Source organism: Nicotiana tabacum, chromosome 20 (genome assembly GCF_000715075.1).
Source record: "Nicotiana tabacum cultivar K326 chromosome 20, ASM71507v2, whole genome shotgun sequence".
NCBI classification, from domain to species: Eukaryota; Viridiplantae; Streptophyta; class Magnoliopsida; order Solanales; family Solanaceae; genus Nicotiana; species Nicotiana tabacum.
Window position 1 is genome coordinate 158,707,387 of NC_134099.1, and position 72,089 is coordinate 158,779,475.

Below are 72,089 nucleotides of genomic sequence, written 5' to 3' on the forward strand. Positions count from 1 at the left end.
AGAAATCATGCCTATAGGTCTCAAGTGGTTCCATAATAGAAATCATGTTATAGGTCTTAAAATCAACTTCACAAGTAGATACCATGCCTATAGGATATGGTCCAGTTCAACTTCTATTACAACAAGTGTTTATATGTGCTTTCATTTGTTATCATGTCTACCAGTTTCTGAAATCAGTTTTAAACAACTAGATATCATGCCTATAGGGAACAACACCAGAAATTCTGCCTATAGATCTAAACCAGTTCACTTCGAAACTAGTTTAATTAATGGTTTATTTTCCTTGAAATGAGTTCTTTCAAAAACTACCTTAATCTATCATTAGATAGCATACCTATAGGGATTCAAGAATCTGTTTTAAAACCTTCCCTAGTTTACATAATTACAATTATTCCACGTGTAGGCAAGCCTATAGGGCGTTTTCAAATCTAGTAACTCTGAAACTGTTTCGGTGACTTAATGTCTTTCTGATTTTAACAGGCTTAACAAATCAGTAGGCAAACTGATAGGGCCATTACTTCTGAGTTTATAAAAATAAACTGCCTACCTTCTGTGTCTTGATATTGACTTAGACATCATGCTTAGGATGCTGTTTAACAAAAGGCCCTTATTTTTGTTTGAGTCGTGCTGCTTATGTGTATTATTTGATGAGGTAAACTTGAGCCTCTAATTGCTCCCTTTTATCCTATGTGCTAAGGTCCTAATTGTTCTTGCCTGTCGCCTTAGTATTTTCACCTTTAAAACCTTAGGGGTCTGTCTAGAACTACCTATAGGTAGAGGTCCTAAAATTCCTCCAGGACTATTAAGAAGGGACGGGTAACAGCACGTAATAGAGATCACTGACCAACACTCGTTTTGATGACCACTAAAGGGGTGGGAAGGGTAGATATGGGATATGATGACTACGCACTAATGTCACGTGTATCCCCTCATTGAGAAGCGTTTACCGGACATTGTGTGGGGTGATCCTATAGGCTAACCAACCTAGGACTCCCCTTTTCCAAAATTCCTTTTGTTTAAACTTCGTTTTATACAACTTGTTCAAAACCTTTGTCTTATTATTTGAGTTGTACAAATGTACTTTATTTGTAATTATTTGTTTCAAGTATTTATTTGATAATGGACTAATTCATAAATATAAGTTTGGCCGGGACCTACAGTTATGGACCAAAAGGGGTGCCTAATACCTTCCCCTCGAGGTCATTTTGAGCCCTTACCCTAATCTCTAGTAATGCAAACCAATCCAAGAGTTAATCGCTCTAGGTGCCCTAACGCACCATAACTGTTAGGTGGCGACTCTTCAAATATCCAATTCCCAAAAGGAAATGAGTCATTACCCCTATAAATGTCGAAACTCAGACCTCTCTCTGCGGAGGGAAAAAAGGGGGCGTGACAAAGGATAGTAAGAAAGAGGCCCCTAAGGGTCCAAATTGCACTGGCACAAGGCCTAAAACATAGCATTCATCTCAATTTACAGAAATTCTTTCTAAAACACATAGTTATTATATAGTTTCAACCAAATATGCAACTTTACACTTGCTACGGGACGGATCGAGTCACAATCCCCAACGGTGCACGCCCACACGCCCATCACCTAGCATGTGCGTCACCTCAAAATAGTAAAACGACACAAAATCCGGGGTTTCATACCCTCAGGACTAGATTTACAATCTTTACTTACCTCAAACCGATCAAACTCCTACTCCGCGATGCCTTTGCCTCTCGAATTGGCCTCCAAATGCCCCGAATCTATTCATAACCAGAACAATATCATCAATATACGCTAATGGAATGAATTCCACAAGAAAAACTATCAAATTAGATACAAATCCCGCACTCAAACTCGGCCCCCGGACCCACATCTCGGAATCCGACAAAAGTTACAAAAATAGAAAGCCCATTCACTCACGAGTCTACCTATACCAAATTCATCAAAATCCAACATCAAATGGCTATTCAAATCCCCAAAATCATCTATCCAATTCTCTTCCATTTCCCCCCCAATTTTCACCCCAAATTCCCAATTTAGATGATAAAATCAAGATATAATCATGGAATTTAACCAAAATCAAGTAAAGAACTTACTCCAATCACCTCTCTGAAAATCCTTTCAAAAAATCGCCTTCTACCGAGCTCCCACTTCAATTTTATGCTATGAACTCGAAACCCTCGTTTTGAATCTTTAAATTTGCCCAGATATACCTTCATCATGATTGCAGAATTTGCCTCGCGATCGCGCAACACAAAAATGGACTGCCCACACATTAACCCTACGCGATCGTGGAACTACCCACGCAATCGCGGATCACTGCTTCTCCAACCTACGCGATCACATCCTTACTCACGCAATCGTGTAGAGCAATTCACCTCACCTCCTCACAGCTCAATTACTTCTATGCGAATGCGGCATTGGCCACGCATTCGCAAAGTACATAATGACATCCGCAAAATATTATACGAACTTAGTCGCGCCTTAGAATCAATCAAAACAATATCAATACACCAAATTACCCTCGGATTAAAGCCTAAGAACTTCTAAACTTTCAAATTCCACAAATGACGCCGAAACCTATCAAATCACTGCCGAATGACCTGAAATTTTGCAAACACGTCAAAAATGACACTAAGAACCTACTCCAACTTCCGGAATTCCATTCCGACCCCGATATCAAATTTTCCACTGCCAACCAAAATCACCAAATTTCCAATTTTCGCCAATTCAAGCCTAATTCTACCACTGACCTCCAAATTACATTCCGGACGCGCTCCTAGGTCCAAAATCACCTAATGGAGCTAACGGAACCATCGAAAATCCAATCCGAGGTCAAATACTAAAAAGTCAAAAACTTGATCAAATCTTTCAAATCTAAAGCTTTTGGCTGAGAATCATTCTTCCAACTTAAATTGCGAATAATTTGATAATCAAAACCGACGATCCATATAAGTCATATTACTTTATACGGATCTACTCATGCCCTCAAACATCTAAGCGAAGTACAAATGCTCAAAACGACTGGTCGGGTCGTTACATCCTCCCCTACTTAAACATACGTTCATCCTCGAACGTGCCAAGAATTGTTCTAAAAGCCATCAAATCACCGTGTAACCTCACTATGCACATTCTCGAGGGTGATCCCATGTCACTCTATCCCATATAGGTCTAATAACACAACATGACTGAAATTTCTTTATCCAACCTAGACCATAAGTCTTAGAACCCAATTTCCAACATCCGAAATTTTCTATAAGAATAGAATCTCGCATCTACACACCGTGTAAGTCCGAACCAACTGTATCAAACAATATCCATAACCCAAGATGTAATCACATAATATACCACATAACTCAAATGCTCATAACGATAACTTCTAATCACAACAATTGCTCAAAACAACCCAATACCGGTAATAAATCTCATATCAAACAAAGCCTCATTCTAACACCTCCATATACGGCCAATGATGAAAGAAACACACAGAAACTCATAACAATTCGTCCGATCAACAAGTCATGGAGCTCCCTTTTCTCCGACAGGAACTATAGCAGATTTCTAAGTCGACTTCCAATATTATCCTTCCAACCATGCTGTAACCAATTCTGATAGCATTTACTCTAGGTCCAATGACCTATTTTATACAACACGGCCACCCTGATGACATGCCACATCAATACAATCCAAAACCATAATATGTGCGATTCGAGCACCCAAAAGCAACATCCCAAATGTATCCAAATCATAGAAAATGATTCAAACAAGAGGATTGTCCCACCAGTTTAACAAGTACCATCACCACACCATGCTAAGAGCCTACCACACATCATAGAACCAAGACACCCGAACCCTACACCAAGGATCATACCTCTACATAACTCTGCTACAATGCGTGACTCCATCCAAACGTTGGTATGCATTATATACGTCGAGCCACCCTGCTCAAAATCCATAACTATTTGAAATTTGATGTCAAGAACCCAAAGTGCATCACCATAACCACGGAGAGAAAATAACATAATGCCACCCTCCAAAAAGAACATAACTATCGCACAATCAATCCCGCAATACCCGATTACTCATCTTGCTCAAATTCCCGCTATAAGCCCAAATAGAACCGCACCATGAGTGCATATAACCAATGATTCATAACTCCTCATAACGTAGAAGGGTAACTCACAAATCATTTCAGAACACGAATAAGCTCAACAACCACTGAATGTCACCTCCCTTAACAATAGCAGTTCAGAGTCAATAAATCCGACTCGATGCATAACGTACATCCATATTGGGCCTACCAATGAATCCCAAATCAACTCTGGTCACCCTTAATAGGTAAATAACCCACCAAAAGTCCACAATGACTGAAATACAACACACACTACCCTCTGACTAACCTTAGCTACATTTTCACTATCCACAACCATAAAACAATCTACTCATGAGAACTCCCAGTCTCAAAATCCATAGAGCACACACATCACCATGTCTGATCCCAACTCCACTGACCGAATATCTGACACATCTCTTATACACGATCATCCCATGAGGATTACTTCTCTGATTCTTCCGTGCCACATCATAAAATCTGAGTATCGCTACTCAATCAATTAAACGAGTACCACAATACCGATGAAGCATCCATAAGTCAAAACACATTGCCCTCTTCTGAAATGTATACTCTCATCAATCCATACCAAATATTACTATCATTCACCTAGTCATCTGAAACTATGCATGCTACCTAAGGGTACTCTGTGACCCTGCTCATGCAAATCTCAAATCTCACACAACACACCACATGTACCATGCCGTCGTATGAAAAGTATGAAAATCACATAATCCACTCCAAGTCATAGTAAACTACATACTCAACCAGTTAGAAACCTTCCATTTGATCTCATCCAGGAGAAAATCCCTATTCTCAACATGTTCCACACACCGGTAGGAAATATACACTTCGAACCATGATAGAACTATCAGGAACTCTCCAAATCCTATTTGCACAAAAACCAACCATCAGGATTGAATCCTTCTACCCCAACCAAGCTACGCAGGTCACCAAAACCCAAGAGCATTGCTACAAAACACCTGTAAAAACCCATTACCTCTTAAACACCCAATGAACTAATCATACCCATTACCATGCTGATCCAACCTACTACCAAGCTGTACTATCTATCCGAGTTCCTTTTGAATTGCATTCACATTGATACTTCTCCTTGCCATTATACCTCAATCCTCAACCCAGACTTACCACACGGGACCCTAACATAAAACCACACCGCCCTAAGGCTCATAAGCCGTTGAATGCTCTCTTAAGCACCCCAAAAGTACCACAACCGAGATACCCACTCCGAAGAGACCTTCTGTGAATTTCAAGCTGTTCATCTTACTCCTGTAATAATAGCCAAAATCTCCAGTAGTATTAATAGAACTGAACTCAATTACAATCACAATCCGTAGGAATAACTCTCAAGCTACTACTACCAATAAAAATACTGAAAACATGAAATTAAGATTGTATAGGATAATAGAAAGGGGATGGGAAATTAGAAGAAAGAGAAGAGAATGTTGACATCCTTCATAACAATATTTGCCTGCCTCTACAATCTGACTCTCACTATGCTTTATATTCTTTTGCCTAACTAACTCTATGCATCTTCACGTGAGTTTCCACCTCCACTCCAAATGTAATCTCCTAGCCTTTTTGGAGGAATGATTCTTCTAGAACCCTTATGTGGCAGCCCCATGTGCTTGTTCTTTATGTCTTCCTTGTAGGCATCCTTGTTAGCAACTAATTTATTCACAACATTACTCCCTCCCAGTGAAGCAACCTTGTCCTCAAGGTTGAAGGTAGAAGGATCCTCAGAAGCATCAGAATCCATTAACCGCAAGGGAGTAACCTGTTGGGTAGGATCACCAACACACCTTTTCAACATAGAGACATGAAAAACAAAGTGTATCTTGGCAGCTTCAGGGAGTTCCAATCTATAAGCAACAACACCAATACGTTTCAGCACCTTATAAGGACCAAAATATCGCCTACCCAACTTATGATCACGCTGCAAACATAAAGTAGCTTGTCTATAAGGCTTAAGTTTGACAAACACCCAATCGCCTACATCAAAGGATATATCAGTTCGTGACTTGTCCGCTAAAGTTTTCATACGATGTTGAGCCTTCAATAAGTTGTTCTTCAATATTTGAAGGACCTCATCTCGCTGAAGCAAGTAAGACTCCACCACATCGCTAGCAGTGCTCCCCAGTATATACCTAGCAATGGTGGGTGGTTCACGCCCATATAAAGCCTGAAAAGGGGTCATACCTGCAGAAGTTTGGTAAGAAGTATTATACTTAGTACTTAGCCCAAGGTAGCATAGCCACCCACTGAGAAGGCACTTCAGCCACATAGCACCATAAGTACTGTTCCACACATTTATTGAGAGCCTCTAATTGCCCATCTGTTTGTGGGTGGTAGGCAGTGCTCGTAGCCAAAGTTGACCCTTGTAGACGATTAATCTCTTGCCAGAATGAGTGGAGAAAACGAGGATCACGATCAGTCACAGTAGTGCGAGGAGGGCCGTGGAGTCTGATGATCCCTACCACAAAAGCTTCAGCAATAGTGCGAGTTGAAAAGGTGGAAGGAAGTGGTAGAAAATGGCCATATTTGGTGAGTCGGTCTACCACAGTCATAATAATGGTCTTTCCTTTGGAATTGGGAAGACAAGTTATGAAATCCATCGCAATATCTTCAAAGACCTGGTCCAGAATAGGTAAAGGCTGAAGTAGACCAGCTGGATGCAAATGTGAATCCTTCATATGTTGGCATATCTGACAAGCTACTACAAATGCATGTATATCCTTGCGCATCTACTTCCAAAAGAAATTAGAAGCCAATCGATGATAGGTGAGCGCAATTCCTGCATGACCACCAATAGCGGTGGCATGGAATTCAAACATTAACTTATGTTGAAGTTCAGAATAACACAAGTCTTCCTTTGTAGAATAACAAGCCATCCTTGAAATGGTAAGTGTTATGTGTCAACTCTCCCTGGCTCAGTGCTTGTTGAATCATTAGTAATTTAGGATGGGTCTTATTCAAGTGTTTCAATTCTTGTTCAAGTGTGAATGTATTAACTGAAATGACCAACAAGGCAGCATATGTGCGACACGAAAGTGCATCGGCTGCAGAATTATGTTTCCCATGTCGGTATACAATACGAAAGTCATATCTCACTAGCTTTGTGAGCCATTTTTGTTGTTCTGGTGTTTGTATAGTTTGCGTAGTTAGGTTCCTTAGCGACTGCTGATCTGTGAAGATGGTAAATTAACACCCCAATAGATACTGCCTCTACTTACTCACAGCCTGAGTAATAGCAAACATCTCTCTATGATATGTTGAAGCTTTTTTGCATCCATGGACTTAGCTTTTGACTGAAATACGCTATGGGATGACCTCTTTATGATAAAATAGCACCAATTCCATGCCCCGATGCATCTGTTTCTATATGAAACTCCTGGCTAAAATCCGTCAAGGTTAGGACAGGTGTGGACCCTAATTTATCCTTTAGAAAATCAAATGCATGTTGCTCTATATCAGTCAATCTAAAAGCATCTTTGCGCAACAAATTAGATAAAGTCCCAGCTATAGCAGCGTAGTGGTGAATGAAACACCGGTAATAGCCAGCAAGCCCAAAAAACGACGAACTTCCCTCACTGAGCGAGGAGGAGGCCATTACTAAATTGCTTTGATTTTAACAGGGTCTACAGCTAGACCTTGTGCTGACAGAATGTAACCCAAATATTCCACTGAAGTTTGTCCAAACAAACACTTGGACTGTTTGGCCACAAGCTGGTGTTTGCGTAGTAGCTGTAAATCAATAGCTAGATGCTCCAAGTGGTCACCCCAAGAATGGATATAAACTAAGATGTTGTCGAAGAATACCAGCACAAAGCGACGCAGATAGGGCCGGAATACCTGATTCATAGTAGCTTGGAATATGGAAGGGGTGTTGGTTAGTCCGAAAGGCATTACTAAAGATTCGTAGTGCCCATCATGGGTGCGGAAAGCTGTCTTAGCCACATCTTCGGGCCTGACCCTGATTTGATGGTATCCTGATAAGAGATCCAACTTGGAGAAATAGTGGGCACCATGTAATTCATCAAACAATTCATCAATAGTTGGAATTAGGAAGCGATCGCGTATAGTGATAGCATTCAAAGCACGATAATCAACACAAAATCTCCACGTGCCATCTTTCTTGCGGACCAATAACACCGGCAAAGAAAAAGGGCTAGTGCTAGGCCTGATCACTCCTTCCTTGAGCATCTCAGTGACTAACTGCTCCATAACTTGCTTTTGAAAATAGGGGTACCTGTAGGGCTTCACATTCACAGGTTGTGCCCTGGGTGAAGGTGTATGCTATGCTCTTGCTCACGCGATGGTGGTAAGTCTGTTGGTTTCTAAACCACATAAGAATAATCACCTAGGAGACCTACTAAATCAGTAGTTGATGCCCCGACACAAGGAATTTCTTCTGTAACCCTCTTAAGACGAAAGAAAGAGGCAATAACATCTATGGCCGCCATGCGCCTCAAACTATGAAATTGTGTCGGTTGGGCATCTGTTGGACAATCCCCCTGCCAAGTTCTGGTGGTTCCATCCATGGTAAATTCGAATATCCTCTTCGCATAATCAGTTAGGACTGGCCCTAGAGAGGCTAGCCATGCCACTCCCAATACAACATCGGCTCCATGGAAAGACAAAACATAAAAATCCTCCACCAAGGTACTCCCCTGAATTTCAAGTGAGTATTGTCGCACCACCCCCTCAGAGCGAAGTCATTGTCCACTTTCGATGATGACAGAAATTGGACGGATAGACTCAACAGGGAGTCGGAGATGTTTAGCAGCTCGAGTCTGGACAAAATTATGTGTACTACCTCTATCGACCAATACTTGCACCGGAGAACCATTAACTGACCAGTGAATCGCAGAGTGGATGGGGAAATTCCTCCAGTTAGTACATGATACGAAATAGATGAATGCTCTTGCAATTCTAAGCATTGTAGCTCCTCCGCCAGAAAATCATCAGAAACGAAAGAATCCTGGTGATTAGGATCAGTTTCGTGCTCATTAGTGAGTAGGAGAAGATGGGGTGGGGTCTTGCATTTGTGGCGAGCCGCGTATTTTTCTTCGCAATAATAGCACAACCCTCGTTCCCAGCGACTTTGCATATCAACATGAGATAAGCGTTTAAGGGGTGCTGAATTAGGGGTTGGTAATAGGGATGGAGTTTTGGAAAAAGCGGGTCGGACCGGACCTTTTTCAGCTTATATCCGCCATTCGTGGATATGGGCTAAGTCAAGAGTTTATTCATAACTTTTGGGCATATGGACCAAAACCGAATTCTTAATATCCTCACGAAGCCTAGAAATAAAGAGACGTACCATTCTGCTATCAGTCATGTTGTCGGTTTCATTTGCAAGTGTCTCAAATCTCGCTTGAAAATCAGAGGCGGTGGTTGTCTGTCGGAGTTTTGCAAGTCATCCCTCTACAGACTCCAGTCCTTTCTGATAATAGCGGGTTCGCACCTTCGCAGCAAAATGCTCCCAGTTAATGAGTTGCTTGTTCCAAAACATCCATCGATACAACTCTAACGCATCACCGTCGAGATAAAACGATGCGATTGTTTGACGTTGGTTCTCTGCTATTTTGTAAAAGTCGAAGTATCTCTCCGCTTGAAATATCCAAGCCTCTGGTTTTTCCCCATGGAAACGTCCTATCTCCACCGATGCCGGTTTATGACAAAGAGGAGGAGCAGTTGTGCTATGGTCATCGGAGAGATCAATTTTTCATCCCACCACCTCCATTAACAGAGACCGAATGTCCTCCAATTCCTTAGCAAAAGAGCATGTTGCTACCTTAAGATACCCACTCCGAAGAGACCTTCTGTGAATTTCAAGCTGTTCATCTTACTCCTGTAATAATAGCCAAAATCTCCAGTAGTATTAATAGAACTGAACTCAATTACAATCACAATCCGTAGGAATAACTCTCAAGCTACTACTATCAATGAAAATACTGAAAATATGAAATTAAGATTGGATAGGATAACAGAAAAGGAATGGGAAATTAGAAGAAAGAGAAGAGAATGTTGACATCCTTCATAACAATATTTGCCTGCCTCTGCAATCTGACTCTCACTATGTTTTATATTCTTTTGCCTAACTAACTTTGTGCATCTTCACATAAGTTTCCACCTCCTCTCCAAATGTAATCTCCTAGCCTTTTTGGAGGAATGATTCTTCTAGTACCCTTACGTGGCAGCCCCATGAGATTGTACTTTGTGTCTTCCTTGTAAGCATCCTTGTCAGCAACTAATTTATTCACAACAAGTCCCTGATACTGAAATATAGAATCCATAATGATGTAGAAATATTACGAGCCTCGACACCACCCAATGTAACCCTTAACTTCTAGCGACATACAAATCAGCAAGACTTCCCAATTGCCATCTATAAATCTTGAAATCGTTAGAACCATTATCGAGAGCTATCCACTATGTTCAAACCTCAACTATACTGATCAAATGGGCTGATCGACCTGTGCCCCATTAGCACTCCAACATTCCAGGAAGTAACCCCACCTTAATGCAACCAAATAAATTTCTGCTCCACGCACATTACATCCTATGCCAACAACAACTCAAATCATTCCATGATTCTCATATTATCATAAATCCTAATACAACTCGTATCCAGAAATTCCCATTTACTCGAGTCATCCTTGATCTCAACTTGTGTAAGTCATAACTGATTCACCAGTATACCTCAAGCTGAAACTAATACGACGCTTAGCCGTGCAATCAACTTATCGATAGCAGACTCCCCCACTTGGCTCAAAGTCATAGATCAAAACACATAAAAACTCATAATGCCCATACTCTATTACTGCCATAATACCATAGTGAGATCCAACTAGATCCTTTATAAGCTCATGCAACACAAACCATCTATTATTCCAAATCATTTGCAAATCATGCATCCACCCTCATAACAGTCAAGCCCAATCTCATAAGTTATCCAAACTCAAATTGCAATACATATATTTCACTAGTAAAAGAGGACTCCCAACAAACAACATAAGGATCACACAAACCTCAGAACACCCTATAGGAAATAACCCACATGCTTAGCCTCACACTGGTATCTCTCTATACTCCTCCATAATCATAACTATCATGCAATCACTTAATCCCCCCTGAGTATGCACTCATAACACAACATGGAAATCTACCTCACTCCACAATTAACTACATGAGACGTCCTTCAACACGCTCATAGCTCGAGGCCATATGCTAACTCAAGACAGAAGTCAAACACCCAATAGTCCTTGTTACATCTCCAACAAACTCATCTTGTAACATTCGAACAATCTCAACACATCCGCAATCAAATCATACTCACCCCATAGTCATTTAATCATAAATCCCACCAATAAGGACAGAAACAGAAATATAAGTCCTAAATGCACGTGCTCACACAATTGAAATCTCAATGCTCAAGCCACAGACAAAACCTGGCCTCAAGTCCTCCAGACCAGCCCATTATCAACATGCCAAAATCACATCTCGCACCTCAACTATGGAACTCACAAGCCGTCGATCCACAACTGATATCGAGTGCTCATGTACGCACACGAATGCATAGAAGGAATTCAATGAGTTACGCTTCAAGCTGCATCAATAGCGCACGATAAAAATTCAAGAATGTGGAATTTCCTAAAGGTTATGCATCCTCTCGAAGATAAGTATAGACGTCTCCGTACCGATCCGCAAGACTCTACTAAACCCGCTTATGACCCATGAGACATATGTAACCTAGGCTCTGATACCAACTTGTCACGACCCAAAAACTAACTCTGTCGTGATGACACCTATCGTGGTACTAGGCAAGTTGACACATTAAAAAATTAATATTTTCATTTCAAGGATAATTCCAAAGCTATTTAATAAATGTAACATTCACAAGGGGTTCAAATCAAAAACAAAAGTACAGAAAAGAAAGTCTGACATCGGGGTGTCACTAGTCATGAGCCTCTACTACGATCGTCTGACAACATCAAGACTAGTCTAGAAATAACCGAATACAACTAAGGGAAGATACAGAGGGAGGAAAAGCAGGGCTGCGATCGTCAGACAGCTACCTTGCTCACTCCGATGGATCTGCAACTGAACAATCAACACTCGCTACCATGTCTAGAAACACCTGGATCTGGACACAAGGTGCAGGGATTAATATGAGTAAGCCAACTCAGTAAGTAACAACAATAAATAAAGGCTGAGCAGTAGTGATGAGCAATAAAGCATATAAAGTTCATATCATGAAATCTTAGTAAAATACAATAGGCTTTTAAAATCAAGGTTCGAATCAAATCATCTCATTTTAAAAACCCAGTTCCAGTAAAAAAAATCATTTAAAGTTGTTTTCAACAGTTTTTTTCAAATAGAGGCTCAATGCAATGGTGAGAAAAAAAAATAATGAAATCATAAACAGCCGCTCGGGCAAAACATCGCTCATATACAGCCCCTCGGGCAAACCTCACAATCACTCGTATACAACCCCTCAGGCGTACCTCACAATCACTCCTAAACAGCCCCTCGAGCATATCTTACCATCACTCATGCCTCCCAGTCACTCAGCTCTCGGCACTCAGCATTCGCACTCAGTAGGTACCTGCGCTCACTGGAGGTATGTACAGACTCCGAAGGGGCTCCTTCAGCCCAAGCGCTATATCAAGCCAAATCATGACATAAATCAATCAGGCCCTCGGCCTATATCAAACATGCTATGGCGTGCAGCACTATCCCATAAATATCCTCACAAATCAGGCCCATGGCCTCACTCAGCCATAAACCTCTCAAGCCACTCGGGCTCTCAGTAAAAATAGGGTACTCGGCCCAGAACAACATTTATATGTCAAAACAAAGTAGTAAAGATTGAGTTATGCAGTAAATAATTATGACCATGACTGAGTTTAGATTTTCAATCGAAAACAGTAAGAGGATAGTAAGAAAAAGTCCCCTAAGGGTCCAAATAGCACTGCCACAAGGCCTAAAACATGGCATTCAACTCAATTTACAGAAATTCTTTCTAAAACACATAGTTATTATATAGTTTCAACCAAATATGCAACTTTACACTTGCTACGGGACGGATCGAGTCACAATCCCCAACGGTTCACGCCCACACGCCCATCACCTAGCATGTGCATCACCTCAAAATAGTAAAACGACACAAAATTTGGGGTTTCATACCCTCAGGACTAGATTTACAATCGTTACTTACCTCAAACCGATCAAACTCCTACTCCGCGATGCCTTTGCCTCTCGAATTGGCCTCCAAATGCCCCGAATTTATTCACAACCTGAACAATACCATCAATATACGCTAATGGAATGAATTCCACAAAAAAAACTATCAAATTAGACACAAATCTCGAAATTCACTCAAACTCGGCCCCCGGGCCCATATCTCGGAATCCGACAAAAGTCACAAAATTAGAAAGCCCATTCACTCACGAGTCTACCGATACCAAGTTCATCAAAATCTGACATCAAATGACCATTCAAATCCTCAAAATCATCTCTCTAGTTCTCTTACATTTCCCCCCCCCCCCCAATTTTCACCCTAAATTCCCAATTTAGATGATAAAATCAAGATACAATCATAGAATTTAACCAAAATCAAGTGAAGAACACTTACCCCAATCACCTCTCAGAAAATTCCTTAAAAAAACTGCCTTCTACCGAGCTCCCACTTCAATTTTATGTTATGAACTCGAAACCCTCGTTTTGAATCTTTAAATCTGCGCAGATATACCTTCATCACGATCGTGGAATTTTTATCACGATCGCGAAACACAAAAATGGACTGCCCACACATTAACCTTACACGATCGCAGAACTACCCACGCGATCGCGGATCACTGCTTCCTGTCCACGGGAGTACCCTAGTTCATTTATTGTACTTATGTTGTGTTCTCTATCTTATGGCTACCTTACAAGTACATGGAAGAAAAGGTGTTGATTTTAGGCTATTAGATTAATTTAAATGTCATATTCCTCAATTCCGTAATGAAATCTGATTTTTGATTGATGTATTTTAACCATTACGATCTACGAATATAAGGGTTAACACTGCCTGAAAAAGAGCACAAATATAGGACAAATGTTCAGCGAATAATGTACTTATGTTCCCTAACTCAAATCAATAAATCAAAATACGTGTGTTAGACATAAAATATTATCTGTTAAATAAGTATATCGATTAAATTGTTTGATTTTTTATAAATATTGTCTATGAGTAAATATTTTTCAAACAATGAAGGGAATATATACATGCATCATAGTCCTATGTACATGATAGTTCTCTTCTTTCACTTGTTCTACCCTTTCGTTTAGTATAAGAAGGAGCTCAAGAAAGAATTGCCAACGAAATCCTTGACTTTTCAAGAATTGGAGGTTATTTTGTTTAAGAAAGTAGGAAAAGAAAAGAAGGGAAAGAAAAGGGTAAAAGGAAAGAAAAAACAATTTTACCAGGCCTATTAATTTTTTTCTTCATTTTTGGATGGGAGAAAATCTAGGTTGAATGTGAAGCTATAGGTTGAATGTGAAGCTTTCTTTCTTATATCTTGGAAACAATTTAACTATGTCGTTCCCCTCTATTCTCTCGTTTTCTGTTTATTATGATATATATATATATATATATATATATATATATATATATATATATATATATATACTTTTTGACGAGAGAATATAATTAGTTTTGGCTAACCATCTAATTTTATATTTTTTTTCCAATCATTTCGTATCCGGCACGCGTTCACTGACCCGATAATTTGGCTTCACGTAAGGCAGGGACCATGGAAGAAAAAACCTATCTACTTAAAAAAATTTATTTAAGTAGCTCGAACTCAAGACCTTTAGTTAAGGATGAAGAAACATTCTTACAAAGTCATTTATTTGCTTACTGACTTAAAAATCTCTTTTTGTCTCACCTCGATTTGCGTGCACAGTCCGGGCGCGTTACCGAAAAGCTTTTATGTGAAATCTAAGAAAAACAAGAAATTAGTTTTTAAAATTGATTAAAGTTGACTTTGGTCAACATTCTTGATAAACGGACCCGGACCCATGATCTGACGGTCTCGTAGGGTCCATAGTAAAATATGAGACTTGGGTGTATGCCCGGAATCGAATTCCGTGGTCCCAAGCCCGAGAAATGAATTTTTAAAAGAAATTATTTAACTGAAATTATAAGAATTTTTGGAAATGTAAAGATGTTTGAAATTAATGGTATCAGACCCGTATTTTTGTTCTGGAGCCTGATACATGTCTTATATAATAATTAAGTTGAATCTGTAAAGTTTGGTAAGAATCGGAGTTCGTTTAGTATAAATCAGACCTTTATTTGAGAAAATAAAAATTTTGATGTTCTTGAGTGATTTCATGAATTTGAGGTTTAATTCATAGTTATTAATATTATTTTTATGATTTGATCGTACGAGCAAGTCCGTATGAAGTTTTTAGACTTGCGTGCATGTTTGGTTCGGAGCCTCGAGGGCTCGAGTGAGTTTTGGATAGGTCACAGAGTGTTTTGAACTTAGGAGCAGTAGCTGATGTGTTGCAGGTCTGCAGGCTTCGCATTTGCGTAGTCTGGCTTGCAAATGCGAGCTTGCATTTATGACTAACCATCACATTTGCGATGACTGGGCCGGGGGGGGGGGGGGTGACCTTCGCATTTGCGAACCTCCATTCGCAAAAGCGACTCCAACAGTGATCGCAATTGTGAACGATGGTTCGCATTTGCGAAGTTAAGTTAACAGGCAGGCCTACCTTCGTATTTGCGAAGCCTGGGCCGCAATTGCGAGTTCACATTTGCGAACCTGACATCGCAAATGCGATATCTGTGCCTATGTAAAATCAAACTCAGACGAAATTTTCTTCATTTCTCAAACTTCCTCCAACCCTAAGCTCTCTTGGGCGATTTTTCAAAGAAAGGTTCTTCTCCAAATCATAGGTAAACAAACTTCTAACTTATTTTCTTCAATTTACAACATCTTTCCACGTGATTTCAATTCAAAATCAAGGGTTTTCATGGGAAAAGTGGGTGTTTTTGGATAGAACTTAGGATTTTGGATTTTTTTGGATTTGGGCCTCGATTTGAGATCCCATTTCAAAATAAATTATATATTTGAGTTCGTGGGTGAATGGGTAATCGGATTTTGCTTCGAACCTCGGGTGTTGACCATGTGAGCCCGGGGTCGATTTTTGACTTTTTGGGGAAATCATTAGAAAACCTATTTTCATGAATTAGAATTGATTCATTTAGCATTTATTGATATTGTTAAGTAAATTGTGGCTAGATACAAGCGAATTGGTGGTGGAATCGAGGGGTAAAGCGGTAGTTGAGTCTTGATTGTGTTCGTGGCATTGAGATAAGTGTTTGGTCTAACCTTAGCTTGAAGGATTAGGAGTTATGTCTTATTTGCTATGTGTTAATTGTTGAGTACAACGTATAGGTGTGGTGACGAGTATCTATACGTTGGTGTCAAGCATGTCCGTGAGTCTTATACCATGACTGATGTGGCTCCGTTTTGTATTATCCATGCTTTATATGATGATTTCTAATGTTGAACAAGGCTTGTAGAAGTATTCTTGGTTATTGAACATTGTAGAGCGTTGGCTCAAGTTGTGAATTGAGTTATGAAGTAATTGTGGAAAAGAGAAAAAGTTTATGATACAGTCTCCCTTTCCGGGATATTATTGCTCTTGATATTGTTTCCCTTGCCGAGATATTATTGTTATACTATTGTTCCCTTGCCGGGATTCTATTGTGATTTTATTGATTCCCTTGCCCGAATTGCTTTCTGATTATTTCTTGGGTAAGGATGAGTATAAAAGCACGAAGGTGTTGTCGTGAGTGATATTTGTAAGTGGGTGTTAATGCACGAAGAGTGATGTCATGCCGATTTTGTAAATGTAAAAGCACGAAGGTGATGCCGTGCCATGATATGAGTGATAATGCGCGAAGGACAATGTCGTGCCATGATTATGTGAGGTAAAAGCACGAAGGGTGATGCCGTGCCGAATATATTGATTCTTATGGTGAGAACGAGAATAAAAGCACGAAGGGTGATGTCGTGCACTTATCATTGATTTCCTTATTCTTGCTTATAGTTGAATTTTGGTATTCCGTATGCTTCTTTACTGAATTCCTGTTTGTACATGATATTCCCTCGTACATGTTTCCTCTTCCCATCTTTAACTGCTAGGTTATATCGTTATTACTTGTTGTATATGATATAACTACACAAGTTTATTTGGTAGTCTTGTCCTAGCCTCGTTACTACTTCACCGAGGTTAGGCTAGACACATACTAGCACATGGGGTCGGCTATGCTGATACTACACTCTACACTGTGTGCAGATCCCGGTGCTGGAGCTTTTGGACCACAGTGAGGTTGCTGCCTTTAGTCCATCAGGAGACCCGATGTAGTCCTGCAGGCGTCCGCAAGCCTTGGCGTCCCCTTCCTATCTAGTTTTTCTTCTGTTCTTTACTATTTCAGAGACAAACATGTACTATTTTGTTCGGACCCTATTTGTAGTATTCTTAGATAGTCCGTGAGATTGACGCCAGTTCTGGTTGGCTTATGTTTATGAATTCGTCTCGGTATATTTAAATTGTTATATTTCATTCTTTCGCTTTATTATTTTTGCTCTTTATAAAATGTTAACTCACAATTGTTAAGAGATTAAAAATGAAAAGGGAAAAATAATTGGAATAATTGGCTTGCCTAGCTTTCATTAGTTGGCGCCATCACAACTCCCTGGAAAATTCGGGTCGTGACAACTGGGGATATGTTTTTGAAATTTTACCTCCTAAAGCAAAGGTATACACCCTATTTATTATAAATCAAAACTATTTTAAAATATTATTTTTGGTATTTATGGTATACACTACCGTTTAGGCGTGAAATACGTTATTTATATTTTTTCTCTCTCTTTCTTTCAGTTAACACACAAGTAATTATGGTATACACTACCGTTTAGGCGTGAAATATGCTATTTATATTTTACACTACCGTTTAGGTGTGAAATACGCTATTTATGTTTTTTCTCTCGTTTTTTCCAGTTAACACACGATTCTCTCTCAAAATCTCAACAAAATTTTTCTTCTTTCTCCCTCTCTCTCTTCCTTCTCTCTCTTCAAGCAAAATACCTGCTTCTAATCGTGAATTCTCTGGTCGAATTCTCTAGGGTTATATTGAAAATACTTCTATAGGTTCAGTCAATCTACAGTGTGTACACCAACAATCGACGGTGTGTACACCAACATGAACGTCGGATGAATAATAGGGTAGAAGTTCTTAAAACGATAAATCATCAATTTCTACATAACTATGAGTTAGAATCGTCGGCATCATCATCCACTATTGGCTCATCCTCTTAGACGAACAAATCTGACCATGGCTACGTTGGAGAAGATTTGAGGGCTAGATTTTTGTTCGTCTTCATTTTTAGTTTTAATACAATATATACAGTATTTTGCTTGACCAGAAAACACCATCTCCGACGAACTTTATTCTCTTCTTTGCTATTTAATCACATACAATAATGCAAATAAATTATATATTGTACAGATACACTGAAATACATTATATATTTGTATAAATGCATTATCTTTTTGCCTGTATTTACGTATTCTAAAGGTCTGTATTTTTTTAATACAGTTGAATATCACCGTGTTTTGTGATTTTTTTGTTGTTTAAATACAGTCGAATTGAATACGGTGAATTGAATACTATGTAATGGTGAATATATGTTGAATACAATGTATACAGTCGAATTGAATAGAATGGCATACACCTTATTTATCTTGATTTTTTGTTGTTTGAATATAACTGAATTCAACATAGTGAAATTGAATACAATTCAATATTGCGCTTTTCGTTATTAAACACCCGTAATCACTATTTTTTAGGTGGATCACCTCATTGTATTTATAAATACATTCGCGTGAATACATGGAATGATGGAATACAAAATTAAATATTTGTAATCCCTAGTTTTTCCTCAATTTATTTATAAATATAGTCGCGCGAACACATGATATACAACACAATAGCAGCGAAATTTATGTAGAATTGATTTTGTTGTGTTAAATTAGGAGTGATACACACTAATTGATCCTCTTTCCATTATTAAACAGATGGACTTCCCTATTTTTTAGGTGAATACCGCGAATACAGTCGCACAACTGGACTCCCCTATTTTTTAGGCGGATTGCAATACTGTATTCATGAATACAGTAGAGCGAATACAACGAATATTATCGCGTAATAACTAAATAATAGCTATAGGAAGTAATGTATATGGTAGCTATAAGAAGTTAATAGCCACTAAACAATAGTGGTTTCTGAAAATTCCTCAATTTTTTCTCATGAAACTCTGGGCTTTATTTATTGCAATTTGTGGACCGGTACAACCTCATGGGCACATTAATCTGGGCTTTGATTATCCAGATAGCCCATTTATAACCCAACACTGATACCTGTTAAAGTTCAAAAGGATACAATATCCGTTCTTGAAAGTCATTATCTATAGCTTAGGTTTTGAGGTTTAGAATTTCAACTTACTTTAATTTTACCAATTTCTAAAAGTATAAAACATTTGCTTTGCGATTATGTTAGACAACAACAACAACAACAACGACCCAGTATAATCCCACAAGTGAGGTCTGGGAGGGTAATATGTACGCAGACCTTACCCCTACCCCGAAGGGTAGACAATATACAATAATTATGCATCGCTCCAAAATAAGTTGGGATCGATTATATGAGTACTCACTGAGCATGCTTTTTCATTTAAATTCATTGCAAGACTAACATTATACTACCAAATAAAAATAAAAAGCAAGAAAAAAACAAAGCAAACGCACAAACACAAAGGAATACGCACTTATGTAATCTCTGTCAGCTTTTAGTGGAAAGTACATGTTTGAGGTTGACAGGAAAAAATTGGAAGTAATCATCATAGTGATATTAGGATAGAGGACAAATTGTTTTTTGCTCTTTGAAAAGCAAGAAAAGAAGATATACTCTATAGCAACCTAGAAACAACAGCATTAATATTTTCAGTCATTTCAGCCTTCCATTTCATAACATTAATAATTAGCTGCATGTAACTTTCTTGGACATTAATGGACAAATAAAAGTTATGAAATTCAGCTGAGAATTAACTTCCACTGTAAATTGAATAGCATCAATAATCATTTCATAATGCTGCTTATTAATTGCGGAGAAACATGCAAGTAAATGAGAGATCTGTTAGGATATACTATAAATCATGCGTATTGTTATAGTATTCTTTATGGAACAATTGTTTATTTATTTAATTCAATAAAGTTTTATTTTAAATAGATCATGTATTTGTTTGTGAGGGGGCATTTGCATTTATACTCGCTTTTTGTGTCACGTTTTAACTTGTGTCTGCTTTGCAAAAATAATTGCAAGCGTACCCGCTTTTTCGCATAACTTGAATATACGGGGCTGAATTAGTAAAGACAATCACGCAAAACTTCAACATTCTAGTAGCCGGGCCTGAAGTTCAGCTCTAGAGCTGAAGTTTTTGTTTTTGTAACTGGCGAACTTCAGCTCTAGAGCTGAAGTTTTTGTTTTGTAACTGACGAACTTCAGCTCTAGAGCTGAAGTTTTTGTTTGTAACTGGCGAGAGCTGAAGCTGAAGTTTTTGTTCTATATTTGATTAACTTCAGCATATTTTATGCTCTCATGTTTTATGCTATCTGATCCAATCGTACTAAATATATTCAGAGGCCCGAACTAAATTACTGGACAAGGTGGCACACTGATGGTCCCAAAAAAAGTCATGAGGCACAATCATCCAAAAGCAACCCAAGTGGGAGATAGTGAAATTTCAAAGAACTTTTATTGTCTCTTGGTTTGGGATTTTTAATGTTATAATAATCCAAGTAGAAGTCCTCAGTATATTTCCTTTAGCTTCATTAATCAAAGAGAGCAATGTTGAAGTCATCGTTGTAGAAGAAGAAAGAAGAAAACGAAGGAGGAGAAGGAGGAGGAGAAAAGGGGCTGAAATTGTTTAAAAAGTGGGTACAAGTTAAAAGTTTTTAAAAAGATGGGTATAGGTTAAATGGGGGCGACCCATGTAATTTTTACGTTTGTGTGTCCATTGCTTATATAGTAGATGATTTAGTGTATAGAGTTTAGTTTATACACGGAAGATTAAATCATCAGCTCTTATACGTCATAAAGTTTATGTTCACAATCTAATGAATTGGACAAGCCATCAGAATGGTTGTAGCGCAAGATTAAATATAATTTATCTTGATTATGGGAATGGATTAACTCCAACTTCTTGTGCTAGTACATTATGTATGTATTGAACGGATCAAGTAGAGATGTATTTTATCTAACTTAATAAAATAATTTCTCTAGTCCATTCAATGTACTTTTACTCTTAATCTTGATATAATTACTATTAGTTGTGTATATCATTTATTGTTTTGATTTATTAAAAGGCGAGATTCTTTCATGGGTCAATAAGCCTGGTAAGTTGGACAATAATGATATACATTGGCGAAGTAATAATTAGTTGATAGAATTCATGTCTCGGTTTTTTGAGATTGATGATACTCCTTTATGAAAGCTTATAAGTTTTCATGTTTAAACCCGACCGGTGAATTTTGTATCCGACACATGAAATAAGTTAAATGAAAGTCTAAAGAAAGTAATCAATAAATTAAATTGTCAGTAATTTTATTTGACTGGTTAGTATCTGAATATTAACATGGGGATTTAAATAAGGTTTTATGGAAGAATTTCGAAATTGAACTAAAGAGTGCAATTACAAATTTTTTTAGTGGAATAATTCGTAATTTATTATGGTAGAAATTAATTTCAAAATTTTGAAATTAATTCCATAATAGGAAGCCTTGTTAATTAAATTTTGTGGTCTCTACTGTACCTAAATAATAGGAAATAAAGGAAACATTTCCTTGGTGGAAGAAGAAAACCTAACAGGTTTTGGAAAAGGGTTTTAACCTAAAAAAACGTAGCTATATATAATGGCCGTTTTTTTATACTGAAAATCAACACGTTTTTCTTCCTTGAATTTCGCCCACCCAAAGTTCTCTATTTTCGGTTTTATTTAGGTAAAACTGATAGATAGTTGTGCATGGCTTGCTTGGAACCTTCTTTGGCCAAAAAGTAGGCTACCTTGTTCGCCTCACGAAAGCTGTGCCGGACCACTAGATTCCCCAACTTCCTCAACAGGCACCTCCAAGAATCAATCAGATTTTGATAAATAGGAATTTGTTGCTCTAGAAGCTGTATGACGTCAGTGGAGTCTGTCTCAACTTCAATGGGAATGAATAGATGGTCTGCTGCTATTTGCAGTCCCTACTGCAGAGCTAGTAGCTCCATATGTGTGTGGTTGATAGCGTGGGAATGTTTGTTGAAGCCTGCTACCCAATCTTCATTCGAGTTTCTGATCACTCCACCAATTCCACCACTATTTGTATTGATGTTAAATGCACCGTCTGTATTTAGCTTAAAGTATGCAGTAGCAGGGCGTGACCAATTCACGGGAATTTTTTTTATAGTGTTTGTTATTCTAGGTGAGGTAGTATGTTTAAATTCTAGCGCCCGCCTAGTAGGGATGCCAATGGGGAGAAAGTGCCTTGTGTTTTCAAAGGTATCACGATTTCAGTTTAACCAGATATGCCATAGTGCAAACAGAAGGAAGTCCAGCCATTGAAGATGGTTATGTTGAAGAGAAATATTGACATCACGCAGTGCTTGTAGCCAGTGAGTCTGTTGGTAGGGGAGATTTAGGCTATTCAGATTTATGTCTTGCCAAAACTTTACTGCTATAGGGCATTTGAAGAATATATGGTGGATGGTTTCTTGTGGATTGGTACATATAGCGCAGTTTTTCTCTACATTTATTCCAATATGATGGAGGTATACTCTGGTTGGTAATCTATTGTGTGAACAAAGCCATAAGAAGAATTTGATTTTTCCTAGGGTATGCAAAGTCCAAATCCATTTGAATTTGTAGGGAACGTAAGGTCAGTTATGTAGCAAAGAATATACCGATTTGGTTGAGAATAACCCATTGCTAGAAAGGGCCCAGTAGGGCGTGTCTGTATGTCCAGGTGAATTAGGGATATTAGTGGCTAAGGCTTTGGTGGTAATTTCTGTAGGGATTTGGAGGAAAAGAGCAGTCCAATCGCAATTGTTATTTTTTCATATATGACTGATTTTGAGCCCTATTTTGTGAGAGTTTAATGGACCATGGACAGAAGCTCGAAGAGTAGGTGATTGTGGAATACACCTTGGCTCCCAGAGGTCAATCGAGGAGTTTGTCCCTGGGGTCCAAGCAATGGCTTTGGAGCATAAATTACCTCCTCTGAGGACACTTTCCCAAATGAAGGCATGAAATATTTTATTCTTGCTAGAATTATATTTGTTAATTAAAGTTTGTGCCCAAAGAGTGTTAGGGTGAAGAAACAGTCGCCATGACAAGCTAGCTAAGAGTGCAAGGTTCTTGTCATGAGCTTTACATATTCCCAGGCCACCTTGACTCTTTGGTAAGGTGACTACTTCCCAACTAAGGTATTGGATTTTCTTTTTTTCTGGAAGAGATATCCCAAATGAATTCTCTCTGAATTTTGTTAATAGTATTGCAAATGGCTCTAGGGAGTTGAAAATATTGCATAGCATAAGCAGGGATTGCATTTAGAGTACTTTTTGCTAGAGTGACTCTCCCAGCTGGGGTAAGGAAATTTAATTTCCAACTAACCATTTTGCTTTTCATATTATCAACAACGATGAATTGGAAGTCAGAGGCCTTGGGGTTATTATTTAGGATGGGGAAGCCTAAATATTTGCCAAAATTGTCTGTAGTTTTGATACCTAGTAGTTGGAGGACAAGCTGTTTGGTATCTTCCTGGCATTGGGGAGAGAAGATGGCTTTAGACTTGGTTGGATTTATTTTTTGGCCTCATAGGTGACAAAAATATTCTAAGCTTTGGTGAATGGTGAGAATTGATTTCTGGTTAGTATGACACATCAAAGTTAAATCATCTGCTAAGAATAGATGTGAGAACTGAGGCCCTCGTTTACTAATAGTAATGGGCTCCCATTTTTGGAGATCCACTTGATGGTTTATGTAAGTAGAGAGTAACTCCATGCAGAGTATAAAGATATACGGAGATATAGGGTCTCCTTGACGGATACCTCGAGATGGGGAGCAATATTTGGTCCTTGATCCATTAACTAATATAGAAATATTGCTGCTACTGATACAGTGCATAATGAGAGTGGTGATTTTTGGTGGAAACTTGAAGAATAAGAGGGCAAGATAGACAAACGACCATTTGATGCGATCAAAGGCCTTTTCAAGATCAATTTTTAACATAAGCTTACCCTTTTTCCCTTTTGTGTGCTTAATATGTCTTAGGATTTCTTGAACTAGGATGGCATTATCACTAGCTCTCCTGCCTTTAAGGGAGCTAGTTTGGTAGGGACCAATTATGTCGGATAGAAAAGGCTTGATACAATTTACAATTATTTTTGTGATCACTTTGTAGATAGTATTACAAAGACCTATTGGCCGGAAATTTTTTAGGTTGTTGGCATTTTTGAATTTTGGGATTAGGCAAAGAAGCGTGTTATAGATATTTTCAGGGAGTTGTTGAGAGAAGAAAACTTGACGACTATATTTTATAACGGATTCCCCTACTATAGCCCAGTGCTTTTGGTAAAAGAATGGGTGGAGGTCATCTGGACCCGGAGCCTTATCGAGTTTGAAGGAGAATATGGCTTGAATGACTTCTTGATCATGAAGAGGGTTGTCTAAAGATGTTAAGTCTATCTTATGGAAACTAGTAGGGCTATTGAGGATATTACTCCAATTAGAGCTTGTATGCTCCCTTGTGAAAATTGTTTGGAAGTATTTTTTAGTATGTTGGGATAGACGATTATGATCAGTGATCCAGTTTCCCTCATCATCCTTAAAGAAGGAGATCCTATTTTTTCTTTTTCTATTAATAACTGAAAGGTGAAACAATTTTGTTTTAGCATCACCTTCATTGAGACAATTAATTCTTGATCTAATTTTCCAGAAGTCTTCTTCTATATGTAAGATGTTATTATAGTCATTTATGAGCTCATTCTCTAGATTCTGAAGGAATTGGCTGGTAGGGTAGGATTAGGAGTTCTGAATTCCTTCTAAGCGAGTTAAAATTCTTTTTTTCTTTTGGAATATGTTGCCAAAGGTGTCTTTACTCCAAGTTGTTACATTTTCCTGGAAATAGCTAGTGGCTTGAATAAGGTCGTTATGGTGCCAGCTTTGTTGAACTATATTGTGGAATTCAGGGTGTGAACACCAAAAGGCTTCCAGCTTGAATGGTTTATTTGTAGGAATAGGCATGACATTAGTAATATTTATTAATAGGGGATTGTGATCGGAGTAAGTTTTAGGGAGATGGGTAATGGAGGTGTTTGGATATTGTTGGAGCCATTCTTCACTAGCTAGGCACCTATCTAGTCGTTCAAGAATTAACCCTCTATTCTTTCTACGATGGTTAGACCAGGATTACCTGCTACCCTTGAAATCTAGGTCTATCAAATTGTAGTTGCTAATGCAAGTCCAAAAATTTGAGGATCGAGCACGACTCATTAGTCTCCCTCCCCATTTTTCATCCTGACTAAGGATTTCGTTGAAGTCTCCGGCAACTAACCAAGGGCCAGTGTGTGCATGTGACATGGATTCTAGATTTTCCCACAACAGGTTGCGATTACAAACTTTAGTACTAGCGTAAATGACACTAAATAACCAAGAAAATAATTGGGGTATACCTGAATCATGGCATGCAATTCCTGGTCCGCTTGTCTAATATGGACGACTGTGACCATGTTAGTAAGCCATATAAGAACAACCCCGCAAGCTCTACCCTGGGCAGCTATCTCCAAGAAATCGTCGAAATGGAATTCCTCCTTAAGCCTTTCATGGTTTTCCATCCTTGTTTCAAGCAGAGCCACCATGCATGACCTGTGAGTATGGAGCAGCTCGTAGACATTCCTCTTAAATACATCGTTATTAGCACCCCTAATATTCCAAACAACAAAACTAGTGGGCTTATTTATGGGGATACTCTGGTAGGGAAGGTGTAGAGTCACCTGACTCTCTTTGATTGGGAATTGACTTCCCCTCTGAGATGGGGTCATCAATACTGCATATTTCGCTAGGGCCTTGTTTATTGCAGGACGAAGATCGAAGGAGCACTTCATCAGTGCTACTGAGCAGTTGAGAATATATTTTTTGTTCTCTCTCTCTGGAAATAACATAAGGCTTGCATCTCTGAGGTTTGATATTTCTGTGAACGAGCCCATGTGTGGGGGGGATCTCCTCTATTTCCTCTATCTCCTCTGCTATTTTTATTTCTTCCTGTACCTGTGGTGGTGGAGGTGGGGGGGGGGCTGATGCATGTGCATAGGGACTTGTTGGGTTGGAGCATGATGCATGTGCATGGGGTCCTGTTGGGGTGGAGCATGGCCTTGCACCTGTTGGGGTTTCCATAGGAAGAAAAGAGGCTAGACATTGAACATCTCCTGGGGTGGGAAGAAGGGAAGTTCGTGAATCTGATTCCAGTTTAGCAAAGGGTTAAAGTAGGGTGGAAGATTCCACTATTGGTGCATATTGTGGAACAGAGCTGGTGCCACTGCTGGAGCTAGTTGGTCCATCACATTGGCCAACCACATATGATTCGTGTAGTTGTCCATGGCTAGTCGTATCCCTTCCGATATTAGCTGAGCCAAGAAATTGGGATTTTGAATGATTATTAGGACTTCCATCCCGATGATGATCATTGTGATAAAAACTGCCTGTCCCTGGATCCCTTGTTCGATCTAGGATTGAGGTGGGTGGAATGGGAGTAGTGGTTGGGTTGCATACACCAATTGGTGGTGTGCTAGTGGAGGGGGTAGGTTGTTCATGGGGTTGGTTTCTAATCTGATGGGATGTGGTCGAAGGAGTAGAGGTGTTCTGGAGAGAAGTGGGAGAAGATGGTGTAACATTTTGGGAGATGGAAGCTTGAGTAATATTGTGTGGAATGTGTGATAGGTTTGTAGGGATTGATGATTATGTATCTATTGAGTAATATTTGCTAAGGCTCGGATTATGGGAACTAAGCATGTAGGTTTTGGCATGCAGATTTGGTGAATCCACTTGCATGTCCACTTGGCCGGAAGGAGATGCCAAGTGTGAAGAGTGTGAAGGATAGGCGGTGAGAGTAGTAGTAGGAGTTGCTGACTTGGAGCCTTCTTGTTCTATATTTTTTAATGATGTGGAGGTGCCAATCTGATTAGTGGCAAGACAATACTTTAATTGGTACATGGGGTGCCCACGTGGAGGTTCTTTTGTTGAGCCCATTCTTGTTTGTAATGAAGGATTTGCAGAGGTGGCTGTAGTAGGGTCTTGTGTGCTTGTTTTTTGCGCTGCCTCTAATTTCATCTCGGGGAGAGGGAGGGTTGCAAGAACATCGGATATTAAGGGAGTATATTGATTGGCTAACTGCCAAGCGTGCTGTGTATTAGGGTTGATATTCATGCTCTCTTTTGAGTGCTTATTTGATAATAAGTGGTTGTTATTTTTTCCTTATAAGAATTAGTATAGTTATGGCTAATTACCTGATTGGTATTTTTATCCTTGTAGGAAGTAGAAAGTATCCAGTAGGTTTGTTCTGATATATAGAAGTGTTTGTGGGGGAAAACTTACCTTGTTCTTTCGTAGTGAAAGAAACGCCAATACCTGGGCCATGTTGTATCTCTTTCTCCTTCGCAGCTTCTCTTGGTCTCTGCTTTTGATTTATTGTGTTTCTTCTTCTTCTGGCGAAGGAGACTGTTTGCCACTCACTTGAATTGTCCTTAACCATATGTTGTTTGTGAATGGTGCTGCTGTCTTGGGCTATTTCTTGGCAATCTTATATTGATTCAGTGATGGGTCCTTTGCCACATCGACGATGGAGGCATCGAATAGTTGTGTGTCCCAACCTACCACAGCATTTGCACAAGAAACCTTCTCCTTCATAAATAATCTGTTGAAGATGGGAGTCAATTTGGATACATGTTGTGACTGGCTCTTCTAATGGATCTTGTATGCAAAGGCGTGCATATCGTTCCCTCAAAGTGGAGTTGGTGCAGGCATCTATCTTCAATAGAGTGCCGATTTAGTTTCCTATGCGTTTAAGCAGTGCTCCATCATAATATTTAGTTGGTAGCTGTGGTAATCTTACCCACACGGCAGCGTATGTTTGTTGTGCTTTACCGGCAACAAAGTTGGGTTGCCATTTTATAACAGAGAGGAAGTGACCAATGACAAACCAAGGCCCATTCCTAAGAACATTATTCATATTTTCTTCTTTTGTGAATTTTACTATGAAGTAGTCTGATCCTAGGTCAATTAGTGGGAATTGCTCTGTGGGTTTCCATAGCTCTTGTATTTTTCTTTTTAAATAGTGGTGCATAATCCTTTTTCCGAATAGCTTGATGATGAGGGAGTATTTTCAGGTGGAGTAAAGCCTATCTTTTTCGTCATTTGATAGCTGAATTACTTTTATCCTACTGGCTAACTTTTCTCCTTCATTCTCCGAATTTGGTGATTCATACAAGTCTTGCATGTTTTCTTCCTCCTGGTGATCCATTTCAATTTCAATTACTTGTTCACTGGCCAGTAATTTTTCTTTGAAACTAGCTTGAGATGCTATAGGTGAGGCTAAACCTGTGGGTGTTGCCTGATCAATATCTGAGGGCTTGGGGGGAATTGGGGAGGACGTATTCATGGAATCGTGTTCCTCCATTGAACAATAAGAGTTAGTATCATGCTAGTATGCAAGTTTTAAATTGCATGCAAAGATTGTTAACAATTCGGTAAAATTACATTGTTTTATTAGCATGAATATTTGTTCAGAATATTATGATTATTCTGAAAATCTTGTAATATCTGCTTATAGTTGATGAAATTAGATTAGAATAATCTGAAAATTACATTAATCCATGAAAAAACGCAAAAGCCACTATTACGACAGAATTGGCCAGAAAATCGGAGGTCAACATGCTGACGGACTCCGATTGACCTGAAACTTGGTAGGTCCATGCGAAACGGCCTAGTGAGCAGTACACATCAGCTTTACTCATGGCGTAAGCCATTTTTTGGGCTTTCGGGGTCGTTTAGATGGTGTTTTGGATGTTTTTTTAATTTTCTGAAAATATTTCAAAAATATTTTGAGTTATTTTTAATCCAGTGGTAGTAGGGATCGTTTCCTATGGAATCAAGGGTTAAATTCTAGTGATATAATATTTTTACACATTGATTAGGTCTTCTTCCATATCGGATAAACTCATTATGGATAATCACTAGGTTATACTAGTTGTTGATTACATGTATTTACTCTCCATCTGAGTATGCATGTTGGTTCAATGGGACTAATATATGTTGAATGTTGATATTCACTTAACTTAAACTAACAGTTTACTCTCCATCTGAGTATGGCCTATTTAAATTTATGGAGTGAATAATCTGTCATTATATATATATATATATATATATATATATATATATATATATATATATATATATATATATATATATATATATATATGCAAGAATAGCTCTTTTCCCATCAAAATTTGTTGTTCAAGGTGCATAAATTATATATATAGTGTGTGTGTTTTGAATTTTAATATTCAAATAATACATGACTGATTTTGATCTATTTAAATAATTGTATTCCGGATTAACAATGACTACTTTCAATCCCCTTACTGCTATTCTTTCTCAAAACAAACTTGAGGGTCCGAATTATGTTGATTGGAAACGAAACTTGGACATTGTCCTAATTGCTGAAGAGTACAAATTTGTTCTCGATGAGGTGTGTCCAGAAAAACCTGGAGATGATTCTACGGATGATGAACAAAAGGCTTACCAAAAATGGGTAAAGGTTGATGAGATGGTGCGGTGTTACATTCTGGCATCCATGTCAAATTTTCTGTAACATCCGCATCAGTCAATGGAGTCTGCTTATGACATTCTGGAAAATCTCAAAGAAATGTTTGGAGATCAGAATTGTGCGGCTAAGCAGACTGCTATGAAAGCTCTTCTGAATGCCAAAATGGTTAAAGGTTCATCAGTTAGGGACCATGTTCTGAAGACGATGAGTCTTCTGAATGAACTTGAGGTCCTAGGAGCTAACATTGATAAGGATACACAGGTTGAAATGACCCCGAAGACTCTGCCTGACAGTTTTCAGCAGTTTCGCCTAAATTATAATATAAACAAAATGGATTTGTTACTTGCGAAATTGCTGAGAGCTGCAGTCGGCAGAGACTATTATATATTCGCAAGCTCCTCTTATGGCATTGAATTTTAAGGCAGGTCCTTCTTCAAAGACGAGGGGCGGGCAGAAGAAGAAAAAGGCTCAAAATCCTCTGTTGGTGGCACAACTGCTGGTGTGAAAAAGGCTAAGGGCAAATGTTATCACTGCAAGCAGCCTGGGCATCATAAGAAGCAGTGTCCAACTTATCTGGCCAAGCTGAAAAATAAACCAGGCGATTTACATCTACTTGTCGTTGAAACTCTTTTAGCGGCTGTTTCTACTATATCATGGTGTGTAGATTCGGGAGCCACTAATCATGTCTGTACTTATTTTTCAGGGGTTTCAGGTAATGCGGCGGCTAAGTAAAGGAAAAATCAATGTTTATCAAGCAGATGGTTCGGCAGCCCCATCTTTAGCATTAGGAAATATTAGTATTTCATTTGGTAGTGGTAGAATTTTAGCTTTAAAGGACACCTTATATGTACCTTCCGTTAGAAGGAATTTAATTTCGATTTTATAGCACTATTTTTTTTTTAATAATCCGCTAGGCAGACGCCTAGGGTTAATTTTATTTATAACATGATAAACGACAAAATACAATGTCTAGTTATCCTGCGGAATGAACGAAATAAAGTTTGCAGTTATCAAATATCCTATTATCAAAATTGAGTGTTGCACTCAACCTTGATAAAACATTAAATCTATTAAAATTTGAAATATAAGACTTTATCCAAGCATGCGCATGTGATTTTGTGCGCTAACTTTGTCTTCTTTCCTCGCTGCACTCCTTTTGATCAATGGAGAAAGCTTTTTGTTTTGTACTCCCGAATCACGTGAGCTCCATTTACTCTTGGTGAGCAAATTATGTTCGACCTTGCCTCCTTGTTCGATAAGCTCCCAGAAACAACAAGCTTATAGAACTTCCATTAAAATATGTTTATCCAAGCATGTGCATGAGGTTTTGTCACTTCCTATCCTCCGCGTTCGATCACTCTCCATCTCCCATTAATCTTTCGTCAAGATTAATGTCTTCTGTGCGGTAGTTGCGTCTTCTTTCCTATCTGTGCTACTTTTGATTCCTTGGGTTGATCAATGGGGGCATCTTTGTGCTTTGCACTCCAAAATCACGTGAGTACTCTTGGTGAACAATTCATGATCGACAGCCTTGCCTCCTTTATCGATAAGCTGCCTAGCCATAGCATGCTTTGTTAATTTCCATTAAAATATGCCCTCTTTTTTTATGCAAGACCACATGCTCTTGCTGGACCACTCCAATCCATTCTCGATGGATTCAATTCCATTTTTTGTTATTTCATGGACACGGTCTACCATATACATCAGCCGCATGCTCAAGTAACAAACTCCTCTATGTCCAGCATGCTTTACCTTCCAGCGTTCTTTTCTATGTGTTAGCATGCGTGTTCCCCAAATGCTCTTGTTGCATCATTTGCTACCCTCCATGCTTGTGCATTGTTTTTTCATTCCTGCATTTGTTTGCTCGATTGCGCATCCCCACCCAAACGACATTCTTCTCGTTTTTCAGAGTAAACCATGTGCTTTCATGAAATCTTTTTCGCATCCCTCCGTGCCTAGTCCCTAGCGTGTGTGCATATTCCAATAGCATTGTTATCTTTTAATGAGCATAATATCACGTGTCCATCTTGATTACTGGAAAGTTTTTGTTGTTTAATATAGCATAATTGTACCTCGTCGCTAGAGACACCCTCCTCCCTTTGGATTTGATGGTCGATCAAGATGACATGCCTCTTACTATTTCTATTCTCTTTGCTTCTTATCTTCTGTCCACCTTTATCCTTAAACTTGGACATTGCATCTTATCTTCATTAACCAACCTCCTTCCTTGTGCATCTAGCTGCCAGAATTGTTGGCACTCGATCTCTCTATGATCTAAAGCATAATTAGCCAAATGATCAGCTAGCTTGTTGCCCTCTCTATGAATATGTGTAACTGTGTAATTGCCCCCACTCATTAGTTGCATCATTTCCTCTACCTGCTCAGATATGATCCATGGTGGTTTCCAAATCCCATCCATTATCTTTTTTAATAACATTGAGTCAGTTTGAAGCCATACATGAGAGTATTGTTGTAATCTGCAGAACCTTAGTGCTTCTAACATGGCCTTCGCTTCAGCTACTGTGTTTGTTGTCTCCTCAATCTCCCTCCCTACAGACTTGACTATGTCGCCATTTTCATTTCTTATGCAAAAACCTATTGAGCTCCTGCCTGGATTTCCCCTCGATGCCCCGTCTGTATTAACCTTTAGCCATCCTGTACTTGGTGGTTCCCACATGACTTTGGTAACTTTAAGTTTAGGAGTGAAATTTTCCATCATGACTAGAAGGTCTTTCCATTTATGAGGTACCATGTCCATCCCTGGCTTTCTCAATTTCACCAATGCCTGGAGATTTGATGACACTTGATAAATCACCCTGCTGGTTGTCACAGCCTCACCATACTTCATACTATTTCTTCTTTTCCAGAGTTCCCATACTACGCATGAAGGGAGTGCTTGCATTACCGGTTTACGCCTTAAGCAAACATTTGCAGTCCAACATTTTGTGATTGCTTGGTGTAGTGTAAGTCCTTCCACAGCTATTCCTGCCCTCGATAGAAAATACTTCCAAGTTGTCTTTGCAGTTTCTGATCTAAAAAACAAATGCTGAAGAGATTCCTCATCAGGATGTGCACAACACCAACATTTTGATGGCATGCAGTAGCCTACCTTTTTCAAGAAATCATCTAAAGGTAACTTTGCTTTCCACACTTTCCACATGAAAAATGCTATTTTAAAAGGCAGTCCCTTTACCCATATCATTCTATAAGCTATTATTGGTTTGTCTCTTCTTCTCGTATAATCCCATGCTGACTTAACACTGAAATGTCCTCTTGTTTCCAGCATCCAACAAGGCACGTCAAGAACCTGCTGAGGTGAAGGTGGTTTGATTTTCTCTAGAATGTGTACTTGCTAAGTCTTCAGGAAGCAATTCAAATAGCTTGTCCACATCCCACCCACCATCTAAGGTAACTTCATGTACATATTGTACTGTTTCATCTATGCCAAAGTCCTGAGGAACTAAAAAATATAGTGCCCCAAGACCTGTCCAATTTTCAAACCAAAAAAGTGAGGATCCCTTTTTTGTTTGACAAAAGATTTGATGTTCAATAAGATCTCTGCATTCCAGCATTTTTCTCCAAATATGAGACCCCCTTTTCCATGGAACAACTACTGAATTCATTTTCTTACAATATTTCTGACATACAAAAGAGCTCCATAGGCTTGGTTTAGTTCTGAAATTCCACCACAACTTGCTGAATAATGCTTTTGTTACATCATGTAGTGACCTGAAACCTATTCCTCCTTCCTCAACTGGCATGCATAAGGTATTCCATGAAGCCCAATGCCTACTAGTTCCTCCTACAGAGCTGCTCCAGAAAAATTGCGCAAACAATTTGTGCAACCTATTTATCACATATTTGGGAGGGTTTACAGCTGATAGTAGGTGCATAGGCATGCTTTGCAGCACATGGGATATGAGAACTGCCCTACCCCCTACTGATAATAATTTGCCCTGCCAGGATTGCATTTTGTCCATTACCTTAGTAATTAGGGGTTGATAGTATTCCAGCTTTCTCCTTGCATAAAAAATAGGACAACCTAGGTATGTGATCGGAAATTCATTTCTATGAATGCCTGTGATCCTTTCCACCTTGCTGACCACATCCATGTGTGTTAAATGATGCAGGTACACAGCTGATTTGGTCTTGTTAATAAGCTGCCCAGATGCATTTTCATATGCATTCAACACTTGTATAATCAGCAACAGAGAAGTTTCATCAGATGATGAAAAAATAATCATGTCATCTGCATATGCCAAATGATTTATTTTTGGACTCCACTTTGGCATTCTAAATCCACAAAAATACAGGTTAGTATGAAGTGCATTGAGGCCCCTAGATAATGCTTCCGCTGCCAAGATAAACAAAGTTGGAGATACAGGATCACCTTGTTTTACTCCTCTTGAGGATTTAAAGAAACCATGAGCTTGACCATTGATTAGAATAGAATACCAATTGTTTGAAACTAATCCAAAGGCAATCCCTATCAACCTTTCTGAGAATCCCATATTTCTCATTACCTTTGTTAAGAATAGCCAAGATAATCTATCATAAGCTTTGGTCATATCTAGCTTCAGGATGACATTAGGTCCAGCCTTTGTTCTAAGCCTGATGTCAGTGACTATCTCCTGAGTTAAAAGGATGTTTTCTACTATATTCCTGCCCTTAACAAAACCTGACTGTTCCTCCGATATCAGATTTGGGAGAAAGTTCACAAGCCTTTCATGTATGACCCTCGATATGACCTTATTTGAAAAATTACTTAGGCTTATGGTTCTTAGATCAGATAAAGTGGTAACTTCTTTTTTCTTTGGTATCAGAACTAGGTTTGTGTGTGTTATGCACTTTGGTAGCTCATGACCATTGAAAAAAGCCCTCACCATGTCGAACAAGTCATCCCCTATTATGTCCCAACAAGACTGATATAGCTTGCCTGTCATACCATCTGGCCCTCCAGCACTATTACCATTAAGTCTAAATACTGCCTCTTTAACCTCATCTTTTGTTGGTTGCTTAATCAATTCTGCATTCTGATCATTGTTCATCAGATTAGGAACATGGTCTACGATCTCAAATAAAGAGGGAGAAGTTGTTTCTGTGAACTGTTCCTCGTAAAATCTGATAGCCTCTTCTGCAATTTCTTTTTCTTCTTCAATCCATGTTCCTCCACTACCTTGAATTCTGTTAAGCTGAAGTCTCTTCCTCCTACCTCTCACTTGTGCGTGGAAGAAATTAGTATTCCTATCCCCTTCCTTGAACCAAGTCATGCCCGCCTTTTGTTGCCAAAATTTCTCCTCTAGTGCAAGACATTTGATTAATTCTGCCTGAACCTTTTGTAGTCTTTCCCTGTTCATCCCTGTAGGATTTGCTTCAAATTCTGCTTCGTGAACCATCACTACCTCCTCCATGCTTGCTATTTTTTGGAAAATATTTCCAAAAGTAGCCTTACTCCACAATGAAAGGGCTTTCTTTAATTTTTTTAACTTGTGATTATGAATAATAAAAGGATTTGCATTGAAATCGGCTGTCCAGTTGTCTCTCACCACGTCTTTAAAAGTTGCATGTTCCACCCAAATATTCAAGAACTTAAAAGGCTTTTTTATTGGTGGAGTCTCATTATCACACTTCAGATACATTGGACTATGATCGGAACCAGTCTTTGCCAAATGTTGCACCTCTATTCCTGGAAATGTTTGTTGGAATTGTAAATTGGCCAAGCATCTGTCTAGTCTTTTGAATATACAGTCTTCCTCTGCTCTTCCATTCCACCATGTGAATATGCTACCTTTAAATCCAAGATCGAAGAGATTGCAAGTGTTGACGCAGTGTCGAAAATCATCAATTTCATTCAATGACACAGGTAACCCCCCAAACTTCTCTTCTTCGTCCCATATTACATTGAAATCTCCCCCTACTAGCCATGGTGCATTCATATCCCTTGTCATTTCATATAATGAATCCCATAGTTCTATCCTCTCAATTGCATCACATTTAGCATATATCAAAGTTATAACAAACTCCACATGCGATTCAGTATGAACCAATCGTAGTGTTAATTGTTGCACCATATTGTATATGACAGTTACTTCAAATACTTCATCTATGAATGCCCAGATCTTGTTGGAAACATTTGAAATTGCTTGTGCAAGTCCTATCTTGTTTCTGTACCTTTCCATTTTTTTTGCTTGTTGCTTTGGCTCCATTAATCCTACAAAATCATAGTGATTTTTCCTGTGCATTTTTGTCAACCTTTCAAAGGTGTGCTGTGTGTTGACTGACCTTATATTCCAAATGAGAGCATTCATTACTGATTGTAGGATTTAGTTAGCGTTCTCCTTGTGTGCACCCCAGCTTTTGGTACTGCAAAATTATCTTTTTGTTGCTTTTTCTTACCTTTTGCTGCTGCTTTTGCCTTTTCCACTTGCATAGGTGACAAGTCACCTTGCCTTGCCGCATTCATAAGGTGTTGGGTAGTTGATTCTTGATCCATGTCGTATCCTGATTTACCAGGTTCTCCTTCTTCATTGTCTTCCTTACTTCCTGATGTATCTCCAAATGCATTCCTTTTAGGGACCAAAGCCTTCTCTTCTCCTCTTTTTAACAGCTGCAACTGATTTTTCTCCATTGTGACAGTAATATTTAATATTTCTTTTTTATGTCTTGGTTGTTTCTCCTTGTCTGTTATGTTGTGTCCTTGTGGGTCTTCTTGTGATATCTGAATTTGATCATCTTCTGTTCCTCCAGGATCATTTACCTCTGGATCTCTTCCTTCATAGTTTCTAATTTCTGTGATTTCAGTTGTATTGTTGTCATTGGCTTGGTGCTCTCCATTTACACTTTGTTCATCTTCTTCTTTGTCCTTCTCATTTGGTTCTTCATCAGCTTGGGCTCCTTGTGGTACTTCGTTCTCCTCTGAATCGTATTCCCTTTGTGTATCCCATAGCCTGCCTCCACAACCTTGCATTCTTTCTTTAAATGTAGCAGATTTTGACCCTTCTGCTTGAGAATTTGGAGTTTTATTAGGTACCTTGTTCACTAATGTATCTTGTGATGGGATTTGCTGGCATTGTTTATTGATCTTCACTATTCCCTCTCCTGTTTTATTCTTGAAACTTCTTTCTACCCATAGTGCAGTATCGTTTTTTGCTTTTGATGTCTCATTTCCATTGACTAGACCATTAGTCGAGCTAATCCTTGATGAATTAAGATGAAAAAGTTGTGCTGCCGGGTTTAATTTTCCCTCATTATTGACCGTATTTTTTGGTTTTTGCTTTGTAGATGCATGGTTATGAAGTGTTGTACTGCTTGTTGCTGCATTATCTGTCACCTTTGCCAATTGATTAATATGTTCTTCCTCTTCCTCCAAACCTTGTAATATTGCAAACTTGTTAGCTACTTGAACATGATCATTATCTTCATTGTCTACAGCCTCCAATTCCTTAACACTGTTGCTTTGTGGTTCTGCTTGTCTCTCTACAATGCTTGTACCCTCTTTATTGTTATTGTTTTCAAGCTGCTTAGCTGGTGACATCTCCATTCCATTATTACTAAGACTAGTATTTTGATTTACTACAATTCTAACTCTGTTGTCCTTCACTTCCTTCCATTGCTCTTTTGCTGTAACAATCACATTACCCACGACCTTTCCACTAGATAGCATCTTTATAGGTTGTGAGTTATTTATGTCTTGTTTCTTAGTTGTATCTGCTTGGTCATCATTATCCTTCTCCACATATAATTCAGGGTGCATCCTCCAGCATTCAAATTGATCATGTCCTTGAAGTTTACAATGTCTGCAATATTTAGGCATCATGTCATATTGAATTCTCACCCATTCAGTTCTTGTTGTTCCTTTAGCTTCGTTGAATATGTCCATCCTCACCTTTTTAGGCAAATCTGCAAGTAGATCAACTAGTACCTTCACCCTAGCACAACTAGGTCTAGTTTTGTTAATTATAGCCATGTCTAGATGCATAGGTTTACCTACTGCTGAAGCTAGAGAAAATAGACATTCCTTTACAAAAAAGGTTGGCAATAGACCTGGGAATGAGATCCAAGCCATTGCCTTGGGTGTTTCTTCATCTGCTCTAAACTTTGAGTCATAAATCAAAGGCCTAAGCTGATATTGATAGTCATCCCTGTCCTTTATGTAATGAGTTTTTGATGAGAAATGAAGATAGTCCTGCTTTAATGTCATTCTAATCAAAATATGTCTATCCCTTAGAAATCCAATGTTACATTCACCTTTAATTCCGCATTGAATTGGTATTAACTTACGCAGTTGTTGAATTTCTGGGCTCCCATAAGAACATTTACCAACTATTGCATATTGTAGTCCTTCGATGATATCCATCCTTTCTACTTCTGCTTCTGTGAACTGAATAACATGTTCTCCATTTAATATTGTAGGTGTACGAATAGTAATTGGCTCAACTTCCTGTTGCTCCTGCATTGCAGCATTTAAAGTGCAAGGTTTCAGAAATTTGGAGTAATCCATCGGCTTATTTGTGATCCCTGATATTTGTGCCATGTTTAGAGGAAGTTGTGTAGGCAGCGCAGCCACCAAAAATGGCTGGCCACCTTCCTGTGTGTCCATTACAGTTGTAATTCTTTAACACTTTTCTTACATGACAAAGTTGCAGTATGTTTGCAATAAAACGAAATTACTGTAATTTGAATTTGCTTCACGCAATCTGTTGTACAAATTGAATGAGGAAATCTGTGTGCTACAGTAACTCGTGAAACTGAAATTAAGATCTACAAAAATTGACTATAGATCTGAAGTTGAAAACAATTGGGTATTACTCGTAAGGAGATTATGTAACTTTTGACACCAATTTGGTTGTTTCCACCACCGGATTCCGGAGATATGACCGGAAAATGATGACGAAATTACTGTTCAGAGATTTTTCTAGAGAGAAGGCAGAGAATTATATATTTGTCCTTCACTTGATTTTCTAGCACTCTGAGGGATGGTTATGACATTAATTTTCATGACATTGATAAATGCATTTTTACTCATAATAAACGTTATCTCTCTTCGGCTACATTGATTAATGGTCTTTTTGTTGTTGACTCTATTCCTAAACCGTTACAACCTAAAGAACTGAATTATGTTGATTTACCAAATAAGAGAAAACGTTTTTCTGAATTGAGTGAAACATATTTATGGCACTTGCGTTTGGGTCATATAAATCTAAACAGAATTTCAAGGTTGGTCAAGTATGGACTTTTAAGTTCATTGAAAGTGGATGCACTACCAACTTGTGAAATCATATTTAGAAGGAAAAATGACAAAATGAAATTTTCCCTCAAAAGGAAATCGAGCAAGTGATAAGTTAGAGTTAATTCATTCTGATTTGTGTGGTCCAATGAATGTCCAAGCCAGAGGTGGTTTTGAGTATTTTGTGACTTTCGCATATGATTACTCAAAATATGGATATATTTATTTGTTGTGTCGAAAGTCTGAATGTTTTGAAAAGTTCAAAGAATTTAAGACTGAGCCTGAAAAGTGACATAATAAATATATCAAGACACTATGATCTGATTGTAGTGGGGAGTACCTCTCTGCGGATTTCATTGATTATTTATCAGAATGTAGAATTACATCTCAATTATCTGCACCTGGAACTCCATAACAAAATGGTGCAGCTGAAAGAATAAATAGGACTCTTATGGAAATGGTTAGATCAATGATGAGTTATTCCGATTTGCCTTCGTCCTTTTATGGACGTGCCTTAGAAACAGCGAATTACGTTCTGAACTTAGTTCCTTCAAAGTCAGTACCTTTGACCCCTACAGAATTGTGGACTGGGCGCAAGCCTAGTCTACGGCATATTCGAGTTTGGGGTTGTCCGGCACATGTGCTGAAAGGGAAAATGGATAAATTGGAAGCAAAAATGAATGTATGCGTGTTTGTAGGTTATCCAAAAGGGACGGAAGGTGGTTTATTCTATTGTCCTAAATAGAAGAAGGTAATTGTTAGCACAAATGCCAAGTTTCTTGAAGATGACTATTTGATAAACCATGTTCCTAGAAGTAAACTCGTTTTACAGGAACTTAGCAAAGGAATGGAAACTCAGTCATCTGAAAAACAAAGCGACCAGATGCAAACCCCGAAAGTCGATTTTGACATACCATTGCATTTTAGTAGTGAGAGAAATGTCAATAGACTTAATGTCCCGCAAGAACAAGTGCCCGAAGTCATACTACCACAAAGTAGTGGGAGTTATGTTGAGCAGACTGCACAACAGGAAGAAGTCGTTGATATCCCTGTGGATAGCATGGAGACTCAGGTTCTTGATGATGATGTGGTTCAACCACAAAATCAAAATGATGTAGTTGCAACTGATGTAGTATGTAGTCGTAGTGGGAGATAAATAAGACAGCTAGTTTGTTATACGCTATTGGGAGAATCATATGATAGGATCCCTGAGGAGCCTACTTCCGAACCTGTCAATTACGACCAAGCACTACATGATAAAGATTCCGATAAGTGGGTTGTTGCTATGAAATCAGAGATAGAGTTTATATACTCTAATCAAGTTTGGGATCTTGTAGAACTAGCTGATGGGGTTAAACCCATTGAATGCAATTGGATCTATAAGAAAAAGAGAGGTATAGACGGAAAAGTGCAAACTTTTAAAGCAAGGCTTGTAGCGAAAAGGTTTACTCAGGAAGAAGGGATCGATTATGAGGAAACCTTCTCGCTGGTAGCTATGCTTAAGTCTATAAGGATTCTCTTATCCATTGCTGCTCATTATGATTATGAGATTTGGCAAATGGATGTCAAGACAGCCTTTAATGAAAGTTTTGATGAGTGCATCTATATGATGCAACTAGATGGTTTCATAGAAAGTGGCAAAGAACACATGTTTTGTAAGATTAAAAGGTCCATTTATGGACTAAAACAACATCTAGGGCATGGAACACTTGTTTTGACAAGGCGATTAAAACTTTTGATTTTGATCAGTATCTTAACGAGTCTTGTGTATACAACAAATGGGATGGGGACAAAGTGATGTTTTTAATCTTGTATTTAGATGACATATTGCTCATAGGAAATAATGTGGGCATGTTGGATTCAGTTAAACAATGGTTGTCCATGTACTAGGAATTCTCTCACAAGAAAAGGATATTAGGCTTATCCCAGACTCTTTATATTGATACAATACTCTCTAGGTTTAGCATCCATGATTCCAAGAAAGGATTTATCCCTTTAGGCATGGAATTTCTCTATCTAAAAACATTCTCCTAAAACTGATGAAGAGATAGAAAAGATGAAAGTGGTACCCTATGCATCTACTATGGGGAGTCTGATGTATGTTATGTTATGTATGAGATCTGATATCTACTTTGCCGTTGGCATTGTTAGCAGATTTCAGTGTAATTCTGGGAGAGAGAATTGGACAGTGGTTAAGCATATAATCAAGTACCTGAAAAAGAGTAGGGATTACATGCTAGTCTACCATTCGGATGAACTTATGCCTATTGGGTACACTAATTCGGATTTCCAATAAGATAAAGATTCTAGAAAGTCTATCCCAGGAAATGTGTTTACTCTGGGAGGTGGAGCCATAAGTTGGAGGAGCATCAAGCAAACTTGTATTGTTGATTCCACCATGGAAGCCAAATATGTGGTTGCCTCTGAGGCAGCCAAAGATGCAGTTAGGCTCGGAAACTTCCTAAGAGAGTTGAATATGGTTCCCTCGATTCAAGCACTAATAATACTTTATTGTGATAATAGTGGTGCGGTTTCAAATTCAAAAGAGTCGCAAAGCCATAAAAGAGCAAAGCACATTGAGCATAAATATTATTTAATTCGTGAGATAGTGCAAAGAGGGGATGTAGTAGTTACCAAGATTGCATCGGAGAACAACTTGGCGGACCCGTTTACTAAGAGCTTACCACAGAAAGACTTTTGATAGGCATGTAGACGGAATGAGTATCAGAATTGTAGACGTATGATTATGAGTCTAAGTGGAAGATTGTTAGGATATACTATAAACCATGCGTATTGTTATAGTATTCTTTATGGAACAATTGTTTATTTATTTATTCAATTCAATAAAGTTTTATTTTAAATAGATCATGTATTTGTTTGTGTGTTCGTTGCTTATATAGTAGATGATTTAGTGTATAGAGTTTAGTTTATACACGGAAGATTAAATTATCGATTCTTATAAGTCATAAAGTTTATGTTCACAATCTAATGATGGAATTGGACAAGTCATCAGAATGGTTATAGCACAAGATTAAATATAATTTATCTTGATTATGGGAATGGTTTAATTCCAACTTCTTGTGCTAGTACATTTTATGTATTGAACGGATCAAGTAGAGATAAGTATTTTATACCGACTTAATAAAATAATTTCTCTAGTCCATTCAATGTACTTATACTCTTAATCTTGATATAATTATTATTAGTTGTATATATCATTTATTATTTTGATTTATTAAAAGGAGAGATTCTTTCGTGGGTCAATAAGCCTGGTAAGTTGGACAATAATAATATACATTGGCGAAGTAATAATTAGTTGATAGAATCCATGTCTCAGTTTTTTGGGATTGATGATACTCCTCTATGAAAGCTTATAAGTTTTCATGTGTAAACTCGGCCGGTGAATTTTGTATCCGACACATGAAATAAGTAAAGTGAAAGTCTAAAGGAAGTAATCAATAAATTGAATTATCAGTAATTTAATTTGATTGGCTAGTATCTGCATCTTAACATGGGGAGTTAAATAAAGTTTTATGGAAGAATTTCGAAATTGAACTAAGGAGTACAATTACGAATTTTTAGTGGAATAATTCGTAATTTATTATGGTAGAAATTAATTTCAAAATTTCGAAATTAATTCCATAATATGAAGCCTTGCTAATTAAATTTGGTGGTCCATATTGTGCCTAAATAATATGAAATAAAGGAAACATTTCCTTAGTGGAAGAAGCAAACCTAACAGGTTTTGGAAAAAGGTTTTAACCTAAAAAAACGTAGTTATATATACATGGTATATAGCTAGCCGTTTTTTACACTGAAAATCAGTATTCTTTCTTGAATTTCGCCCATCCGAAGTTCTCTATTTACAGTTTTATTTGGGTAACACAGTAGAAGACTGTGGAAGGTTACTGAGGTCTTGCAATTCTGGAACTGGAGAAGGATATCTGCTTTGTTCATGCTTCAAGAGGTAATTCGTATAATCTCCGTATGTACTAATTATTTAATTCACACGTGAATAAGATACTGTGATTGCTTTCGCTGCGATATATAATCTAACAAGATCATCGGAAAACACTTACACACATTTTCGGTATTTACACTAGATCATATTCCCTCTGTTCATTTTTAGTTGTCCACTTTGAACTTTTTACGCCCCTTAAATAACCCTTCATAATGATAGCATTTTAAAGATTCTTGGAAAATAATTTTACAAGTGAGTAATTAATGATAAAGGTAAAACAAGAAAAAGAAAATTAATTAATTTGCTAAAATGAACAAGTAAAAGTGAAAATACATTTTTAGTATAGTGGACAAGTAAAAGTTATTAAATAATAAAATAAGTTTATTATTTATTTTAAGTGACCTATATTAACTTATTATAAGTTTATAAGTGACCTATATTAACTTATTACGATTAAATAATAAAATAAGGTTGACAGTGCATACCAAATAGTAATAGTTCACGATATAAGTTTATGTGCAAACACATATTATGTCGTACATGTATTGAGTTGATGTTAATATCACGTAACTTTTTTTGTGCATATGATATGATAGGTTTCGGTAGAGTTGAAGGGAAACCTTGAAGCAATGATAAAGGTGTCTCCGTGTGATCTATATAGGTCATGGGTTTGAGCTGTGAAATCAGTCACTAATGCTTGCATCAAGATCGGCGGCCTATATTACACCCCTTGGGATTCGGCCATTTCCTGAACCTACATGAATGCGCGAATGCTTTGTGATCCGCACTTCCCTTTTGTTATGATAGCTAAGGGACTAAAGATGCTCTCTAGCTATACGACCTTATACGGAGAATAGTTGTTGCAAGAAGTTTATTAGTTTTGGGCAAAACAAGTAGGAAGGTATGCTACTTATTATTGTCCTTCCTTTCCAATTCTTTAAATCACGAGAAAGGGATAAGACACAACAGAAAAGTACAAGAGTAAATGTTCTTGTCTTGTAATTGCCTAGTACTGATATATCCTATGTGCAGCTTCGGTTTGGTTTTAAGGAATCTCTTGTATTTTCTCTTCTTCTTCTTTTTTTTCAATTAAGTTTTCAAAAAGTTTTTTTTTCTTTCGCTTGAGGGACCAAATCGCACATATGAAGGTTAGATATATTTAAATCAAATCATTCGGGGAAAAGAACTAGAATATAGAAATGAGTTTTGGACACTAAAATTGTCATTTTTCCACGTTGGTTTGTAGAGGTGGTAAAATGGTTAAAAGAAAACAGTTATCCATCCATATTATCCATCAAAAAACGGGTCGAATATGGATAAAGAACCATATTATCTACTTAGAAAATGGTTAACCAAATGGATAAACAATGGATAACTTATGTGTTTAACTTTTACATTTGTAAAGCCTCATATTGGAGTTCCTCAAGTTTGGAAGACTAGGAATTCTCTCACAAGCTAGTGATCATATTTAAGAAGTTATATATAATATGAATATCCATATTATCCGCCGGATAAACCCGTTTTTATATGTCTCAAATACAGGTCGGGTCGGATAATTTATCCGATTTTTAAAATTATCCATTTTGACCCACTCATATCCGACCCGACCCACCCGTTTGCCAGCCCTATTTGTGTTTAATAGGAACACCTTTATTTGAGATAGAGTGTTCAATAGGTATTAGATTGAGTTTAAGTCTTACTCAATTAGACCAAATTGAATTATTTAGATTAATAAATTAATATGTTTGTGCAACGACATTATGATTATGATTATGGTAGATCTATAAATATTTGATGAACCTTTACATTCTAATTAATATGAATTATATGTCTTAACTTATACGAGACAATATACTTTTGAAGTGGGACTTCCTAACACATTTTTTTAAAAGTTCTTACACTAGCATCTGTAGAATCTAACGGAGTATCTAATTTTCAAATTAATTGTAGTTTAAGTTTTAAAATAATCAAGTCTTGTTTTCTAAGACGAAGTTGACCCACATTCTATCATATGTCAAAAATAATTACATTGAAAAAAATTAAATTGTGTCATTTAAATTATACAAGAGATTTGCAGATGTAATGGAATATTTAGGGGTGTCAATGCATTTTTAAAAATTGACTAAACCGAATCGTGCCGTATCGATTATTAGATTTCTTCAGATAAAATCATAGGGTTTTATATAAACATATAACCATACCGATAAATTAAGTAGGTTTTTTTATTTTATAAAAATAATTGAAATACTGAACCGTACCGAGTAAAATTATATATGAAAATTTCTTTCATAAAAAATAACAAAGTATTAAAATATTTTTCTTGGGCCTTTGGATTATGGAAATGGCTACAAGTCAACAGGTAAGTAAAAGGGAAAATATCATTTTTAGCTTGCTACATAAATTATTTACATTTAGTCGTCACAAAAATGCATAAACTTTTTAAAATAAGAGCGACTATACAATGTCATTTTCCTTAATTAACACCCAAAGTCCCAACTCCCAAGCCTAATTTGCTAATCCTGTTGAAACTAAATTAGTTACAATCTTGAGTAGTAAGGTATTCCAATGATCTTGGGTAGCCAACCCAAGTTTTTCTCATATGATTTAGATTAATATCTTTTAGTTCATTTAATTTATATTGTTCTTGTCTTTGCTTAATTTGTTTTATGCTGATGTAGACTAGAGGGATGAATCTCACATTTATTCTGGCCATCTTTCAAGTTTACTTGATTCATCACCTTTTAAACAGTAAAAATATCATTAAAAATTTTGCCGAAGTCCGGCGCAAAGCATGCATTTTATCGCGTTGTAACTTTTACTAGTGAGTCTCATGATGTTTTAAAGAAAAAATATCGAAAATAAACCGAATCGTATTAATACCGAAGAGAAACAGAGATGACTGAAACGATTTTAAAAGGTCTAATTTTAGTTATAAAGAATAGAGTAACTAAAAAATTAATATGATATATAAAATAACCGGCCAAATCGAACCATTTAAGCCACATGTAAATATGAATTTCGGAGAATTTTACTTATCTCCAATCAATGAATGCATCTTCTAGAAGATCTCATACCATCAACTTGCTATTTAAAGGAGAAAAAGAAAAGCCAAAACTCCTTTTTTAATCTTTAAAATATAAAAACAATTCAAAAGATCACGAATAAAAAATCAAATAAATAATTAAACAAAGCAAAAGAAAGCATAGAAGAGAAACTCGATTTAATCATCATTGCTATTCCAACTCATTACAATTGTTGATTTGATGGAGAGGCTGATCTGCACTAATTTTTTGTACAGAATTCCAGCCTATATTTCCTTTTCCTAATAATCCTATACATACAAACAAAGACTACTAAAATATTTATTACAACCCCACTTCACAGATCTACACTTGCCTTCCTTTCTCCCACTTGGTATATTAAAATCATATTCCTAAACTAATTTCTAAAAATATAAAAATACACTTTAATATATTCAAATACATCAATAAAAAGGGAAAAAAGAAAAGTGTAAATAAGTGAAAAAAAACAAAGATCTTTTTCGCTTTCCATATGTCTAAGCATTCGACTACAGAATTATATATCCAGGCGAAACAGCGCAAGATGATCTGAATACCACAGTTACTATTTAATCTTCGGAGTGATCATTAGGGGAGTTTAATTCCTTATTTACCTTTGATTGAATCCCATAATAACTCAAATACCACTTAACAAACTTCCTTAATCCACTTGACAAATCTGTGGTTGGCTTATACCCAAAATCTCTATAAGCCAAAGAAACATTAGCATGTGTAAATGGGACATCCCCATTTCTTGGCATTTTAATCACATTCTTTTTAGCCTTCACATTTAATAAACTTTCCAAAATTGTCACCAATTTCTTCACAGACACAGGTGAAGTGTTACCCAAATTATACACCCTTAACTGCGCCGGACCTTTCTTTTTTCCGCCGCTGCCGGTGCTCTTCTCCGCCGTGTCAAGTGCCCCGAGACACCCTTTAACGACGTCGTCGATGTACGTGAAGTCACGCGCCACCTCTTTATTATCTTGTGTTACGTACACATTTATTGGTTTCCCTTGTGTCATATCCTTAGTGAAGAAAAAATAGGCCATGTCTGGTCTACCCCATGGTCCATAAACAGTAAAAAACCTTAATGCAGTTAAAGAAAGACCGTAAATATGGTTATATGTATGTGCAATTTCTTCACCAGCTTTTTTTGTGGCGGCATAAAGGCTAGCAGGTTGATCCGTACGATGATTTTCAGAAAATGGTACATTTGTATTTAACCCGTAAACCGAGCTGGACGATGCCCAGACGATCGCGGGTTGAGGGTTCGCTAACTTGGCCGTCTCCAACAAGTTAACGAACCCTGCTATATTCGACTTAATGTAAGACTGTGGATTTTTCATCGCGTACCTTACACCCGCCTGCGCGGCCAAGTGAAGGACGTGTGTAAATGGAACAATGTCAAATAGTTTGGATAACAACTCGGCGTCATTTATATCACCTTCCACGATAAAGATCTCGTGTTGCGCCAGTAATTTCTGGCGCCCACGTTTCAGTGATGGATCGTAATATGAGTTGAAGTTGTCTATTCCCAAGACTCCATCCCCACGCTTCTTCAATGCCATTGAACAATGAGAACCAACAAACCCAGCCGCACCTGCAACATAACATAAGCAGATTCAGTATTTAATCTCTAAATTCAATTTTATTTGAAAATCTCAACTCGAAACATACATAAATAACAACAAACTCAGTTAATTCTGACAAGTGGGAGTCTGGGGATGACAGAATATACGCAGTCTTACCCTCTATGTTGCTCAGACTCTCCAAAATATTATCGCACTTGTGTCGGATTCTCCAAGAATACACTATTTTTGGAGGACCCGACACGTAGCTGATGACATTTTCGGAGAGTGTGAGCATCATAGTTTACCTCTACCATGTAAGGGCAGAGAAATCTATTTTCCATAGACCCTCGAAATAAAATAATTATTTTTAAAATTTTCACCTATATATCTTTGATCTAAATTAAATGAAATCCTTTAAGCTATACATTTGGTACTAACCTGTAACCAATACGGATAAACCATTGGCACGTCTAGGAGTGGAAGAGTGGCGGACTTGTTTTTCCCAAGCGGCGCCGCCACCGTAGAAGGCGGAGGAGAGGAGGTTATGAGTGGTGGTGTGAATATGATGATGTGAAGTATTTTCTGAACTTAAAGGATGGTAATTTATGGTAAAGAAAAAAATTAACAAAAGAGCTACTAAAAGAGTAACCCTAAAAAGAAGCTTAGAAGAAGCTGCAATAAGTTTAGAGCTATTTACTCTTCGAATATAGCTATTATATCTCTCTAATTTCATTACTTTGCTTGTATCAAGTGAAGATGCCATTGTTTCAAGAATGAAGTGAAATTGAGGAACTGAGAATGGTATTGGGATTTGCTTTTGTTGAGCTTGTCCCTAAGGAAAAGAAGTGAAGATTAGAGCATTATATAAAGAAAAAAATAGGAGAAATGATTGAGGAATGGAGAGAGGGATAAAATAAAAGAGTGGTGGACCAAAGAAAGGGGGAGAGAATTTTGGGATTGTGTTTGTTAGATACCACATTCTTTTTTTAGTATATAGATTTGTTTGTCATTAGTTAAAATAGGTAAATACTAAAAATAACATCAATAATAATAGTAATAACAATAAACTGAATTATATTTATTTTAACGTTTTTTCTGTACAAAGTAGGAGCAAGGTTACGTGTTTTCTACCCTTCTCAAACTTACTTATAGGATTATACTGTGTATGTTGTGGTTGTTGTTGTTATTTTACGTGCTTCGAGTGGTGAACTTTGGTTATTATACTGTACTAGCTTAATACCAACAGCAAAACTGAAAATAATAACAACCATCTAGCTCGGGGCACGAAAGCAGGAGCCTGAGCGTTAAGCTTGCTTGAATTATTATTATTATTATTATTATTATTATTATTATTATTATTATTATTATTATTATTATTATTATTATTATTATTACTTTTTTTTTTTCTTTCCTTTTGCCTAATGAGTCAGCTTTGATTGTTTGTTTTTTCTTTTGTTTTTTCCCCGAGAAGGGCCTAACCGTTTGTCACCGACAATATATTTTACTAGGTCTTTTAATACATCTCTGGGTAGTCCGTCTAAAATAATTATATTCCCTAATTAAATATACAAAAAAATATATATTAATTATGTATAAAATATATATATTATATATAAGAAAAAATTTATCAGTTATTATTTTGGTGGGCGGCTATACAGTGTAGATTTCTCTATATTTTACTGTTAATAGGGTTACTGGTTTACTTATGATTTGGATCTTACTTTGGTTCAGACAGATTACTAGGTTTTTTGTTTAATTTGCTTTTGTTTTGCTCTTTAACTTTACTTGGAAGTTTATTCAGTGAATGAGTCAATAGCTGAGACAGCTTTCTATAACGATGTCATTTGCTCTTCGAAAACAGCTACAAACATATATTTGGAGTATAATATTTGTTTTAATATATATTATAAGTATCATCGCTCAAAACAAATACCACAAAAAATATCAATTTCAGACAATAAAAAACCTTAAAACTGATATAACTTCAAAAATTAAGCGCACATATAAATCAAGTCAGTGAAATCTAGGATTTTCATGTCATGTGTGATCAGTTACTTTTAATCTAAAAAATTTACTTCCTGAGATTGGATGCTCAATTAATAATATATATTATTACTAGTTTTCTATATAAAAATATAATGTAGGTCCATTTTTAAGTCAATTTGTAATAATAAATTAATATTTTTTACGTAAAATCTTAGATGGGTCACAACGTCGAGTCATGGCCGGAAATCATGCATCTTAAAACCGAAGTTTCTTGGCAATTCTTTAGCTCTGTCATCCCCATTCCCTCATCAGACAGACAAAAAAACAAAAGAAATTTTAGGACCAAAATAGATTTTTTTCCTTAAAAAGTCAGTCCGACGAACAAAGTATCCCGCGATCATGCACGATTCGGGGAAGGGTCGCACCCCAAAAGGTATGAAAACCCTAATGCAAGCATTAGTGACTGCTTTACGGCTTCAACTCTGTAACCTATATGTCATAAAGCGACAACTTTATCGTTTTTTCGAGACTCCCAAAAAATAGATATATATATAAATGAACTATAAATAAATAATATTTGAGAAAAGGCAAAAAACAAATAGTATGAATGTAGGGGGGGTGAAGGGGGAGGTTTGGGACTCTAGAAAAGAGAGGGTTTTTGTATTTTTGTATTTATTTTGAAGGGTATCCCTAGGAATAGCACACGTAATAGGAGAGCCCACAGCTTTCATATTGGATTAGGCTATGGCCTCTATTTCTTCCTTTCACATTAGTACTGAAAATAAAGTTGGTGGAGTAGACATATTGATATTGACTTTTGAAGGGTTTATCCTTTGAAAAAATTGGAATATTTTATCTGTGGGACTATACCTTATAATATGGTGAGAAATTGAAGGCATGCTAGCTTGTCCTTAATGTACAAGTGGACTAATAACGCGTACGCATAATTTTATATTGAGCGACGTCGATCTATTATCATAATTCGATTTATTAGATAAATTTAGGTCTATGATTATATTGGATTAGGCATTGATTTTCATTCGTTTGGAGAAATTTTCACGGACTTCTCTAAAATGCACATTAATTTTCGTACATGTATATTGCATTATGTATATTTAAATTTGTTTTAGAGAAACATTAATATTGACCTATTATTAAAATATGTGCGTGAAGTATTACACAAACTTAATAAGTTGAAAATGATGAATGATATAAGCAATACGATAGATATACAGATTATGCGTGTGTTTGTAGAAAGGAAAATATTTTTCGAAAAATATTTTCTAATTTTTTCATGTTTGATTGGTTTAAATATTTTGGAAAACATTTTTCTCATGAACTTATTTTTCTTCAATTGGAGGAAAATGTTTTTTCTATCAAAAGAAGGGAAAACATTTTCCAAAACTCATTTTTAATCTTCTCTATCCTATTCTCCATACCCACCCCCACACCCCCCACCCAACCCAACCCAACCCAACCCTACCCTCTCACTCTTTCCCCCCAAACCACCCCCGCCCCACACCCAACCCAGCCCCTGCACACACCCTCACCCCGCCCAAAAACCGTACCCTCCACCCTAAAAATCATTAAGAGTACTTTCTTTTTTATTTTAATAAAATAAGTATTTTTTTCATAATGTAAAAGAGTTTTATTTCATTTTAATAACAAAAATACTTTCTTTTCATGATGTAGAAGTATTTTCTTTAATTTCAATAAAATGATGTAATAAAAAGTATTTTCTTTCATTTCAATAAAGTGATGTAAGAAGTTTCAACAAAAAAATACTCATACTTTTTTTCCATGATGTAGAAAAAGTATGTTCTTTTATTTTAACAAAATGAGGTAGCTAGGAAGGAGGCGAAGATGGCAGTGACGGAGGCTAAGATGACAGCTTTTGCTCGTCTGTATGAGGAACTAAGGAACAAAGGTGGGGAGAAGAAGTTATTCCGACTCGCTAAGGCGAGAGAGAGGACAACTCGGGATCTGGACCAAGTGAGGTGCATAAAAGATGATGATGACAAAGTTTTGATGGGAGATGACCAGATTAAGAGGAGGTGGCAGACCTACTTTCATAAACTTCTAAGTGAAGAAGGGGATCAGGATATTATACTTGGGGAATCGAGGAATGCCGACAGTCACCATGAATTAAGTAATTGTAGGGACATTGAGATCGATGAAGTCATGGAGGCAATGCGTAAGATGAGAAGGGGCAGAGCTACCGGGCCAGACGAAATTCCGGTTGAACTGTGGAGGTGTGTGGGTAGAGCAGGCTTGGAATGGCTTACTGCATTGTTTAGTGTTATATTCAAGACTAATAGAATGCCTGAAGAGTGGAGGTGGAGTACAATGGTCCCGTTGTATAAGAACAAAGGTGATGTCCAGAGCTGTAACAACTATAGGGGCATTAAATTACTAAGTCATACCATGAAAGTTTGGGAGAGAGTGGTAGAAATGAGAGTGCGAAGGACGGTGTCTATTTCAGACAACCAATTCGGGTTCATGCCGGGACGATCTACCACAGAAGCTATCCACCTTATTAGGAGGATGGTGGAACAGTACAGAGATAGGAAGAAGGATCTCCACATGGTGTTTATTGATCTGGAGAAAGCGTACGATAAGGTTCCTAGGAAGGTCTTATGGAGCTGCTTAGAGGATAAAGGGGTCCCGAGTAACTATATTAGGGTGATTAAAGACATGTATGATGGAGCTAATACTCGGGTTAGGACAGTAGGAGGCGACTCTGAACACTTTTCAGTTATTACGGGGTTGCACCAAGGGTCTGCGCTCAGCCCATTCCTATTTGCCCTGGTGATGGATGCACTGACTCATCATATTCAAGGGGAGGTTCCATGGTGCATGTTATTTTCTGATGACATTATTCTAATTGACGAGACAAGAGGCGGCGTCAACGAGAGGCTAGAGATTTGAAGACATGCTCTTGAGTCTAAAGGTTTCAAGTTGAGTAGGACGAAGACGGAATACCTCGAGTGCAAATTTGGAGTTGAGCCGACGGAAGCGGGAGTTGAAGTGAGGCTTGACTCTCAAGTCATTCCCAAGAGAGGTAGTTTCAAGTACTTTGGATCGATTATTCAGGGGATCGAGGAGATTGACGAGGATGTCACACACCGTATAGGGGTGGGGTGGATGAAGTGGAGGTTAGCGTCGGGAGTCTTGTGTGACAAGAAAGTGCCACCGTTACTAAAAGGTAAGTTTTATAGAGCAGTGGTTAGGTCTGCCATGTTATATGGAACTGAATGTTGGCCGGTAAAGAACTCACACATCCAGAAGATGAAAGTAGCAGAGATGAGGATGTTGAGGTGGATGTGCGGGCATACAAGGATGGATAAGATTAGGAATGAAGATATTCGAGAGAAGGTGGGTGTGGCCCCCATGGAGGACAAGATGCGGGAAGTAAGACTCAGATGGTTCGGGCACATTCAGAGGAGGAGCACTGATGCACCGGTGAGGAGGTGTGAGCGACTGGCTGTAGTGGGCACGAGGAGAGGTAGAGGACGACCTAAGAAGTATTGGGGAGAGGTGATCAGACAGGACATGACGCGACTTAGGATTACTGAGGACATGGCCCTTGATAGGGAATTATGGAGGTCGAGCATTAAGGTTGTAGGTTAGGGGAGAGTGTGAATATTTCTACAACACAATAGAGTGAGACTATCCAGTTAGGAGTTAGACTAGGAATTCATTGGTCGTATATTGATGTAGGGCTTTACCTTCTAGTTTTACTATACCAGCCATCTATTTCGTATTTCGTATTTCGTATTCTGTATTTCATATCCCTTATATATTGTTGTTATTTTTATTATGCATTTTTATGGTACTAATATATCATCTCCTATTGCTTTTTTGAGCCGAGGGTCTCCTGGAAACAGCCTCTCTACCCTTCGGGGTAGGGGTAAGGTCTGCGTACATATTACCCTCCCCAGACCCCACTTGTGGGATTATACTGGGTCGTTGTTGTTTGTTGTTGATGTAGTAAAAATTATTTCTTTCATTTCAACAAAAAATTACTCGTATTTTCTTCTCATGGTGTTGAAAAAGTATTTCTGTCGTTTCAACAAAATGAATACTTTCTTTTCATGTAATTATAGAAAGAGTACTTTTTTAAAACCAAAAAAAGAGTATTTTCTTTTTAGTTATGGAGCACAAATTTTAACGTTGTTTTGGCGTGAAAAAAGTAAAGCAACAAATTAATTCCTTGGTTTTATGTGAAATTCTAAAAGAATAATTAAATTCTTGAAGAAAATAAAATCCTGAAAATATTGGGTATTTGGGTTAGCTAGGGTTGGGGGATGGCGGGAGGCAGAGGAGGACCCATGATTTGAGAATAACGGGGGCACCATCAAAAACATTGTAACAGGCGGGTTTTGAACCCACATCGTGTGACAAGGAGCAAGGCTTATTCTTAGAAGAATACCATTGCTGCAAGCGTAATTTTGTTAATGAGGGTGCCAAGAAAAATATTTAAGGGGTCCTCAACGTATATACAACTATGTATATATAAAGTTTTTGTCAAAATTAACGGGTTCACGTGACCCCTCAAGCATGACTGTAGGTCCGCCTCTGGCGGGAGGGGGGTGGGAGGGAGCACATAAAACATGGGGATTTGGTTAGGGGGGAAGGGAGTGAGGGAAGTATCATAAAAATTATTTTTCTAAACAAAAAATTTCTACTCTCTAACCAAACACTCAAAAAAAATTTCCGAATTTTTCTTTTCACTCATCAACCAAACAAGAAAAAATAACTTAATAAGTAATAAAACCACTCATTAATCAGAAAAAACATTTTTCGTCAAAAATATTTTCCTTCCTACCAAATACACCTTATACTTGCTTTCTAGTCGAAGTATCTGTTTCCACTGATGAGAGTCAGACACAGTATATTATTTATTTTTTTTAATTAAATATTCCCGTAGGGACACAATATATTATTTTTAAGTTATACAGAATGTACAAAACAATGAATCCAAAATTTCCAACTCTTCCTTCCACTGATTGCTGATAATATTCTCTTATCAGCTATCATCAGTTCATCTCTCTCTCACACACACAAAATGTCGGTAGAGACTAACATTTTAAAGGAAACTTCATAGCATTGTTATTGTAATTACGTATACTTCTGGGGCTTTAGTGTAATTTGACTAAAATTAGTTTCCTAGGCCGACAATATAGACCGACATGCTTATAATTGTACGATGGATACATTCCTCCCAATTTTATGTTCGTCTTCTTTTGGTCCTAATTTAGACTTCTCTCATTAATTTGTGGCCCTTCTAATTTTTTTTTTGGTCAAGTATAGAACTCAAATTTGAATATTTTTATTACACACACAAAAAAAAAAAAGACATACTTTTCATGTAATTACATTGGTGAAATATTAGCCTTTTCTTTTAATATTATTTCATTAAGTATGCTAAGATATTAGTTAACTCATAGTTCGAATCGTCTATATTGGTATATGTGAAAATTTTGATCTTTTTATAATTCTGATTTCATTGCAATTATCGGATGGTTAAATCACCTAACTCGTTTGTATTGTCTAGTTTTCTTACTTTACGGCTTGTTTGGATGGTTGTTACTTGTTACATATTGTATTGTATTGTATTGTTGCTTTAACTATAATATTTGTTTTGATTATCTTACATTTTATTATATCGTATTGTTAAATCTGTCGTTTCATAACGAAAAAAATGTCATTTTATATAACGATCGATTTGGTGTGGTCGCATCCTTACGTTATTTTTTCTCATCTTACCCTTCCTTATTGTTAAATAATTATATTTTATCCTTTATCCTACAGTTTTATATAATAATTCTACCTCGTACCCTATTTTTTCTTTGTAATATTGTAAATTTATTCTTCATATTGCCGGTACAAAACATCACGAAGGACGACAAATGATATAATCTATAAACATTGAATTCATTAAAATAATACAATACGATATAATATAATCCAATACGATATATATTATGAAACGTTACGTAACAATCATCCAAACAAGCTATTAGTTTTTGGCTCTCATTTTTGTCAAAGAATAGTTTTTACGACATTTTGTCTTGGGCGCAAAGCATACAAACCATTTCATTTCATTAGGTCAAAATATCTACATAGGCAAATTCATATTTCACACCTCTTCCGTCCCAAAACTCAAAAAATTAAGGGCTCGTTTGGCCATAAAAAAAATTCTATTTTTTTCGAAACTTTTTGCACTATTTTTTCGGAAATGTTTTGCACTATTTTTTCGAAATTATGTTTGACCATGAAATTTTTAATTTTCACTTGAAGATGAATTTAAGAACTTTTCAGAAATTTGAAAAACTCCAAAAAGCTATTCTTTAAAATTTTCACTTCAGATCATTCACAGAAATGCAAAAACAGCCTAAAATTATATTCATGTCCAAACACAACTCACTACTAGAAATTTAGCAAAAACCGACCAAATTTGGTCGGTTTTTCAAAATATTTTATATTTTAATTTTTTTTACGAAACCGACCAACTTTGGTCGATTTTTTAATTAAAATAAATAAAAATTAATATTAAAAACCGACCAAATTTTGGTTGGTAAATTCGGCCGTTCATTTTAAAAAAACGGACCAACTTTGGTCGGTAGTTTTATTTTTTAATAAAACCGATCAACTTTGGTCGGCTATTTTCATGCGAAAATAAAATTAAAGAGTATAAATTAAAAAAAAACAATCTTAAAACAAAATGCTCCAATAGTCTAGTGGTAAAATAGTATCCTGCCACAGTACACACCCCGGTTCGATTCCCAGATGGTGAATCTTTTGATTACATAATTAAAATACCGACCAACTTTGGTCGGAAAATACCGATCAACGTTGGTCAGTTTTTTTTTTTGCAATATTTTTTTGAATTTAATTGACCGACCAACATTGATCGGTAATTTCTAACCAACTTTGGTCGATATTCTTTCTGACCGTTAAATACCGTCCACACATAAATTGTCGCATTTTGGTTGGTAATTGGCCATAACTGACCAACTTTGGCTGGTTTTTTTTGGTTGATTTTTGGCGGATTTCTAGTAGTGACTCTAGTTTTCAATTACCATTTTCACTTTTTTCTGAAAATTTACAATTCCTATGTCCAAACGCACGCTAAGAGTATTATATAAAAATTGAGGCGAGCTTTGTAATATTAATAACTTTAGATATCAAAGTGCAAAAATAAAGATTTCCTATTTCAAGAAGAGTCTTGTGTGGTGGAATAGACCAATTGGTACAATGATTAAAATGACAATTTTCTTTGACTAAGGACCTGAGATTCGGAATAATTAGTTGAATATTTGGGCTTCAATTATTTAGTTCGTTGAGATATTTCCCATACTATTTACACGACATAGAGAAGACTATTTGTTGATTATATAACAATTTTTCGAAGATTGTTGGGTGGTTGGACATAATTTCTCCATCCTAATCAAAAGTTTTGGATTCAAAATATTAAATTTTATAAAGGAGTATTATTACTTTTAGCCCGCGCCAGAGATTATTTATATTCGGTAATCGAAATAGTGTATAAAATTTGTATATAACATACAAAATGTATATATATACAATATATATATATATATATATATATATATATATATATCGATTATTATTTTGAGAGCGGCTATGCAGTGTCATTTTCCCTTATTAAGATGACCAAAAATGCATTCAAGAAAAAACACCATATATTTGATCAAAAATTGCACCTATTTTTGACCCTATTTTTGACGGTCTTAGCAAAATGTCATTATTTTTTACTTCAACACCATAGTTCTTTAAGATTTAAAGCTTGAAATGCTTATTTGGTGGTAGAAAATAGAAGGTTAATTATCCATTATTAATAAAATCGTTTGAATATTGATAATTTATGCTTAACTATGTAGGTCAAATGCCGGTTTAGTGATTCACCGTAAAAAAACTCATAACCCTTGGATCTTAGAAAGTGTTGAAAAAGACAAAATAAGCCTTTTTGGTTTGATGTTAATTGACTAAAAATGATTGGGGATTGTTTGTGTTGGTATTTGGAAACTTTGTTTTAAATTTGAGATTATTTGGAGCAGATTTGGGGTGATTTGATCGAAATTGAAGTGACAAATTCGACGACTTTGTTAAAACAACACAAAAAATTTATGTTGGTAGAATTCGACGAACAACTAGATAGAGTAAATATAGCATAAACTCTACCAATCCGGTAGAGAAATCCCTGAAGAGCAAATCAAGCCGACATGATAGATTTTGATAAACAACTTAACAGATAAGTACAGTGAATATAGCATAAACTTTACCAATCCGGCAGAAAAACGCTAAAGAGCAATAATTGCCAGCAGTTCGGGGCTCATTTTATAAATACCGTGAATTTTTGGGACATTAAGCTAAGATCAACCTCTTACGAAGCCATTCCTATCAATCACCCATTTTAATAACTGTTTTTAATACGTCAAAAGAATCGTAAGTGAAATTACCATTAAATCTTCAATAGTTTTTAGCCATTTGCCAGTCATCTGCTGTTTTTTTCACAAAAAATAGACAACTGAATTCTCAGTTTTCCTTTTCAATAATAAACCATGAGCATTGGCCAATTGTCATCAATAGTCTATTGTGGTGACCGTAGTTCTTCCTTGTTCCGCGCTTTCGAGGCCTTGAAAACCTCGCTTTTAGTTGCCTCGATTGGCGTGCGCAGTTCGGGCGCGTAGCCGGAAAGTTTTTATGTTAGAATATGTGAATTATGTGAAACATTTGATGAATTTTAGTATTAATATGCATAATGTTGACTTCGGTCAATATTTTGGGTAAACAGACCCGGACCAGAAAAATATGGGACTTGGGCGTGTGCCCGAAATCAAATTCTGAGGTCCCAAGCCCGATAAATGAATTTTTGAAAGAAATTGTTTTTCTGAAAATTGATATGAAAATTTGAAATGAAAAGGAGTTAGAAAATATAGGTATCGGGCTCGTATTTTGGTTCCGACGCCCGGTACAAGTCTTAAATATGTGTTAAGCACTATCTGTAAAGTTTGGCTAAAAACGGACGTCATATGACGTGTTTCGGACTAAAAATGGAGAATTTGAGTTATGAAAGTTGAACAAAGAAAATCATGTGTTTGAGGCTTGATCCTATGTATATGATGTTATTTTGGCGATTTGATCGCACGAGTAAGTCCATAAGATGTTTTTAAGGTTGTGTGCATGTTTGGTTTGGAGCCCTGAGGGCTCGGGTGAGTTTTGAATGGGGCCCGGGAGGTCTTGGACTTAAGAAAATGCAGGTTCAGGTGTTGCATTTTTGTGCGGTCCGCGTGGCTGAGTCTGAGGGCTAGGGTTTCAGGTCAACCAGCACAGCCGCGCACCAAAACAGTGCGGTCCGCGCTGAAAGGGTTCAGAGAAGCCCCAATTTTTCTCCCACTCGGCGCGGCCGCAACACATTTTTGTGCGGTCCGCGCCAGGTCCCCAGAAAGGTATACAAGTTCGGAAATCTCAGTCATTTTTCACTTTTCAAAAACCCAAAACCTAAGAGGCGGTTTTCCAAACAACTTTTCTTCTCCAAAACGATTGGTAAGTGATTTCTAACTTAATTTCTTTATCCCTTAACATCTTTTAACATAATTTCAACTTCAAATCAAAGATTTTCATGGGGAAAATTGGGTGTTTTGGGTAGAACCTAGGTTTTCTACAAATTGAGAAGTTGGACCTCAATTTGGGGTCCGATTTAAAAACAAATCGTATATTTGGATTCATGGGGGAATGGGTAACCGGGTTTTGGTCCGAACCTCGAGTTTCGACCACGTGGGTCCGGGGATATTTTTGACCTTTTTGGGAAAAACCTTGAAAAATCTATTTTCATGCATTGGGGATGATTTATTTAGTAATTATTAATGTGATTAAGTAACTTATGACTAGATTCGAGCGGATTGGTGGTGGAATCAAGAGGTAAAGCTATACTAGAAGCGTGAGTTGAGTTTGGAGCATTCGAGGTAAGTGTTTGTTCTAACTTTGGCTTGAGGGATTAGGATTTGGATGTTATTTGCTACGTGTTAACTGTGGAGTACGGTGTATAGGCATGGTGACGATTATCTATGCACCGGAGTCTAGCATAACCGTGAGTCGTAGTTGCTTTTAAATTCGAAAGATGTGAAACAGTTGAGCTAATTACTTGCTAATATAATTATGAAGTGATAGTTGAGAAGCAGATGAGTTAAAGAAGGAAGTGTGGTATTTTTTCCCTTGCCGGGACCTATTGTTGATTTGTTCTCCCTTCCCGGGATGTTTAATCTTGTTGTATATTCCCTTTCCCCGATTGGTTGTGACTGATGATTGGGTGAGGAAGAGCGATTATGCACGAAGGGTCTTTCCATGCCATGTTTTGATAATTATGCACGAAGGGTCTTTCCGTGCCATGTCTCTAATTATTTATGCGCGAAGGGTCTTTCCGTGCCATGTCTCTAATTATTTGAGCATGAAGGGTCATTCCGTGCCTTGATGTGAGGGTTATGTGAGGAAAAGCACGAAGAGTGATGTCGTGCACTATATTTGACAGTTTTGGTGAGAATTGAGAGTAAAAGCACGAAGGTTGGTGCCGTGCAGTTGTTGATTCACTTGCTCTCTTTCATAGATGCTAATTATTCAGTTTCCATCTCTCGGTTCGTTGGTCTTATGTCTAAATTGTTACACCCCACAGCATGTCCCCTTCCTATTATCTGTTTAAATTCTGTATATCTTTCCGTTGTTGCACATATATCTGTACATGTTATTTGAGGTAGTCCGGTCTAGCCTCGTCACTACCTCGCCGGGGTTAGGCCAGGCACTTACCATCACATGGGGTCGGTTGTGCTGATGCTACACTTTTATGCCCTTTTTGTGCACAGATTCGGGAGTAGCTTACGGACCGCAGTAGCAGTAGATTGGGAGCGTGCCTTCAGTCCAGAGACTCCTAGGTAGTTCGCTGGCGTGTGTGGGCCCTGAGTCTCATCTATTTTATTTCTGTTTGTTTTCATTGTATCGAAGCAGACTCCTTATGTATTTTCTTTCAAACTCTTATTTGTAGTATCTTATAGTAGTCCGTGAGTATTGTGACACTAAATCTTGGGTAGAGGATGATGTTAATTTTTCCGCATTTTCGTTCATTTAATATTAAATTAAGGCTTCCGCTTGAATTTATTATTTTTATTATTATCTTGTTGAAAATTAGTTGAAAAGGTATGTTAAGGTTGGCTTGCCTAGTTCCGACAGTAGGCGCCATCACGACTCCCGATGGTGGGGAATTCGGGTCGTGACAAGTTGGTATCAGAGCCCTAGGTTACTTAGGTCTCACAACTCACGGACAAGCTCAGTAGAGTCTGAGAGATCGGTACGGAGACACTTGTATTTATCCCGCAGAGGCTACTGAGTTAGGAAAACTTCACCTTGTTCATTCTTGTCGTGCGATTCTGTTTCTCAAGTACTGATTGTCTTTCCACTCTGTTCTTTTGCAGATGGCGAGGACACGTGCTTCCTCTTCTACCACGCAACAGCCTGAGCCCACAGCAGCAGCCCCTATTAGGATCAGAGGGCGAGGTCGTGCTAGAGGCCGAGGCCGGGGTAGAGTTCAGCCCCGAGCAGCATTTCCAACGACGGAGCCTTAGGTCAATTTTGAGGAGGAGGTTCCGGCCCCCGTTGTTCCAGTGGGTCCAGCTCAGGTCCCAGAGGGTTTCATCGCCACTCCAGTGCTTCAGGATGCTTTGGTCCGACTGGTAGGCTTTATGGAGGGCATTTCTAGGGCGGGTTTGCTTCCCGTAGCTCCAGCCACATCTCAGGCTGGGGGAGGAGTTCAGACTCTCGATACTCGTACTCTAGAGCCGGTAGCTCCTCAGGCTTCGGTTCCAGCAGTTCAGCCAGCCGTGGCAGTTCAGCCAGTTGTGGCAGCCCAGCCAGGTATTGCGGCTCAGTCCAGCGATGGTGCGGCTATATCCGCGGATGCTTTGTGGAGGCTTGATCGTTTCACCAAGCTCTTCACAACCACATATAGTGGCACCCCATCAGAGGATGCTCAGGATTTCATATTCAGCTATCATGAGGTTCTACGGACTATGGGCATTGTAGAGACCAATGGGGTCGACTTCACCACTTTTCGCCTGGCAAGATCCGCCAAGACTTGGTGGAGGGATTTTTGTTTAGCCAGGCCAGCAGGGTCGCCATCATTGACCTGGGATCAGTTTTCAGAGTTATTTCTGGGGAAGTTCCTTCCAGTTACTCAGCGAGATGCTCTTCGCAGGCAGTTTGAGCGTCTCCAGCAGGGTCCTATGACGGTCACCCAGTATGAGACCCGGTTCATTGATCTCGCTCGTCATGCCATTGTGATACTCCCTACCGAGAGAGAGAGGGTGCGGAGGTTTGTTGATGGGTTGGCCCAGCCGATCCGTGTTCAGATGGCCATGAGTGCCGGTAGTGAGATTTCATTTCAGGAGGCGGTAGATGGTGCCCGCCAGATAGAGATGGCACTTGGTCAAGGAGGTGTTCATGGGTCTGATAAGAGGCCCCGTTATTCCGGTAGATTTAGTGGAACCTCGTCTGGATGTAGGGATTCATATGACAGAGGCCACTCTCAGAGGCCCTTCCAGTCGGCACTTCAGGTTTCTCATGGTACTCCAGGCGGTGGTGGTCCTCAGCAGTATTATTCGGGTCAGCAGACCTTCAGCGCACCACCAGCTCCCATCAGTGCATCGCCACTTCAGAGCTTCAGGGGAGGACATACAGGTCGACAGGGCCAGCAGTCCCAGTAGCCGAGGGCATGTTATGGTTGTGGTGACCCGAGTCACATTGTCAGGTTTTGCCCCCGAGCCTCGAGTAGTTCTCAGCAGCAGGGTCCTCGCCCTACGATTCAGGCAGTAGGTGATCCACAGGCCGCCCAGCCATCTGGAGGCGGGGGTAGGGATCATAGGGGTGGAGGGAGAGACCGTAGAGGTGGAGCTCGGACCGCCAGAGGCAGGGGTCAGCCAACAACTGATCACCCCAGAGACACAGTTCAGGGAGGTGGGGGTCAGCCCCGTTGTTATGCTTTGCCGGCCAGGCCAGAGGCCGAGTCATCAGATGTTGTGATTACAGGTACTATTCTAGTCTGTGGTAGGAGTGCTTCTGTGTTATTTGACTCGGGATCTACGTATTCTTATGTGTCGTCCTATTTTGCACCCTATTTGATCATGCCTAGTGAGGCTTTGGGTATTCCTATATATGTGTCCACACCGGTTGGTGAATCTATAGTGGTCGACCGAGTGCATCGTTCATGTGTGGTGGTATTTGACGGTCTTGAGACCCGTGTCGACTTATTGCTTTTAGATATGGTGGACTTTGACGCTATATTGGGGATGGACTGGTTGTCCCCGTATCATGCTATTCTGGATTGTCACGCCGAGACCGTAACCTTGGCCTTGCCAGATTTGACCCAACTTAAGTGGAGAGGGACCCTAGGCCATGCCACCCGCAGTGTTATTTCGTATGTCAAGGCTCGACGTATGGTCGAGAAGGGGTGTCTAGCATATCTAGCGTATGTTCGCGACTCTAACACAGAGGTTCCATCAATTGACTCTGTTCCTATTGTTCGGGAGTTCCCCGAGGTTTTCCCTTCAGACCTGTCGGGTATGCCGCCCGATAGGGATATTGATTTCTGTATTGATCTAGCTTCGGGCACTCAGCCTATTTCCATTCCGCCATATCGCATGGCCTCGCCAGAGTTGAAAGAGTTGAAAGAGCAGCTTCAGGACTTGCTTGATAAGGGTTTCATTAGACCCAGTGTATCACCTTGGGGTGCACTAGTGTTGTTCGTGAAGAAAAAGGATGGGTCGATGAGGATGTGCATTGATTACCGACAGTTGAACAAGGTGACGATAAAGAACAAGTATCCACTGCCGCGGATTGACGATTTGTTCGACCAGCTTCAGGGTGCGAGGGTATTTTCAAAGATAGATTTGAGATCTGGCTACCACCAGCTGAGGATTAGGGCGTCTGATGTCCCTAAGACAGCATTTCGCACTCGGTATGGGCACTATGAGTTTTTGGTCATGTCATTCGGATTGACTAATGCCCAAGCAGCATTTATGGAGTTGATGAACCGAGGGTTCAGACCTTATTTGGACTTGTTCGTGATAGTCTTCATTGACTATATTCTTATATACTCCCGCAGTCAGGAGGAGCATGAGCAGCACCTCAGAGTAGTCCTTCAGACCCTAAAGGATAGTCAGTTGTATGCTAAGTTCTCAAAGTGCGAGTTTTGGTTGAGTTCGGTCGCATTCCTGGGTCATGTCGTGTTAGCAGCAGGTATTCAGGTAGACCCGAAGAAGATAGAGGCAGTCAAGAACTGGCCTCGACCAGCTTCAGCTACGGATATTCGGAGTTTCCTGGGGTTGGCAGGTTACTACCGTCGATTCGTGGAGGGGTTTTCATCCATTGCAGCCCCTATGACCAGATTGACCCAGAAGGGTGTCCAATTCAGGTGGTCGGACGAGTGTGAGGCGAGCTTTTAGAAGCTCAAGACGGCTCTGACTACGGCACCGGTATTGGTTTTGCCCACAGGTTCAGGGTCATATACGGTCTATTGTGATGCGTCTCAAATTGGGCTTGGTGCAGTGTTGATGCAGGAAGGCAAAGTCATTGCCTATGCTTCGAGGCAGTTGAAGATCCACGAGAAGAATTATCCGGTTCATGATCTCGAGTTGGCAGCCATTGTTCATGCCTTGAAGATCTGGAGGCATTACTTATATGGCGTGACGTGTGAGGTTTACACTGATCACAAGAGTCTTCAGTATCTGTTCAAGAAGAAAGAGTTGAATTTGAGGCAGAGGAGGTGGTTAGAGTTGCTAAAGGATTATTATGTTACTATCTTATACCACCCAGGGAAGGCCAATGTGGTGGCCGATGCATTGAGCAGGAAGTCCGCCAACATGGGTAGTCTTGCTTATATTCCAGTCAGCCAGAGATCGCTTGCTTTGGATGTTCAGGCCTTGGCCAATCGTCTTGTGAGGTTGGATATTTCTGAGCCTAGCAGAGTGTTAGCTTGCACGGTTGCTCGTTCCTCACTATTAGAGCGTATCCGCGAGTGGCAGTTTGAGGATCCCCATTTGTGTGTCTTGAGAGACACGGTGCAGCGTGGAGGTGCCAAGAAAGTAACCTTAGATGATGATGGTGTATTGAGATTGTAGGGGCGAGTTTGTGTGCCCAATGTTGATGGGATTCGAGAGTTGATCTTAGCGGAGGCCCACAGTTCTCGGTATTCTATTCACCCGGGCGCCGCGAAGATGTATCTGGATCTGAGGCAACACTATTGGTGGCGTAAGATGAAGAAAGACATCGTTGCGCATGTGGCTCGGTGTTTGAATTGTCAGCAGGTTAAGTACGAGCATCAAAGACCTGGTGGTCTATCTCAGAGGATTGCACTTCCCGAGTGGAAGTGGGAGAGGATTACGATGGATTTCGTTACTGGACTTCCGATGACTCGCAAAAGGTTTGATGCAGTTTGGGTCATTGTTGATAGGCTGACCAAGTCAGCGCATTTTGTTCCTGTTGCAGCCACCTATTCGTCCGAAAGGTTAGCCGAGATTTATATCAGGGAGATTGTTCACCTTCATGGGGTGCCGCTATCTATCATTTCGGATCGGGGTACGCAGTTTACCTCATATTTCTGGAGAGCGGTTCAGCGAGAGTTGGGCACCCAGGTTGAGTTGAGTACAGCATTTCATCCCCAGACGGACGGTCAGTCCGAGAGGACTATTCAGATTCTTGAGGACATGCTCCGAGCCTGTGTCATTGATTTTGGAGGCTCGTGGGACCAGTTTTTGCCTTTAGCAGAGTTCGCCTACAATAATAGCTACCAGTCCAGCATTCAGATGGCTCCGTACGAGGCGTTGTATGGTAGGCGATGTCGGTCTCCAGTTGGATGGTTTGAGTCGGGAGAGGCTCGATTATTGGGTACGGATCTGGTTCAGGAAGCCTTGGACAAGGTCAGGATTATTCAGGATAGACTTCGTACAGCTCAGTCCAGACAGAAGAGTTACGCAGACCGCAAGGTCAGAGATGTTGCCTTCATGGTTGGTGAGCGGGTATTGCTCTGTGTATCGCCTATGAAGGGCGTGATGAGATTTGGGAAGAAGGGCAAGCTCAGCCCTAGGTTCATCGGTCCATTTGAGATTCTTGATCGTGTGGGAGAGGTGGCTTATAGACTTGCCTTGCCACCTAGCTTGTCAGTTGTGCATCCCGTATTTCATGTGTCTATGCTCCGGAAGTATCGCGGAGATCCATCGCATGTGTTAGATTTCAGCACTGTCCAATTGGACAAGGATCTGTCATATGAGGAGGAGCCGGTGGCTATTCTAGACCGGCAGGTTCGACAGTTGTGGTCGAAGAGTTTTACTTCTGTGCGTGTTCAGTGGAGAGGTCAGCCTCCTGAGGCATCAACCTGGGAGTCCGAGTCCGATATGCGGAGCTGTTACCCTCATTTATTTTCCGACTCAGGTACTTCTTTCTTTTGTCCGTTCGAAGACGAACGGTTGTTTTAGAGGTGAAGAATGTGACGACCCGAAGGGTCATCACCGTAGTTCTTCCTTGTTCCGCGCTTTCGAGGCCTTGAAAACCTCGCTTTTAGTTGCCTCGATTGGCATGCGCAGTTCGGGCGCGTAGCCGGAAAGTTTTTATGTTAGAATATGTGAATTATGTGAAACATTTGATGAATTTTTGGTATTAATATGCATAATGTTGACTTCGGTCAACATTTTGGGTAAACGGACCCGGAACTGTGATTCGATGGTCCCGGAGGGTCCGTAGAAAAATATGGGACTTGGGCGTGTGCCCGGAATTAAATTCTGAGGTCCCAAGCCCGAGAAATGAATTTTTGAAAGAAATTGTTTTTCTGAAATTTGATATGAAAATTTGAAATGAAAAGGAGTTAGAAAATATAGGTATCGGGCTCGTATTTTGGTTCCGATGCCCGGTACAAGTCTTAAATATGTGTTAAGCACTATCTGTAAAGTTTGGCTAAAAACGGACGTCATATGACGTGTTTCGGACTAAAAATGGAGAATTTGAGTTATGAAAGTTGAACAAAGAAAATCATGTGTTTGAGGCTTGATCCTATGTATATGATGTTATTTTGGCGATTTGATCGCACGAGTAAGTCCATAAGATGTTTTTAAGGTTGTGTGCATATTTGGTTTGGAGCCCTGAGGGCTCGGGTGAGTTTTGAATGGGGTCCGGGAGGTCTTGGACTTAAGAAAATGCAGGTTCAGGTGTTGCATTTTTGTGCGGTCCGCGTGGCTGAGTCTAAGGGCTAGGGTTTCAGGTCAACCAGCGCGGCCGCGCACCAAAACAGTGCGGTCCGCGCTGAAAGGGTTCAGAGAAGCCCCAATTTTTCTCCCACTCGGCGCGGCCGCAACACATTTTTGTGCGGTCCGTGCCAGGTCCCCAGAAAGGTATACAAGTTCGGAAATCTCAGTCATTTTTCACTTTTCAAAAACCCAAAACCTAAGAGGCGGTTTTCCAAACAACTTTTCTTCTCCAAAACGATTGGTAAGTGATTTCTAACTTAATATCTTTATCCCTTAACATCTTTTAACATAATTTCAACTTCAAATCAAAGATTTTCATGGGGAAAATTGGGTGTTTTGGGTAGAATCTAGGTTTTCTACAAATTGAGAAGTTGGACCTCAATTTGGGGTCCGATTTAAAAACAAATCGTATATTTGGATTCATGGGGGAATGGGTAACCGGGTTTTGGTCCGAACCTCGAGTTTCGACCACGTGGGTCCGGAGATATTTTTGACCTTTTTGGGAAAAACCTTGAAAAATCTATTTTCATGCATTGGGGATGATTTATTTAGTAATTATTAATGTGATTAAGTAACTTATGACTAGATTCGAGCGGATTGGTGGTGGAATCAAGAGGTAAAGCTATACTAGAACCGTGAGTTGAGTTTGGAGCATTCGAGGTAAGTGTTTGTTCTAACTTTGGCTTGAGGGATTAGGATTTGGATGTTATTTGCTACGTGTTAACTGTGGAGTACGGTGTATAGGCATGGTGACGATTATCTATGCACCAGAGTCTAGCATGACCGTGAGTCGTAGTTGCTTTTAAATTCGAAAGATGTGAAACAGTTGAGCTAATTACTTGCTAATATAATTATGAAGTGATAGTTGAGAAGCAGATGAGTTAAAGAAGGAAGTGTGGTATTTTTTCCCTTGCCGGGACCTATTGTTGATTTGTTCTCCCTTCCCGGGATGTTTAATCTTGTTGTATATTCCCTTTCCCCGATTGGTTGTGACTGATGATTGGGTGAGGAAGAGCGATTATGCACGAAGGATCTTTCTGTGCCATGTTTTGATAATTATGCACGAAGGGTCTTTCCGTGCCATGTCTCTAATTATTTATGCGCGAAGGGTCTTTCCGTGCCATGTCTCTAATTATTTGAGCGTGAAGGGTCATTCCGTGCCTTGATGTGAGAGTTATGTGAGGAAAAGCACGAAGAGTGATGCCGTGCACTATATTTGACAGTTTTGGTGAGAATTGAGAGTAAAAGCACGAAGGTTGGTGCCGTGCAGTTGTTGATTCACTTGCTCTCTTTCATAGATGCTAATTATTCAGTTTCCATCTCTCTGTTCGTTGGTCTTATGTCTAAATTGTTACACCCCACAGCATGTCCCCTTCCTATTATCTGTTTAAATTCTGTATATCTTTCCGTTGTTGCACATATATCTGTACATGTTATTTGAGGTAGTCCGGTCTAGCCTCGTCACTACCTCGTCGGGGTTAGGCCAGGCACTTACCAGCACATGGGGTCGGTTGTGCTGATGCTACACTTTTGTGCCCTTTTTGTGCACAGATTCGGGAGTAGCTTACGGACCGCAGTAGCAGTAGATTGGGAGCGTGCCTTCAGTCCAGAGACTCCTAGGTAGTTCGCTGGCGTGCGTGGGCCCTGAGTCTCATCTATTTCATTTCTGTTTGTTTTCATTGTATCGAAGTAGACTCCGTAGCTCCAACCACAACTCAGGTTGGGGGAGGAGTTCAGACTCCCGATACTCGTACTCCAGAGCCGGTAGCTCCTCAGGCTCAGGTTCCAGCAGTTCAGCCAGCCGTGGCAGTTCAGCCAGCTGTGGCAGCCCAGCCAGGTATTGCGGCTCAGTCCAGCGATGGTGCGGCTATATCCGCGGATGCTTTGTGGAGGCTTGATCGTTTCACCAAGCTCTTCACAACCACATATAGTGGCACCCCATCAGAGGATGCTCAGGATTTCATATTCAGCTGTCATGAGGTTCTACGGACTATGGGCATTGTAGAGACCAATGGGGTCGACTTCACCACTTTTCGCCTGGCAGGATCCGCCAAGACTTGGTGGAGGGATTTTTGTTTAGCCAGGCCAGCAGGGTCGCCATCATTGACCTGGGATCAGTTTTCAGAGTTATTTCTGGGGAAGTTCCTTCCAGTTACTCAGCGAGATGCTCTTTGCAGGCAGTTTGAGCGTCTCTAGCAGGGTCCTATGACGGTTACCCAGTATGAGACCCGGTTCATTGATCTCGCTCGTCATGACATTGTGATACTCCCCACCGAGAGAGAGAGAGAGGGTGCGGAGGTTTGTTGATGGGTTGGCCCAGCCGATCCATGTTCAGATGGCCATGAGTGCCGGTGGTGAGATTTCATTTCAGGAGGCGGCAGATGGTGCCCGCTAGATAGAGATGGCACTTGGTCAAGGAGGTGGTCATGGGTCTGATAAGAGGCCCCGTTATTCCGGTAGATTTAGTGGAACCTCGTCTGGATGTAGGGATTCATATGACAGAGGCCACTCTCAGAGGCCCTTCCAGTCGGCACTTCAGGTTTCTCATGGTACTCCAGGCGGTGGTGGTCCTCAGCAGTATTATTCGGGTCAGCAGACCTTCAGCGCACCACCATCCCCCATCAGTGCACCGCCACTTCAGAGCTTCAGGGGAGGACATACAGGTCGACAGGGCCAGCAGTCCCAGCAGCCGAGGGCATGTTATGGTTGTGGTGACCCGAGTCACATTGTCAGGTTTTGCCCCCGAGCCTCGAGTAGTTCTCAGCAGCAGGGTCCTCGCCCTACGATTCAGGCAGTAGGTGATCCACAGGCCGCCCAGCCATCTAGAGACGGGGGTAGGGATCATAGGGGTGGAGGGAGAGACCGTAGAGGTGGAGCTCGGACCGCCAGAGGCAGGGGTCAGCCAACAACCGATCGCCCCAGAGACACAGTTCAAGGAGGTGGGGGTCAGCCCCGTTGTTATGCTTTGCCGGCCAGGCCAGAGGCTGAGTCATCAGATGCTGTGATTACAGGTACTATTCTGGTCTGTGGTAGGGGTGCTTCTGTGTTATTTGACCCGGGATCTACGTATTCTTATGTGTCGTCCTATTTTGCACCCTATTTGATCATGCCTAGTGAGGCTTTGGGTATTCCTATATATGTGTCCACACCGGTTGGTGAATCTATAGTGGTCGACCGAGTGCATCGTTCATGTGTGGTGGTATTTGACGGTCTTGAGACCCGTGTCGACTTATTGCTTTTAGATATGGTGGACTTTGACGCTATATTGGGGATGGACTGGTTGTCCCCGTATCATGCTATTCTGGATTGTCACGCCGAGACCGTGACCTTGGCCTTGCCAGATTTGACCCAACTTAAGTGGAGAGGGACCCTAGGCCATACCACCCGCAGTGTTATTTCGTATGTCAAGGCTCGACGTATGGTCGAGAAGGGGTGTCTAGCATATCTAGCGTATGTTCGCGACTCTAGCGCAGAGGTTCCATCAATTGACTCTGTTCCTATTGTTCGGGAGTTCCCCGAGGTTTTCCCTTCAGACCTGCCGGGTATGCCGCCCGACAGGGATATTGATTTCTGTATTGATCTGGCTTCGGGCACTCAGCCTATTTCCATTCCGCCATATCGCATGGCCCCGCCAGAGTTGAAAGAGTTGAAAGAGCAGCTTCAGGACTTGCTTGATAAGGGTTTCATTAGACCCAGTGTATCACCTTGGGGTGCACCAGTGTTGTTCGTGAAGAAAAAGGATGGGTCGATGAGGATGTGCATTGATTACCGGCAGTTGAACAAGGTGACGATAAAGAACAAGTATCCACTGCCGCGGATTGACGATTTGTTCGACCAGTTTCAGGGTGCGAGGGTATTTTCAAAGATAGATTTGAGATCTGGCTACCACCAGCTGAGGATTAGGGCGTCTGATGTCCCTAAGACAGCATTTCGCACTCGGTATGGGCACTATGAGTTTTTGGTCATGTTATTCGGATTGACTAATGCCCCAGCAGCGTTCATGGAGTTGATGAACCGAGTGTTTAGACCTTATTTGGACTTGTTCGTGATAGTCTTCATTGACGATATTCTTATATACTCCCGCAGTCAGGAGGAGCATGAGCAACACCTCAGAGTAGTCCTTCAGACCCTAAAGGATAGTCAGTTGTATGCTAAGTTCTCAAAGTACGAGTTTTGGTTGAGTTCGGTCGCATTCCTGGGTCATGATGTATCAGCAGCAGGTATTCAGGTAGACCCGAAGAAGATAGAGGCAGTCAAGAACTAGCCTCAACCAGCTTCAGCTACGGATATTCGGAGTTTCCTGGGGTTGGCAGGTTACTACCGTCGATTCGTGGAGGGGTTTTCATCCATTGCAGCCCCTATGACCAGATTGACCCAGAAGGGTGTCCAATTCAGGTGGTCGGACGAGTGTAGGGCGATCTTTCAGAAGCTCAAGACGGCTCTGACTACGGCACCGATATTGGTTTTGCCCACAGGTTCAGGGTCATATACGGTCTATTGTGATGCGTCTCAAATTGGGCTTGGTGCAGTGTTGATGCAGGAAGGCAAAGTCATTGCCTATGCTTCGAGGCAGTTGAAGATCCACGAGAAGAATTATCCGGTTCATGATCTCGAGTTGGCAGACATTGTTCATGCCTTGAAGATCTGGAGGCATTACTTATATGGCGTGACGTGTGAGGTTTACACTGATCACAAGAGTCTTCAGTATCTGTTCAAGCAGAAAGAGTTGAATTTGAGGCAGAGGAGGTGGTTAGAGTTGCTAAAGGATTATTATGTTACTATCTTATACCACCCAGGGAAGGCCAATGTGGTGGCCGATGCATTGAGCAGGAAGTCCGCCAACATGGGTAGTCTTGCTTATATTCCA

The 72,089-nt window shown here is 39.1% G+C and overlaps 3 protein-coding genes across 3 annotated transcripts; 1 reads left to right on the top strand and 2 right to left on the bottom strand.

Annotated features, from left to right (window-relative positions):
• Positions 1-32,265: 32,265 nt before the first annotated feature.
• LOC142174623 (uncharacterized) lies at positions 32,266-33,393 on the bottom strand. Its single transcript, XM_075240454.1, has one exon. The coding sequence runs from the start codon at positions 33,391-33,393 to the stop codon at positions 32,266-32,268; it is 1,128 nt and encodes a 375-aa protein (XP_075096555.1).
• A 6,397-nt stretch (positions 33,394-39,790) lies between these two features.
• Positions 39,791-40,489, top strand: LOC142174624 (uncharacterized). Its single transcript, XM_075240455.1, has 2 exons — positions 39,791-40,015; positions 40,166-40,489. Exons 1-2 carry the CDS (start codon positions 39,791-39,793, stop codon positions 40,487-40,489), a joined length of 549 nt encoding a protein of 182 aa, XP_075096556.1.
• A 6,010-nt stretch (positions 40,490-46,499) lies between these two features.
• LOC107816776 (UDP-glucuronate 4-epimerase 6-like) lies at positions 46,500-48,809 on the bottom strand. The gene is made up of 2 exons (XM_016642520.2): positions 48,369-48,809; positions 46,500-47,959 (listed from the first exon to the last, which is right to left on the bottom strand). Exons 1-2 carry the CDS (start codon positions 48,691-48,693, stop codon positions 46,923-46,925), a joined length of 1,362 nt encoding a protein of 453 aa, XP_016498006.1. The 5' UTR covers positions 48,694-48,809; the 3' UTR covers positions 46,500-46,922.
• Positions 48,810-72,089: the final 23,280 nt, after the last annotated feature.

Excerpts from the sequence above, each read along its gene's own strand:
- LOC142174623 (XM_075240454.1), bottom strand. The coding sequence starts at position 33,393 with ATGCTGGAAACAAGAGGACATTTCAGTGTTAAGTCAGCATGGGATTAT.
- LOC107816776 (XM_016642520.2), bottom strand. The coding sequence starts at position 48,693 with ATGGCATCTTCACTTGATACAAGCAAAGTAATGAAATTAGAGAGATAT. Across the intron at positions 47,960-48,368 it reads TTTATCCGTATTGGTTACAG|GTGCGGCTGGGTTTGTTGGT; the intron begins GTTAGTACCAAA and ends GTTATGTTGCAG.
- LOC142174624 (XM_075240455.1), top strand. The coding sequence starts at position 39,791 with ATGGTTAGATCAATGATGAGTTATTCCGATTTGCCTTCGTCCTTTTAT. Across the intron at positions 40,016-40,165 it reads AATTGGAAGCAAAAATGAAT|GAACTTAGCAAAGGAATGGA; the intron begins GTATGCGTGTTT and ends CTCGTTTTACAG.